This window comes from Schistocerca cancellata, chromosome 7 (genome assembly GCF_023864275.1).
Source record: "Schistocerca cancellata isolate TAMUIC-IGC-003103 chromosome 7, iqSchCanc2.1, whole genome shotgun sequence".
Taxonomy (NCBI): Eukaryota; Metazoa; Arthropoda; class Insecta; order Orthoptera; family Acrididae; genus Schistocerca; species Schistocerca cancellata.
In genome coordinates, this window is record NC_064632.1 from 498,759,375 (window position 1) to 498,831,463 (window position 72,089).

At 43.3% G+C, this 72,089-nt stretch overlaps 1 protein-coding gene across 1 annotated transcript; it reads left to right on the forward strand.

The window, feature by feature from the left end:
* Window positions 1–22,847: 22,847 nt before the first annotated feature.
* Window positions 22,848–56,794, forward strand: LOC126092848 (facilitated trehalose transporter Tret1-2 homolog). The gene is made up of 2 exons (XM_049908578.1): window positions 22,848–22,905; window positions 55,389–56,794. The coding sequence occupies exons 1-2, from the start codon at window positions 22,848–22,850 to the stop codon at window positions 56,792–56,794; spliced, it is 1,464 nt and encodes a 487-aa protein (XP_049764535.1).
* Window positions 56,795–72,089: the final 15,295 nt, after the last annotated feature.

A 72,089-nucleotide genomic window follows, 5' to 3' on the forward strand; every position in this document is an offset into this window, starting at 1 on the left:
TTGGCGCTTTCAGTTTGAAGGTTCTTGATTTTGTCGGTAAATTCATTATCGTTATTACTATGAAACTGTCAGAGCAAACGTTACGTCTTCTGTACACCCTATTGCCACTACGAATCTGCCAGAGCAGACGTGATTCTTTTGTACACCCTATTGTCTTGAACGATTGAATCAACTTTATAAGTAACGGTTATGTGCCCACCTGTTTGGCCGTGCGGTCTAACGCACGGCTTTCCGGGCGGTAAGGAGCGCCTGGTCCCCACCACGAATCCGCACGCCGGATTTGTGTCGAGGTCCGGTGAACCGGCCAGTCTGTGGATGGTTTTTAGGCGGTTTTCCATCTGCCTCGGCGAATGCGGGCTGGTTCCCCTTATTCCGCCTTAGTTACACTATGTCGGCGATTGCTGCGCAAACAAGATCTCCACGTACACGTACACCACCATTACTCTACCACGCAAACATAGGGGTTACACTCGTCTGGTGTGAGACGTTCCCTGGGGGGGGGGGGGGGGGTCCACCGGGGGCCGAACCGCACAATAACCCTGGGTTTGGTGTGGGGCGGCGGAGGGGTGAAGTGGACTGCGGTAGTCGTCGTGGGGTTGTGGACCACTGCGGCTGCGGCGGGAACGGAGTGTCTCCATCGTTTATAGGTCCCCTGTTAACATACAATACAATACAACGGTTATGTAGAGTCTACCAGAATTTCAAATAACTAATTGATTGTATTCCTCTGAGATAATGCACGACCGCATGTTGCAGGTCCTGTACGGGCCTTTCTGAATACAGAAAATGTTCGACTGCTGCCCTGGCCAGCACATTCTCCATATCTGTTACCAACTGAAAACGTCTGGTCAATGGTGGCCGAGCAACTGGCTCGTCACAATACGCCAGTCACTACTCTTGGTGAACTGTGGTATCGTGTTGAAGCTGCATGGGCAGCTGTACCTGTACACGCCATCCAAGCTCTGTTTGACTCAATGCCCAGGCGTATCAAGGCCGTTATTATGGCCAGAGGTTGTTGTTCTGGGTACTGATTTCTTAGGATCTATGCACCCAATTTGCGTGAAAATGTAATCACATGTCAGTTCTAGTATATTATATTTGTCCAATGAATACCCATTTATCATCTGTATTTCTTCTTGGTGTGTCCGCAGCTCGTGGTCGTGCGGTAGCGTTCTCGGTTCCCACGCCCGGGTTCCCGGGTTAGAGTCCCGGCGGGGTCAGGGATTTTCTCTGCCTCGTGATGACTGGATGTTTTGTGATGTCCTTAGATTAGTTAGGTTTACGTAGTTCTAAGTTCTAGGGGACAGATGACCATAGATGTTAAGTCCCATAGTGCTCAGAGCCATTTTTTTTCTAGGTGTAGCATTTTTAATGGCCAGTAGTGAAGTATGTTCTGCAGAAATGATTAGCCCGTGGGTTCAAGGGCAACAACGACGTCGCGGCGCAACACCACCTACCAGTAAAATGTGCCTGAGGCTCTCGTTGATGCTATAAATCGAGTGTAATGAGTCAGTGTGACTTGAGAGGACGTGCGTGATGCCTAGCAGACGTATGCGCGAACCGTGCCGTCAGCTCAGTGTGTTAAGGGGTCGTGTTATTGCACGAGAAACGTGACGCATCCATCCGGGAAACTGCTGTTCATGTGGGACGATGTATTTTGGCAATACAACGGGTGTGTTCAGAGTGAGTTCACGGAAGGCCTTAGAACACTACGAGATGCGTCACATCGCAAACACCCAAACACCCTGTAAGAAGATCGACACCTCATCCAACTGGCACTGCAGGACACATCTGCGTCCTCCTCAGCGCTAGCGCAACAGTGAAACAGTGTAACACACTGTACACCATCAGGGGTCATCGTTTATTACTGCATGGGTTCCGTGCCCGTCGTCCACGTTTCCACCTACCTTTTACGAATGTTCAGAAACTTAGAACGAAGTCACTGGAGACGAGAAGAGAACTGCGGAGCGATTTCAGATGAATTCAGGTTCTGTTTGTAGGAGAATGATGGCCGCATTTCGGTTCGCAGCAGACAGGGGGATTGGCATCACAGTGCCTGCCGTCGCACAAGACATACAGCACCAACTCAAGGCCTTATGGCGTGGGGTGCTATTGGGTTCAACCACAAATCGCAGTTGGGGTCTGTCCGGGGCACTGTGACCAGTGTGACCTACGTTAATGATATCCTGCGACCCTTTCTGCACAACACACCTCACGCCATTTTTCAGCAGGACAATGCACGACCATACGTTAGTGCAACAGGATGATGATGATGATGTTTGGTTTGTGGGGCGCTCACCTGCGTGGTTATCAGCGCCCGTACAATTATCCAATCTTTGCTCAGTCCAATTTCGCCACTTTCCTGGATGATGATGAAATGATGAGGACAACACAAACACCCAGTCATCTCGAGGCAGGTGAAAATCCCTGACCCCGCCGGGAATCGAACCCGGGACCCCGTGCTCGGGAAGCGAGAACGCTACCGCGAGACCACGAGCGGCGGACAGTGCAACAGGATGTCAGCCTTTTGCCCAATCCCACCAGATCACCAGACTCGCTGTGACCCGGTGCCAACCACCACAGAGGAACTTTGGCACCAGATGAATGTAGCATGGATGGCTATACCACAAGACGCCATTAACGCCTTATCCTCGTCGATGCCATCACGCACGGAATAAGTTATCAGGGCCCATAGCGGGCCCTGTGCCTACTAGGTAACAGGACACATGCTGAACTGAGGTGACTGAAGTGCTAATCATTACTGCAGAACACACTAATGTACATGTCCTGTGAATGTGAACGTCCTATCTCTAGTCATTCAATGAGTTTTGTTTTTTCTGAACATGAATTTAAAACACCAAAATAAATAAAACAGTACTTCAATCTTTGAATAAAATGGTAGCTTACATCCCCATCTTAATACACACAACAGCGGTATCACTGTAGCTAAATGTTTACGTAAAAACGACGTGACACAGACATCTACAATTAGGTAACCATCTTATTGAACTTCAGAAAAGTTTCTTGATGTCCATTTTTTCCACTAGAGAATATGGTATTAACGTGAGATTTATAGCTCAGAGGTGGTGCTGGGTTTTTCTCATACTACCAGGTTGTGCTGTGTTTGGCATTGTACGCTTCTAGAAGCTGGAAATCAGTTTACCAAGTTTAAAAAAAGTGGAATTACTGTATTTAAGAACCAATTGTTCATGCTAAAGTTGTAATTTGCATGTAAACTGTGTAGAAAATAGACCACGCAGCCACGCCGGCTGCGGTGACCGAGCGGTTGTAGACGCTTCAGTCCGGAACCGCGCTACTGCTACGCTCGCAGGTTCGAATCCTGCCTTGGGCATGGATGCGTGTGATGTCCTTAGGTTAGTTAGGTTTAAGTAGTTCTAAGTCTAGGGGACTGATGACCTCAGATGTTAAGTCCCATAGTGCTTAGAGCCATTTGAAGACTACACTGGCTCATGCGCAGTTTACGACTTGGTAACCATCTTACTGTCCTTATAAATAGAGGGTAAACGAGCGTCAGTACTTCTAGAACAATCGATAATGCTTAACAAAACGTCTGATAACGAATACGTAACATGTCTCTTCCATATAGGAATCGTTTAGTCGGAGGCGAAGCGTCCCAGGACATCGCTGTCATTACGAAACCCATCCTGTGTGGAATATTGGGCCAGAGATCAGTGTTTCGGACTGTGTAACGCATTTAAATCGTGAGCAGTAGGATAAATTTCCCACAGTAATTAAACAGTAGAAGTAAACCACTGCCACTTTATTATTTCCTCTGGTTCCTTTGGCTTGTAAATGTAGTAATAACTGTATTTTCTAAAGAAAAAATGTGAGGTTGTCTTTTTAAAAAAAATAATGCATATGCCATTGCTACGTAGTTTGCATGTAGCAAACAGCCACGCAACTGAGATTTGGAAATCCCGACCAAAACAGGAATGTGATACTAAAACACTTAAAAATATCTCCCTTAGTGATCATGAGCTGCAAGATGACAGAATATATGACAGATCCGCTCTGTTTCTTTTCACACGTAATTCTGACATTTCAATACTCGTAGTCTGTCACTACAACTTCTGTCACATTCTTTTATACGTTATGGAAGAAAATTTTTAGTGTGTCTATTAAAGTACACATGTACTGATCATCCAGACAATTATGATCACCTACCTAATAGACGGGATGTCCACATTTGGCACGGGCGTCTTGGTTTCAAAGCAACTAGACATTGGTAGGTCGCTAGAGGGTGTTGGCACCACATCTGCACACAAAGGTCTCGTAATTCCCGGAAATTCCGGGGACGAGGGCGATGAGCCACGTTCAGTAACGTCCCAGATGAGTTCGATCGGGCTCAGATCTGGCGAGCTGGGGGGCAAGCCAAGCGCATCAATTGGAACTCTGTGTCCCACGAACCCTCCTGGCCATGTGGTATGGAGCATTAACTTGTTGAAAAATGTTACTGCCGTCGGGAAACATGATTGTCATGAAGGGGTGTACGTGGTCTGCAGCCAAGGTACGATACTCCTTGGCGGTGATGGCGATTTGCACGAGCTCCACGGGACCTATGGATGGCCAGTGACTGTTCCCCAGAGTATAATATGGAGCCGCCGTCAGCTCGTCTCCGTCTCACAGCAGAGGTGTCCAAGACCTGTTCACCTGGAAAGAGAATGATTCGCGCCCTATCATCAGCACGATAGAGAAGGCAACGCTCTTTTGGCTAGCATCCATCTAGCGCCGTTTTCACTTGTCCATTTCAGTGGTAGTTGCCGATGTCGTGGTGTTAACATTGACACATGTATGGGTCATCGGCTGTGAAGGTGTGTTCGGTGCACTGTTTGTTCAGACACACTTCTATTCTGCCCAGCATTGAAGTATGATGTTAGTTTTTTCACAGTTCGTCACCTGTCCTGTTTTACTAGTCTGCCCAACCTACGATGAGGGTTGGACGCAAAACCCTACGACGTCTGAACATGGTTTCACCTTGGTTCCACCACGTGTTGAAACGATCAAAGATTGTTTAACAGTGACATAACTTACTCTCTCTCTGACGTGCACAGTGATAACTTACAAAAATCAAAAAGACATGCCCACCTTAAAAAGAGCCGTTGAGTAGCATATCGTAAATTACGACTGTGTACCAATTTCTATTTCTCCGATAACAGAGCTATCTGTGGCGAAAAGAAGAAAATGTTTCAGACAAAACGTTTGTAGATTATTCTGTGGAATCGTAATCTGCAATGAAAAACGAGGCCTCCCATTCAAGATTTAAAAGTTGCCCCCCAGCACCCACACACTGGTTAGGGTGGGGGGTCGTGTGGAGTATCGTTGGACGTCCTCCGAAACAAACAAATTGGAACTATAACTGTCTTCAGTTAGAATGAGTACCCTGTATGTATACGAGGGCTATTCAGAAATGTCGCGAATAGGGAACCCATGTGAAAATCAAAAATGTTTCATATGCAAAGGTTAGCAACACCTTCCAGCTACTTCTCTACACAGTCGTCGCTCCGGCTTAGACGTTTGTCGTAGTGTTGTACCAACTTTCCAACACCCTCATTATAGAAGGCAACCACCTGTGCTATCCACCAGTACTCTACGCTGCTCTACAGCTCGTTGTCTGTGCCAAAATTTGGTCTTCATAGACAGCTGTTAATGTGAGAAGATTTGAAACTCAGGGGCAGCCAGTTACAGGCTATATTGTGGGTGGTCAAACATTTCCCACCGAAAACTCTGTAGTAGCATCTTCATTGCCCCTGCAGAATGCGGTAGAGAACTTTCACGAACAAGGAACCACATGTTAGTTGTGTTATGTGGGCTGCACGACATCAGGCGAAATCTCTCACCAGGCTCTCATACTTGGTGGGAGACTATTTCCTTGGCATCTTTACGTGCTCACTGTGCACACAGAACTGAAAATAGCGAGGTGACGCGATCTAATGGCATATTAGAGGCACTGCCCTCACACATTTGTGCAAATCTTCATCGAATTTTCAGAGTGGTTTCCATTTCACGATCGATCTGACCTTACTTTCCAAATAGCTCTTGCATATATGGAAAGTCATCGCTACAAGAGAGGGGCAAGTAAAAGCAATTTTTGGGTATTATGGGCGATCAGGGAAAGTGCTTACATTCAACCAACTAAAGAATAGTCTTGTTCAGCGCTTTAAGAAGCAGAGTAGTTTAAGGTTCTTTCAGGAATAGCTAAGTGAGGTACCACAATAGCATCGTCTGGGAAAGTAAATAATTATTACTGCTTCTAGAGTAGAACAGTGACACTTGCATATCCCTTACCTAAAGTTACAGAAAATCCGGATAATTAAGAGAATTACCACAACAGACCTAAAGAATGTACTTAAATACGCACTGGGTAAAGGAATATCGCTGTAGAATAAACTGGGACTGCTCTATGGAATGGAAATATAAATTTGGACTTTAAAATTAGTTTTGTTCACGAGGCTATCTCTGTATTCTGCTCACATTTTGTGGGAGGATATTCTATACACACAAGTGGATGTGATTTACGCTGGACACCTCTGCAGGTGTGGGTGGGGTCATGAGTCAGCGGGGGTGTTGTGTTTGAAGCCAACAGACTGTTCTCAGCATATTAGAAGAGGATAGCAGTCAGCAGGGGCACTTGGAGAGACGGTGTCAGCCTTCTGGCATGGGGCAGCAGGGGATCATTAGCGGCTCAGCTCTGCCTCTGAGTCAGGCAATTGCAATGCCTTGTGGAGTGCAAAACATCTCCAGGCAACACCACGATTCCCTGCTAAAAGCTTGCAAGCCCAGTGGTTGTGGGTCACTGAGTAGCATGGCATGTGTTCTACATATGGACTGCCAGGAGCGGCAGTATTTAAACAAATAAAATATGTTAAGTTCATACCTGTCCCATTACCTAGCTTATCCTACATATACTCAGAAATGGTAAGTATTTGAGACCCACACTGGTTGCACCAGTGAACTATACGGGTTCAGACTTGGGGCGGGTGGTCTGTCTTTATGAGGGTCAGTCAGAAAGTAATGTCTCCTATTTTCTCCCCCTTAAATAATGTTAGTTAAGTGGAAAGCGTATCTGGAACTATTCCGCAAAGCCTGTTCTCCAGTCTGTTGAAGAAGTAACTTTCTATTTCAACAGTACTGTGAGCACTGCAATCGTGTGCAAAGTGACCGACGTTGATATTCACATCAGACAGCGTTCTGTGATGGAATTCTTGAATGAAGAAGGATGAAATGCTAATTTGCATTCACGAAGACCGAAAAATGTGGATTTTGCTGCAACAGTGGATGTCGGCAATGTCAGACGATGGGCTCGTCACTGTGACAAAGCTGAAAGACATGTTGCACAAGAATCAGTACCTGTCAAACTCATACAGCCGCTCCGAACCCATCCGCATTTGCTTAATGAAATTGCCTGAACATTTACGACATATTATTTTGGCAGGACGTTGCAAAGACGACATTGAAGCTTTTCAGGGACTCTTACAAGAATTGGAAATCGACATTGACAATCGCGGGACGCGAAAACAGGACCACAACAATTACAGGTCACATCCGTCACAATTCTGCGATGAAAGAAATAATAACTGGGCATGACAAGGCTATTCTTACAGCCCGCATCTCGTGGTCATGCGGTAGCGTTCTCGCTTCCCACGCCCGGGTTCCCGGGTTCGATTCCCGGCGGGGTCAGGGATTTTCTCTGCCTTGAGATGGCTGGGTGTTGTGTGCTGTCCTTAGGTTAGTTAGGTTTAAGTAGTTCTAAGTTCTAGGGGAATGATGACCATAGATGTTAAGTCCCATAGTGCTCAGAGCCATTTTAACCATTTTTGAGCTATTCTTACAACGTACATCGTGACCAAAACAGACACCACCAGTATGACAACCGTTGGCAAAGTAGTAATAATTACAGGGAAAGATCACCTCTCTGCAGTAATGACTATCACAGAGACAATCAGAGAAATAGACAATATGGAAACAAAATAATTATTATCAAGGGAGACAGAATAACGTCAGACGCAACGGTCCACCGCGCAGTTACGATTCTGGGAGAAATTCTCCACCACATGACCGACAAAAAAGAAACTATGTAAACTACCGACAAAACGACAGACCTGAATTTCATCAGAACTGGCGGAATTCAAACAGGGCAGGGCCCTCTCGACAAGGTGAATTTGTAGAAGTTATGTCTCCAAATCCCAATAACAACGCGCGCCAACAAAGAGACAATAGGCAATGACTCACACCACTGCAGCCACAAAACGTACTTACAAAGCTGACGACGTAGCTGCTGTGGCTAGTAATTACGTAAAGATGGAAGACATTAGGGACATTTTACACCAGGAACACGACGTAAAACATAACAACATTGCGTATCCTGTGATTCACATTACAGTAAATGACGTAAAATTTACGGCAGTACTTGACTCTGGCAGTCCCATTTCAGTAATTAGTGAAACAGCCTTTGAAAATGCAACAAATCGAACGATTGCCCCACAGTTCCGTTACGTAAGATGAAATTATAGGTGCAATCGTTGGAAAAAGTGTAGATGTACGCCAACAAACCAACTTATAATTCTTTTGTCAAAGCCACAGCTTCTCTATAAACTTTCTTATTGTTCCATTATTGTCGACGGAAATTATATTAGGGGTAGACTTTTTGAATGAATACAAAGCAATCTTAAACTTTCACAATGCTGAAATAAGTTTAGAGAAAGAAGGTAAGTCAATAGCTTTGAAATTTGAAGATTGGCTCTCAACCCATGACGAGGAAATTAATCGGCTTTACCTTCTGTTAGACAACAGTTCGGAATTTTCGACGGAACTAGACACTAACAATTACTCTACAAGTACTGACAGGGGTGATATCGACGGCATATTTGATACTAATGAGTTAATTCAGAATAAAATTCAAACAATTGAGAACTGTAATGACACTGATAGGCAGGACCTTTTTGAGATTTTACTCACAAAACAGGAAAAATCAAGGGATTTCTATACCAGTTTCGTGTTCGTGATCATACGAAATTTGGTGTTAGACCATATGTAATTCCGGCACATTATAGGGACCGTGTTATAACAGAAATACAATCTATGGTTGACGAGGGCATTAATGAGCCTGCAGTTAGCTCATACAACAATTCATTACATGTTGTTGAGAAGAAAAATGGATCGATCAGGCTTGTCGTAGATTCGAGACAAATCAATACTATCATCATTCCTGAAACAGACAGGCCGCAAACGTTGGAAGAACTTCTTCAAAATTTTAATGGTGTAAAAGAGTTGTCTTCTATTGATCTCAGATCCAGCTTTTATCAGATCGAACTTCATCCAGAATGTAGAAAATACACAGCTTTTCTTTGTTTCGGCGTTTGTTATCAGTTCCGGAAACTTCCTTTTGGTTGGAACATTTCTTCGGCAGCATTCATTCGCGGGTTAAATTCCATGTTACCTGATTTCTTAAAACGTCACGTCACCTTATATGTGGATGATATTCTAATAGCAGAAGCCTCATGGGAACAACATAATCGCATCCTCAACAGTTTGTTACGTATTTTTGAAGAATCTGGAATTACGGGTAACTTGAAAATGTCTGAATTCGGTAGGTGAAAGATGAGGTTTCTTCTGAAGGCATTCAGCCGGATCCTGAAAAGTTAGAAGCAATCAGAGCCATTCCAGTTCCATCCACAAAAAGAAAAGTCTGCAGTTTTCTAGGTCGCGTAAATTTTACCGTCGTTTTCTGAATATGCAAATTCTAGTTACACCAAAACTTTGTTCTCTCACTGGAAAAAATACTATTTGGAACTGGGACGAACAAGCACAGTTGGAATTCAATTCTTTGAAAGAATCGCTACTTAACGCGCCAATACTAGCTCAACCAGATCTGTCACAAGATTTATGCCTTAGCACGGATTCTTCTAAAGTCGGTCTTGGTGCCCATTTATATCAAGAAGCCATAGAAAATGACACTACCGTTCAGAAAACCATTGATTTTGCTAGCCGAATGCTAATAAAATCTGAAAAAAATTATTCCGTTACTGAATTAGAAGCTTTAGCTATCGTTTGGGCATTTAACAAATTCCGTTTCTTTCTTCCTGGTAAGCACGTAAAAGTATACAGTGATCATTGTGCATTATAATTTCTTATGTCTTCAAAATTAAATCATGACGGGTTAAAACGTTGGGCATTGTTTCTGCAAGAATTCCACTTCACAATAGTCTACATTCCCGGCAAGGAGAACATTGCACTATCACGCGCACCGGCTGGGCTTGAGAAAAGTAACGCAGAAGGCAACCTCGAGAAAAATTTCAGTATTCTTTACATTCTGAAAGTCGCCTTTGAAAACTTCATCACCACATCTTTAAAGGACATTGCTCATGAACAAGATAAAGATCCGATTTGGAAAGACATCAAAAGTAAATGGCATGGAAAGACACACACTCAGATTCGGCATTATTATCTGTTTAGAAACAACATACTCTTCAAACGCTGCACTGTTGATGACAAGCTATGGGTACTCTGCATTCCAGACGATTTTGTTAATAAGCTCATTTGGTACATTCATTTCAGCTACGCACATTTTGGTCCACGAAAATGTTATCAAATTCTTCGGACGACTTGTTATTTTAACAATATGGGAAAGAGAATTCGAAGAGTCTTGTCTATTTGTAAACTTTGTCAAAAGGCTAAACCATCTACTGTCTCACATCGTGCTCCGTGGTTTCCTCTCATTCCTTTTAAAAGAATTTGCTGCTGTGGATCTCTTGGGACCCCTTGTCAGAACATCTAATGGATTTTCGTACGTTCTAGTCGCTGTTGAACTTACTTCAAAATTTGTGTATTTCACACCGTTACGTAAAGCCACAAGGCTGTCTGTATACAACGCCTTTGTTAAAAATTTCTTACGTGAAGTTGGACACGTCAATAAAGTCATTTCAGATAACGGACCGCAATTCAGATCTGCTGTTTGATCACGCATGCATCATAAAATCAAACCTGTTTATATTTCATTGTACTCACCTCATTGTAATCCGTCTGAACGGATTATGAAAGAAATCAACAAGCTTTGCACACTTTATTGTCACAGAAAGCATCAGCATTGGGACAAATATTTACACTTATTTCAAAACGTGCTGAATGAAATGCCTCATGACTCCACTGCTTTACCACCTATTCTTGCACTGAAGAATGAAGACCCACCGAACAGAATCAGAGCGCTTGTACCTTTCCCGAATACACGTAAACTTCGACACAAAGACATAATTGGTTTGGCTATTAAAAATATAAAATCTGCAGCAGACAAAAGGAGAAAAATACACGGTAAAGGAAATGCAAAGAAATTATAAATTGGTCAGAAAGTTCTCATTAAAGCTCATTCATTGTCACATAAGAAGAAACACTTGAGTCACAAATTCTTTCTGATTTACAATGGACCTTACAGAATCGGAGGTATACCACATGATAATTACGTTGAAGTTGAAACTCTGCGTACTAGGAAGAGTAAAGGATTGCACCACATTTCAGATGTAAAACCGTTTATTGAGACATAATCTGCTTTTTAACTTAGTCTTTGCCATAAAATTTTTCACTTCACGCTACTAGTACAATTTGTCACACTGAGAAACCGTTAACATGCAACAATGTATTGAAGTTAACTGTCCAGTCTAGAACCTATGGAACATATGTAGACAGTATTTGCGAGTGCATTGTTATAGTGAACAGACGACACAGTGTTATTGTGTGTGTACATTCTTGCTTGTTAGTTGCCCGATTATGTAACGACTATAAGGCTCACATACTTAGAACATGTACCGGTACTGCTAATGAGATGATAATGCAACATTTTGGTTTACTTGAAAATATATTCTGGATTTAAAGTACTTTCTGAAAGATACCAGGTCACACAGTGGTTAGTTTATTTGACAGCTACACGATTATATCACGACGCTACTAATGAGTGACACAATTTATATTATTGCTTTTGCGCTGTATCTGTTTTATATCTGCACAGTTTTGCTGAATTCTTCTGGAAAGTAAAACATGTTTTAGTAGTAACTTTTGTGGTATAGCTACAATGAGACAGCCTTTTCCATAGCACAACAATACGTTACAGTTCAGTACTTTCTTCATCACGGCAATAAGCGTAATAACTAAGATATATATACGCAAAGCATTTCACTTTTGTTTATGAGGAGGTTAGTACATTGACTTCAGCAGAACTTTGCTTACAAAGGACGATAACTACGACAGTTCCACAGAATTATCTTACAGCAAGACGTACAATTAGCGCTACAGGACACGCATTTGAGTGATTAATTTTGTACTTAAAACATTTATTTTTAAAGATTTTTGAATTACAATGATACAAAGGCTTTCCGTGATACATTTCATTCCATTGCTGGAATCTGTAACACCTGAGGTTATAGTTACATTAATCCTCAGGGGGGTACACGCTTACTTTGTGTACCATGTGTTTGGCAAGCACAAGGAGCCCTAGGTAATATGGTATTTGCTTATACAACTTTACACATCGGTACCATATTTCTCTAACACTAAATTACACAGCTATCTGATTATTTAACAGAAAAAACAAAAAAATTTTTACAATGTCAGTGACACATGTTTACGCAATTACACAGTTGGATAATTTCACACTTATGAAATTGTATTTTGTCTGCACTGTGTGAACTGTTCATATTTTTTCGGAACCATTGTGATACCATGAGAGCTTTGAATGTCGTATTTGGTAAGGGAGCATCATTTTTAAAGTACGTTGGTGGTAGTTGACACCACTGAAATTATGCTGTTGAGGTATGTTTATGATCAATGAGCTGATGCTATATGAGGAATCTGATTATGATGAAATATTGAAGAATGTCGACGAATATGTATATGTGTAATAAGGTAAGGAATAAAGAGTAGTGGTTAGGTACGCTGATTTGTGAAAAAGGATGTTGGAAACCAAAAATCGTACTTTAAGAGTTATGAAATGTGTGTAAATGCGTGAATGTATTACAATGCCGACGAAAATATTTTGGACGCTCTTATATTTATAGGATTTTGTTTCTACACATTTGTAATACAAATTCTCCACCTGTGAAATTTTTTATATGAGACTGTCACTGTAGTGCAAACCGCTGTCGTAAGTATTTAGATAAGAAAGCCAAGTGACCTTGACATAATGCATTGTGAGCGGCCAGCTGTGCCAGCCGCCTGGAGAAAAAGCTATTAGGTGGAGAAAAAAAAGGCCATTAACCTTCCTATTGACCTTCCTTTGTAGAAAGCATCGCAAATATGACACGCAATTACTTGGAAACATATGATTATACTGTGGAGCACGTACTTTGTGCTACTTGCTGATATGCTTATGAGTTGATGGGAAATACAGGGTTCTTACAAATGATTGAAGCGATTTCACAGCTCTACAATAACTTTATTATTTGAGATATTTTCACAATGCTTCGCACACACATACAAAAACTCAAAAAGTTTATTTAGGCATTCACAAATGTTCGATATGTGCCCCTTTAGTGATTCGGCAGACATCAAGCCAATAATTAAGTTCCTCCCACACTCGGCGCAGCATGTCCCCATCAATGAGTTCGAAAGCATCGTTGATGCGAGCTCGCAGTTCTGGCACGTTTCGTGGTAGAGGAGGTTTAAACACTGAATCTTTCACATAACCCCACAGAAAGAAATCGCATGGGGTTAAGTCGGGAGAGCGTAGAGGCCATGACATGAATTGCTGATCTCCACCACGACCGATCCATCGGTTTTCCAATCTCCTGTTTAAGAAATGCCAAACATCATGATGGAAGTGCGGTGGAGCACCATCTTGTGGTACGTTTAGCTCCCTGCTTGCTTTATTCGTCGACTTCCGTGAGCTACGCGGAAACTTGCCCGCACGCGTTCAACCGTTTCTTCGCTCACTGCAGGCCGACCCGTTGATTTCCCCTTACAGAGGCATCCAGAAGCTTTAAACTGCGCATACCATCGCCGAATGGAGTTAGCAGTTGGTGGATCATTGTTGAACTTCGTCCTGAAGTGTCGTTGGACTGTTGTGACTGACTGATGTGAGTGCATTTCAAGCACGACATACGCTTTCTCGGCTCCTGTCGTCATTTTGCCTCACTGCGGTCTCGAGCGCTCTGGCGGCAGAAACCTGAAGTGAGGCTTCAGCTGAACAAAACTTTATGAGTTTTTCCACGTATCTGTAGTGTGTCGTAACCATATGTCAATGAATGGAGCTACAGTGAATTTATGAAATCGCTTCAATCATTTGTAATAGCCCTGTATTCTTACATCTGCACACCTGACTATGACAAGTGTCTTTCTACGAGACTTAAGAGAATTTCTACTGACTTATGAAATGCCACATGGCTATTGAATGATGTTTTTATGCTTTGATTTACATAGTTGCTTATTTCATTTGATATCTGGTTTCCAGCTGTGTTGCAGCATTGGTTATATAAAATAAAATTAAATGCATTTGCTAATGTGAAAACTTTCTGTCAACAGATCTATTAAATAATAATTTTATGATCGACATTCTTAAAAAAAAAAGAAGCACTTGGAAAGGAAAGAACAATAAGAAGGGACTAGTAACAGTAACTACATACATAATTTTCTTTTCAAGTACTTGGTAATTTTTGTGGTAGAATAAGTTGTGGTGCACCACTTTAATGACATAGACATTAAAATGTGAATAAACAATTTCCTTATCTGCATTGTTGTCTTTAGTGTACTATTTTTTCTGTTTGTGGGATTGTCATGATTAGATATAAGTTATTGCATTTGCTGCTGCTGTTTGCCAGGCATAGTGCTACTAAATTTGACTTTGTATTACTCTGTTAAGCCAGTTGTACTACTGTTTTTTTTTCTTGTTTGCTGCACAGTGTCTTATATTAGTTGTAATATTGCAATTGCTTTGCTAATTTAGATATACTGCTGTTTGCTTTGCCAATTTGCATTTTTTTGTCATTGCTGTTTGTGTTAATTGTTTTGTGCTGCTGTATTGCCTCATCCCTTAGTTTAGCATCTGAGCTCAGTAGATTTAAGTTAGCTTATGATGGTGTAGGCTATATAAAAAAACGAGTTGTGATGAATTGGAAGAAATGCATTGAGAAGCTATAAGAAAATGGTTTGGCCAAAAATGTATTTTGAAAGAGGATATGAACAAAAAAGTAGGGTCTAGGGACAACAGGTTTAGGTAGGATTTTCTTGGAAATAAATGATGAGGTAAAATAATGGAAAATAAATAATGAGGTATGAAATATGTGAACATATAAATACAGAAAGTGTGCTTGGATAGGATTTTTTTGGTGGAAGCAAATGTTGAAATGAGACGAAATATCTATGGAATGAAGTTTTGGGTTGGACTGCAGTACCAAATGCTACACTGAAACAAACCCTGTCCTTTCCTCCTGTGTTATTCTGCTATGTGTTTGTGTACTCTTCTTGTGTATTTGTGTTTTTCCTGTTTTTATGTGTTTAGCTAATAAGATTTACGTTGTAGAATTTTTCTAGTACTAAGCTACATTCAATATGATGAGGAATACTGTTATCCTCAAATATAATTTGCATTAATAATATGTTATTTACTTTGTAAAGATGTTTAAACGTAATTTTCGAAAGCTATTCTGATCTTTTATATATTTACTTATGTCATAATTCCTGTAACACTGAAGTATGTGTTTATTTCTATTCTTTTGTAAATCCTGTGTTACTACAAATGTTATCTGTACTGTTATGTTCTTTAATGATGTATGTTGTACCTTTGTAATTGTATTCTTATGTTGTAAGTTTATCATTGTATAGACACCACTTCTTCAAATTAAGTATCATTTCACTGCACACGTTTCTGTTGGTCATAATACACTCCTGGAAATGGAAAAAAGAACACATTGACACCGGTGTGTCAGACCCACCATACTTGCTCCGGACACTGCGAGAGGGCTGTACAAGCAATGATCACACGCACGGCACAGCGGACACACCAGGAACCGCGGTGTTGGCCGTCGAATGGCGCTAGCTGCGCAGCATTTGTGCACCGCCGCCGTCAGTGTCAGCCAGTTTGCCGTGGCATACGGAGCTCCATCGCAGTCTTTAACAATGGTAGCATGCCGCGACAGCGTGGACGTGAACCGTATGTGCAGTTGACGGACTTTGAGCGAGGGCGTATAGTGGGCATGCGGGAGGCCGGGTGGACGTACCGCCGAATTGCTCAACACGTGGGGCGTGAGGTCTCCACAGTACATCGATGTTGTCGCCAGTGGTCGGCGGAAGGTGCACGTGCCCGTCGACCTGGGACCGGACCGCAGCGACGCACGGATGCACGCCAAGACCGTAGGATCCTACGCAGTGCCGTAGGGGACCGCACCGCCACTTCCCAGCAAATTAGGGACACTGTTGCTCCTGGGGTATCGGCGAGGACCATTCGCAACCGTCTCCATGAAACTGGGCTACGGTCCCGCACACCGTTAGGCCGTCTTCCGCTCACGCCCCAACATCGTGCAGCCCGCCTCCAGTGGTGTCGCGACAGGCGTGAATGGAGGGACGAATGGAGACGTGTCGTCTTCAGCGATGAGAGTCGCTTCTGCCTTGGTGCCAATGATGGTCGTATGCGTGTTTGGCGCCGTGCAGGTGAGCGCCACAATCAGGACTGCATACGACCGAGGCACACAGGGCCAACACCCGGCATCATGGTGTGGGGAGCGATCTCCTACACTGGCCGTACACCACTGGTGATCGTCGAGGGGACACTGAATAGTGCACGGTACATCCGAACCGTCATCGAACCCATCGTTCTACCATTCCTAGACCAGCAAGGGAACTTGCTGTTCTAACAGGACAATGCACGTCCGCATGTATCCCGTGCCACCCAACGTGCTCTAGAAGGTGTAAGTCAACTACCCTGGCCAGCAAGATCTCCGGATCTGTCCCCCATTGAGCATGTTTGGGACTAGATGAAGCGTCGTCTCACGCGGTCTGCACGTCCAGCACGAACGCTGGTCCAACTGAGGCGCCAGGTGGAAATGGCATGGCAAGCCGTTCCACAGGACTACATCCAGCATCTCTACGATCGTCTCCATGGGAGAACAGCAGCCTGAATTGCTGCGAAAGGTGGATATACACTGTACTAGTGCCGACATTGTGCATGCTCTGTTGCCTGTGTCTATGTGCCTGTGGTTCTGTCAGTGTGATCATGTGATGTATCTGACCCCAGGAATGTGTCAATAAAGTTTCCCCTTCCTGGGACAATGAATTCACGGTGTTCTTATTTCAATTTCCAGGAGTGTATATGCACAGTATGTGAGAAGTTGGGACTGCTAGCGCTTGCACGTGTGTTCATAATTCAGCAAGGGACTGGTTAACAGCATTGCTGGTTCAAAGGACAATTTCAAAAACTTTGTGAGTGCACAAGTGGTGGTTTATGGACATGCTATATTTTCCGCAAGACTCTTCGATGGTGATTGTGCACCTGTACAGTCGCAACAGATGGCTGCTGGCCGTCTCTACAAGGACTACAGTGGGTCTGCATCTTTGATGACCCACCAATACCATTATTTCTACAAGGACTACAGTGGGTCTGCATCTTTGATGGCCCACCAATACCGTAATCTCTAACTAATGATTTTTGAACACTATTAAGGTAAATGCATTGTTTGTTCTCTATCAAAATCTTTCTTTTGCTAACTATGCCTATCAGTAGTTAGTGCCTTCAGTAGTTTGAATCTTTTATTTAGCTGACAGTAGTGGCGCTCGCTGTATTGAGTAGTTCGAGTAACGAAGATTTTTGTGAGGTAAGTGATTTGTGAAACGTATAGGTTAATTTAGTCTGGGCCATTCTCTTGTAGGGATTATTGAAAGTCAGATTGCGTTGCGCTAAAAAATATTGTGTGTCAGTTTAAGCAAAGTCATGTGTAATTTTTCTAAGGTGACGTTTCAAATTATACTGATAAACATAAGGGTGGCACAAATTGGCACAAATACAGAGACAGCCACGTTTGATTGTAAACAGATGATAGACAAAACTCCAGTGGAAGACTCTGCAAGAGAGATGCTCAGTAGCTCGGTACGGGCTTTTGTTGACGTTTCGAGAACATACCTTCAGCGAGGAGTCAAGCAGTATATTGCTCCCTCCAACGTACATTTCGTGAAGAGACTATGAGGATAAAATCAGAGAGATTAGAGCCAACACAGAAGCATACCGAAAATCTTTCTTTCCACGAAGAATACGAGACTGGAATAGAAGGGAAATTCGATAGAGGTACTCAAGGTATCCTCCGCCAGACACCGTCAGGTGGTTTGCGGAGTATGGATGTAGATGTAGATGTAGATACTGTGTCGATAAATTATACTACTAAATTGAGAATGACTTCTAGTGTGGCTTTTATTGTGACGCCTGTTTATAACTATCCTAAATAAATTGACCTAGGTTTCTTTAATTTTTAAATGTGATGTCATATACCACTTTATTTTTCATCATAAATTATACTATGTAGGTAATAAACTGTAGCAATGAGAGCTTCGGGTGTGGCTTAAAGTGACAGGTCATAAATTATAATAGTTAGGTAGTAAATTATAGCCACCATCTTAGATAAATCTGCAGTCTGCACCAGCTTTCCTGAGCATTAAAGCATTGCCCTAACTTAAGTTTTTTAATTTCCATCATTTATATCCCAATCAGTCGGCCACAATGGGAGGGACGGAAAGGTTAGTGTGGGAGGGTTGTTTATGACTTTGAACGTGACGAAAATCTAGCAACAATGCAGACTAAACCAGAATGTATCCCAACCCGCTACCAGCCACAAGATGCAGAGAATTTTGAGACATGGGTTCCAGTCATGAATATTTCGAGACATTGTCGGGTACTGAATTCATGGGATAGGGATGAAGCCCAATGGAGTAAGGAGGGGAGTTTTGGGTCAGCATCATGTATGGGTGTTGGACTTCTCATTGCCCCCCCCCCCCCCCCCCCCGCTGACTGTCGCTGAAACCAGTTAAACTATGCAGTGATCGTGAAGGGAGCCTCCTCACACGGGATGATGTCAGTAGAGGCACCATCGAAGATCAGATCAAACCTGACGAGAAATGTCTCGACCACATTGTGGGCAGCCGGCCAAGGAGGCACCAGGCATGTTACAGCACATCGGGTGCAGTAACACAATGCTGAATGTTATCCAGCAGCAAGTTCTGTTTTCACTGCGAAGATGTATGCTTTCCAATAGGCCTCTTTAATTTTGATTGTTGTTTTTATTGCTTTGTTTCTTCTATTTCTTGATCCTCCTGAATCAAAGCCCATAAATTTCCGCATATACATAGTTATCTACACCATCTGTGTTTGAAGCATCCCAACAGTTTTATGTTTCAGGCAATCTGATGTACGATACGCTTCTGGATATCTGAAACTGGTTTACAGAATACAGCGTAACTGGAAAAACCAAGATTTGTGTTAGTCATCCTAGCCGATAATAGATGTTCTGCTGAAACCGACATGGAAGACTGAAGACAGCACTGAGAACTATGATGTTAAATCATTCATTACAGCAATTACATCGAATACAATTATCGAAGGAAGCTAGCGCAGTGGTTTTCTTGTAGACAATAACTTGTTTGCACAAAAATTCCAGCAGTTGCGGTTGAACAGAATAAGTGTTTCACCCTACAACGGAGTGTGTACTTTTCCAAAAAATTCCTAGTAGAATAAAATTGTGTACCATACTGGGTGGAAGTCGAAGCTAAAACCTTACTCTACTGACTTTTTGTTTTTTTTTTATTAACCCTAGACCCATTTTCCAATTTTTTTAATATCTTCCACTTCTGTTTGCCGGTTTTGCCACCTTCGGCTAGCTTCAATGATGTGCTTTTCTTTTATAACAGAAGAAATTCTCTACTGCAAAAAGAGAAGTAAAGCGGATTGTCTTATCTGTTCTTACGAAAGGAAAACAATGTGTGTGAATTCCTAAGGGACCAAACTGCTGGGGTCATCGGTCCCAAGGAAAACAATTACACAAAGTAAAGTCACTTCTTCGTTGTGAAACTGAAAATATTTCTTCTTCGTATTATCTCAAATGATTCTTCTTAATACATGGAATTGGAAATCACTTAGGAAAGAAACAACAATTTAATTTTTTTTTTCAAGATTGATATATCAGGAAAATGTGCTGGAGACATGTTGAGCGTGATAACTCCTTCTTTTATTATTATTATTATTATTATTGTCATTTAATTATTTCATCCTACCCTCAATCCTTTTAGTACAGTTTTCAGCATGTTACCATATTTTCTCTTGTGGTCCATACACTGTCCTTACAGATTTTGGAGTATTCACATATTGAAATATACCGTTTTGTCAGATCCACGGTTGTTAAAATTAGGTAATGCAGTATTTTTCCGTTAACCGGCACCTATCATTGTTCGTTTTCGCTGGAAAGTATAGAGTCTATGGTCAGCACAGCACTGATGATATGTTTGCTGCTGAAGACATTGTAATGAATGATATTTGCCCTCTTACCCACTGCGAACTATTGGCATTCCATCCACATATATTTGTGTATATAGCGGTGCAACTAGATTGCAACGTAAGCAAAGGTTCGTTTGACACAATCGGATTTCGTATAGTCATTCGTTGGTACCAACTATGTTTTGACTGATTTGTACCAAGTCGTTACCACCTCAGGATACTGACCAAGACTGAAGTTGTGCCGGACACCAGCCCAGTCTCCTGACAATCCACCCTCGTAGATTTATTTCTGCCAAAACTCTCCCTATTTTCGCAAAAAAACTCACAGAAGGTACTGCTAGAAGAAAACATATTTCGAGGAGATGACATAGGCATAGGTAGGTGACTCTTACACCGTTCAACAGTGGGTGCACCTTTTTTTGAAACTCCCTGGCAGATTAAAGCTGAATTGCAGATGCAGAATCGAATAGGAAACTTTGCCTTTTGGAGGCCAATGTAGTTACCGACTGAGCAAAGTGAGAGTTTCTGGCAGGAGCGAAGCTTCAAACACACTGTTTACCAGGTTCTAGCGAGAAATTTAGGATTAACATACGCGTAGATTACGAGTCAGTGTTAAGTTCAGTGTAATGCTTGGCGTGTGTACTTACCATGCTGGTTTTGAAGACCTTTCTCCGGCTATTCAATGTTAACTGGGGTGCATAATACTAATTGCTTCACTGCAAATATCTCAGGAGTCAATGTGAAAAGCCGATGATATTACACGATTTACACAAATACATAGTTCGCATATTGTGTTGATGTTTATATTCTTCCAAAACATTCGCACAATGCACTGCTAAAAGAAACTGACTTTACAGGTCATATACTCGAACTAATCGGAAACAAACGTCACTCTACTGCCACCCAGGAACTCTTCGGCTCACTGCTTACATAGTTTCTTAACATCACAAGTTCTCGGAAAGTACTGTTTAATAAAGTCACATTAACTCAGTTACAATTGCCGGCCGGAGAGGCCGTGCGGTTCTAGGCGCTACAGTCTGGAGCCGAGCGGCCGCTACGGTCGCAGGTTCGAATCCTTCCTTGGGTATGGAAGTGTGTGATGTCCTTAGGTTAGTTAGGTTTAATTAGTTCTAAGTTCTAGGCGACTGATGACCTCAGACGTTAAGTCGCATAGTGCTCAGAGCCATTTCAGTTACAATTAAAATCGGTTGTTTCATAAGAAACTGCAGCTACGCTTCTGAAGATGATAAATGAATGACTATAACAAATGAAATTTCTAAAATCGCTTTCCAAATTTAGTATGGAAACTCTGCTTGAGAAATGTGACTAACAATACCTGATACATAATAATTGATATCTCGTTAATTACCACAGGAATTTTGATAGTAACGTATTTTGGAGTACTTAACATAATGCTGAAACAGATTTTGAAGTTCAAATTTTACATGATAATCTCTTTTTGGCCAAATGATCGAAATAATAGTTTGTTTATGACAGGAAGTTCTAGAACTCGTAATTACAAAATTAATTACAATGAATCTGATTTGAGTTTTTATAGAAACATAATCTCGTAAGAGCGAACGTAGCTTTCAGTGCATGAGTTAGCCAGAAATCTACCCAGAACATTAATTTTCACGTTTTACGAAATAATCGAATTTGGACAATTAATTTACTATTTAATAACTGAACTACTTTTAACACTGACGTTTCTACATGATTACTGTCTGATAGTTAGACATGTTAAATAATTAGTTACTCTATGAATTTCGTAAAATTGATGATTACAGTAAGATATTTTCCACTAAGTAAAGATCTCTGTTAAGAATATTTAAATGAGCTGTAGTTCACGAATGGCTATGTTACATTTAATATATCTCGTGTACAGTCCTATTTGATACAATAAAAAGCACCGAAAGTTGTGTTTTAACATTTGCTATACTGTGAAATGTGTATCGTGTAATACGTAAAACTGTGGTATCGAATACTTCATAAAAGGGTCCCCATATTATGTCCTATCACCAGCTTAACGGAGGAACGTCAGTCGCGGCTGGATATATAGGCGGAAAATGTGTTTCATTCCCTGATCCCATTGGATCAAAGACCACAGAGTAGCTAGGCAAAAAATGTTTTCTTGAATATTTGATGACGATGTAAAATGTTAGGTGTGAGGAGGAGCATGTGATTTCAGAAGTAAGATATTATGCGTCAGCTGACTGCTGGCAGGAGTGATTTAGATGAGTGCGAGCAGTGTGAGATACGGCTCGGGCATATATATGGGCGGTTGCGTGCTGCAGCTGCCACGCGCGCAGGGCCGGCTACGCGAGGGTGTCAGTCACCTGGCCACACCTGCGAGCAAAGACAACTCGACTCTGGCAGCATGGCGGGCGCCAAGGGGCCGCGGGCCGTGGCCATGCAGTTCCTCGCAGCGTTCCTCGGTGAGCAACCACGCCACGCCACAGGCCAATGTCTGTGGCGCGTCGGCTTGTACCTATGACAAAGAGTAGATGACTTTCTCATTGTGTCCCTTCAGTTTTCGGAAGCAAATGCATACCTTCTCTTGAGTCACCAGTCCCACGATTTCCTCTCCTGTCCCAACCTCTTTATCCGAGAGTAGAACGTCCCCAATTATTTGTTTAGTGTGCTCCAAACTTTATCATCTTCTTTTATATTTTTTAACCCTCTGGAGATCTTTCTTTTTTTTTTTAAGTAAGCCGTGGATTCTGACTGGTTTGTTGCGGCCCATTTCCTGTGCCAACATTTTCATCTTAGAGCAGCACTTTCAACCTACTTCCTCAATCATTTGCTGGCTGAATCCCAATCGCTGTCTTCCTCTGCACTTGTTACCTTCCACAGCTCCCTCTACTACCATCGAATCTTCTTGTCAGTGTTTCCCATATATTCCTTTCTTCACCGATTCCGCGGAGAACCTGTTTACTGTTACCAGTCACCGCTTTATTTATTGCCACGACGCGTTTCAGAGGTTTAAACCTCCATCATCGGGTGGATTTACATTAGTTAGTATGACATTTTTGTGTGTGTTGTGTAACGATTTTTTGGAGGAACTTGTGGCACTGCCTAGTGGAAAAACAAGACACTATTTCAGAACATGGTTTTGGATTTTTATGACAAAAAATTAAACTGATCTAATGGTAAACATAGAATATGTAAACTAGAGTACCTCCAGTGGTCACAGGTTCCTTTCGCTGTCGTAACACATCGAACGTATACTGTCACATTTGTAAACAAATATGGCGTCTGGAATCTGATGGATGCAAGGTTCGTAGCAGGAGAGAAGACATAATAGCAAAGTGCTTAGAATATACATCGTAACAATATTATTACAGAATAATTGTTTAAAGCATTTGGGGGTGTTTGTTTTGAGGTGTCGAATATATGTGTGTGTACTTCAGGTGGCATATAAATCTAATTTTGACAAGTTAAAACAGCTTAACATTCGTACTCGTTTATACAATCAGGTGAAATGTTAAAATGGCTTAAAGTTCATATTTGTTAACAGCAATAAGGTGAAATGTTAGAGTTGAAGTCTTGGCTACAGTTCTATTAGAGTGATGACAAGGGATTTACGCCTTCTTGAAGTCGACGAATGTACATATGTTGCGCTTATATCTAATAGCTCTGTATTTCAACGTTGTTTTTAGATTAAAAATTTGTTCAGGGCTGGAACTCCTAGGTCGGAAACCTGCTTCATACGCCCCAATCTTGTGGTCAATTTGTTCCTGTGTTCTCTGCAGCAGGCATGAAGAGGTCTTGTAGGTGACTGGTAGTAGTGAAATGCCTCGGTAATTGTTAACACCCGCTCAGTCGCCTTTTTTGTGCAAGGGGTGGATAAGTGCACACTTCCAATAGTCAGGTAGTTCTTCTGTTGTCCAAATTTCTTTGATAATTTCCGTGAGCTCCTAAAGTGATTTAGGGCCTAAATTTTTCAGTATTTCTGCTACTACTATTTCTGCTACTACTATGAAGAAGGGATTTGTTGGTAGGACATGTTCTCAGGCATCAAGGGATCACAAGTTTAGTATTGGAGGGCAGCGTGGAGGGTAGAAATTGTAGAGGGAGACCAAGAGATGAATACACCAAGCAGATTCAGAAGGATGTAGGTAGCAGTAGGTACTGGGAGATGAAGAACCTTGCACAGGATAGAGTAGCATGGAGAGCTGCATCAAACCAGTCTCAGGACTGAAGACAACAACAACAACAACAACATGTTGTCATCACCAGCCGCTTTGTTGTTTTTGAGATGCTGGATTTCTTCTTACGAGGGTGGTATTGAGTCTTGGTTGGTGTGTGCTTATTCAATAATTGGGAATATTTCTGTGGGCTGTGGACAATTTGGTAAATTGTAAAAGCAAACTGTGAGTTCTTTGCAGTTTTCTTTATTGGTAAGTGCTAATTTTCCATTTTGTTTTTTAAAGCAGAGATAGTGTGGTGTGTATCAAAATGGTTCAAATGGCTCTGAGCACAATAGGACTTAACATCTGTAGTCATCAGTCCCCTAGAACTTAGAACTACTTAAACCTAACTAACCTAAGGACATCACACACATCCATGCTCGAGGCAGGATTCGAACCTGCGACCGTAGCGGTCATGCGGTTCCAGACTGAAGCACCTAGAACCGCACGGCCACACCGGTCGGGCTGTGGTGTGAATCCTCGTTTCCTATTTGCAAATATCCTGTAGAAATCTCTTATATTGTAATTCCTGAAGTCACTCTCCAGATGCTCCAATTGTTCGTTTAGGTTTCTTCTCTTGGTTTGTCTGATGGTTCTCGCTGTTTATTTCCGTACTTTGAAGGAATTTTGTTGTGTTTCTGGCGTTTTCTTGCTGCTGTATTTCTGGAAGGCCAATTTGCGTACTTTAAGGGCATTTTCATAGTTGTCGTTCCAACATGTATGTTTTTCTTTTTTCTTTTTCGTCAGCGGTAGTAGTTCCTGTGCTTTACATATAATCTCGTTTTTGAACTCTTCCCATGCGTTTGCTTCTTCTTTCTTACATTTGTCCTTTATGTTTGTTTTGTGGAGACTGTTTACGTCGAATCTCTGTAGGTGCGATTTCTTGGAATTGTACTTGGGGCGGAGTGAATTTTTCTTTGACTCGTGTAAGGTAGTGGTCTGAGTCAATATTGGCACCTCTTCAGACATGTACATGAATTTCTCGTTGCTGTGTGTGGGTGATTGCTACATGGTCAATCTGGAATTCCCAAAGTTCTTGAATAAGAGAACGCCAAGTTTTTTACTTTCTGAGGTGCTTTCGTAAATATGTGGACATTATCTCCAGGTTGCATTTTTGCCAGCGATAAAATAGTCGCTTTCCATTTCTATTAGTAAATTTGTGCGCAGGATATCTGCCTATAGTCTTTCTGTGTCCTTTTCTCAGTTGTGCATTAAAGTAAAAAAAAAAAAAATGGTTCAAATGGCTCTGAGCACTATGGGACTCAGCATCTTAGGTCAGAAGTCCTCTAGAACTTATAACTACTTAAACCTAACTAACCTAAGGACATCACACACACCCATGCCCGAGGCAGGATTCGAACCCGCGACCGTAGCAGTCCCGCGGTTCCGGACTGCAGCGCCAGAACCGCTAGACCACCGCGGCCGGCCATTAAAGTCACCAAGGAGTGAGATGGTGTCCTCCTTGGGGATCTTCGTCGTAGTCTCCTCCATCTGGTTCCAGAATTTCTCCACTTCTGTAGGGTTTTTCTTGTTGTCTATGTTGGATGGAGCGTGAGTGTTGACAAGTGTATAATTTCTGTTGGCGCACTGTATAAATGCCATCATGAGTGTTGACGGGAGTGACTTCCCTGACGGAGTTAATGATCTTCTTGTGTGCAAGTATCGCCATTCCCAGGAAGGGGGGCACCTTTGCCAATATTTCTATCAGTTTTGCTCTTGACTATGCGGTAGTTACCATAATTTGTGGTATCATCGTCAGTTTATCGTGTTTCCTGAAGTGCTAGTAATAGGATTTTTTTGTCTGTCGAATTATGTAGTAAGACTGAGTAGCATTCCAGGTTGTATTAGTGTATTGATATTTAGTGTGCCAATGAATGTTGGCGTTTTAGTGGGTAGTTTGCCAGGGAACTCCGACTTTCTCTGAGTACGTGGTCGCCCGGGTCCCCCAGAATCCGAATGCTCGTTTGCCACCTGCCAACGGATTGGTTATCGCCTGGGGTAATGCTGTTGTTGCTCCCACGAACCAATGTCCTTGTTATTAAATTTTGTCCAGCTAGGCTGGTTGTCTAGAACCGGGGATTGTTGGTTCCTGGAGCAGTTGCTGCAGCCGCACCCACTGGATGAACAGTCGCTGACCAAGTTACCGGTAGTTTCCACAACAGACGCCCTTGGGTTATAAGAAGATAATTCTTCGGTCTTCTCTGCCGGTGATATCTTCATCTTAATTCGCCATCAGAGCCGTTGATCGTTTTTACCTGTACCTGGTAAGGGGCCTCTACAAGGTACTACCAGCCGGAGCGGCTGGACCTTTCTCAACCGGGCTTGGGACCGGCTTTGACGGTGTTTTATTTATTTATTTATCTATTTATTTTTGAACTTCGCCTGATTTGGCGTTATTTACTAGAAAAAGGAAAATACTAAGAACGTTCTCATGATACCAGTTCGCTGTGTTAGTGATGGAAGATAGTCGTCTCGTTTGGTTATACTTTTAAGTTTATGTTTAATTATTCAGCCTTTCCTTTGAGTGAAGCCATTGTTGGGAGCACCTGAATGGAAATAATATATGGGAAGTCGATTACGCATTGTAGCGCCAAAGAAGCTGGTATTCAGATGCAGGCAGAATACGGCGCTGCAGTTGGCAACGCCTGTATAAGACAAGTGTCAGGCGCAGTTGTTAGATCGGTTGCTGCTGCTACACTGGGATTTAAGTGAGTTTGAACTTGGTGCTATAGTCGGCGCACAAGCGATGGGACACAGCATATCCGAAATAGCGATGAAGTGGGGATTTTCCCGTACCATGAAAATCAGGAATCCGGTAAAACATCAAATCTCCGACATCGCTGCGGCTGGAAAAAGATCCTGCAAGAACGGGACCAAAGACGACTGAAGGGAATTGTTCAACGCGACAGAATTGAAAATCTACCGCAAAATGCTGCAGATTTCAATGCTGGGCCAGCAGTAAGTGTCGGCGTGCGAACCATTCAACGAAACATCATCGATAAGGGCTTTCGGAGTCGAACAGACGAACTACAAATAGCTTTTTACGTCTCGCCTGGGCCTGAAATTGGACTGCTGATAACTGGAAACTTGTTGCCTGGTCGGATGAGTCTCGTTTCAAATTGTATCTACATCTACATCTACATCCATACTCCGCAAGCCACCTGACGGTGTGTGGCGGAGAGTACCTTGAGTACCTCTATCGGTTCTCCTTTCTATTCCAGTCTCGTATTGTTCGTGGAAAGAAGGATTGTCGGTATGCCTCTGTGTGGGCTCTAATCCTTCTGATTTTATCCTCATGGTCTCTTCGCGATATATACGTAGGAGGGAGCAATATACTGCTTGACTCTTCGGTAAAGGTATGTTCTCGAAACTTTAACAAAAGCCCGTACCGAGCTACTGAGCGTCTCTCCTGCAGAGTCTTCCACTGGAGTTTATCTATCATCTCCGTAACGCTTTCGCGATTACTAAATGATCCTGTAACGAAGTGCGCTGCTCTCCGTTGGATCTTCTCTATATCTTCTATCAACCCTATCTGGTACGGATCCCACACTGCTGAGCAGTATTCAAGCAGTGGGCGAACAAGCGTACTGTAACCACTTCCTTTGTTTTCGGATTGTATTTCCTTAGGATTCTTCCAATGAATCTCAGTCTGGCATCTGCTTTACCGACGATCAACATTATATGATAATTCCATTTTAAATCACTCCTAATGCGTACTCCCAGATAATTTATGGTATTAACTGCTTCCAGTTGCTGACCTGCTATTTTGTAGCGGATGGGCGTGTATGGACAACCTCCAAAATCCATGGAGCCTGCATGTCAGCAGGGGACTATTGAAAGCTGGTTGAGTCTCTGTAATGGTGTGGGGCGTGTGCAATTGGAGTGATATGGGACCTCTTATACATCTAGATACGACTCTGACATGTGACACCTGCATCCATTCATGTCCATTGTGCATTCCGACGGACTTAGTCAATTCCAGCAAGACAATGCGACACCCCACACATCCAGAATTGCTACAGAGTGGCTCCAAGAACACTCTTCTGAGTTTAAACACTTTCGCTGGCCACCAAACTCCCCAGACACGAACATTATTGAACATATCTGGGATGCTTTGCAACGTGCTGTTCACAGGAGATTTCCACTCCCTTGAGTTCTTATGGATTTGTGGACAGCCCTGCAGGAGTCCACATTTCTCTCCAGCACTACTTCCACATCAGTCGAGTCTATGCCACGTCTTGTTGCGGCACTTCTGCATCCACGTGGGGGCCCTGCACGATATTAGGCAAGTGTACCAGTTTCTTTGGCTCTTCGATGCAGTTTTACGTATCGGTTGGACTATTGATCTCTTTCTAGTGAAACCAGCCAGTGGGAACGACAGAATGTACTTTTGTATGTTGAGAGAAGTATTCATTCTTCCTTTTGAAGTGGAGCCAGTCTACCGTTTCGTTCTTTCAACTAAAATCACTATGTTTTAGTGCTTTAGATGAGCTGTCCGTTCATTTTTGTGGGTGAAATTAGTCTGCAGTACTTCCATTTGTTGAATTAAAGTAGTGTATACAATTGGAAAGCACATAACCCCGAAAGAAGCCCCTGCCCATAGTGGTAGGTGATGATATCGCAGGGGTTATTTGTCTTATTTAATCTAGGGCTCCTTTCCCACGAACACTGGAGGTATTTTTATTATATTGATTTTACTTTCACATTTATATTTTCGTTCATCTTTTTAATCACAGACCTCCACAAAGTTTTGAGCCGTACACTAAAATAGCGTTTCGTTTTCGTCTGCTAGACAGTACCACAGGTTGCTCCAAATCAGTAACATGACACATACTTGCCATACCAATCCTCATAAAGCCACCTGATTTAAAGTTTCGAAACGCTTTGTGGAAGTAAAGAAACAGTTACTGGTAACCGTAACCTTGTTTCGTTCGATAGACTCCACTTACCAGACTCTCGTTACCTTGCTAAATATCTCAATATTCTTATGTAGTATAATGTAAGCCTCACCTCCGCAATATCCTTCAAAATCACATCTGAACCAGGCCCAGCAGGTGCGTACTGATTCAAAGTGCATACACTCCTGGAAATGGGAAAAAGAACACATTGACACCGGTGTGTCAGACCCACCATACTTGCTCCGGACACTGCGAGAGGGCTGTACAAGCAATGATCACACGCACGGCACAGCGGACACACCAGGAACCGCGGTGTTGGCCGTCGAATGGCGCTAGCTGCGCAGCATTTGTGCACCGCCGCCGTCAGTGTCAGCCAGTTTGCCGTGGCATACGGAGCTCCATCGCAGTCTTTAACACTGGTAGCATGCCGCGACAGCGTGGACGTGAACCGTATGTGCAGTTGACGGACTTTGAGCGAGGGCGTATAGTGGGCATGCGGGAGGCCGGGTGGACGTACCGCCGAATTGCTCAACACGTGGGGCGTGAGGTCTCCACAGTACATCGATGTTGTCGCCAGTGGTCGGCGGAAGGTGCACGTGCCCGTCGACGTGGGACCGGACCGCAGCGACGCACGGATGCACGCCAAGACCGTAGGATCCTACGCAGTGCCGTAGGGGACCGCACCGCCACTTCCCAGCAAATTAGGGACACTGTTGCTCCTGGGGTATCGGCGAGGACCATTCGCAACCGTCTCCATGAAGCTGGGCTACGGTCCCGCACACCGTTAGGCCGTCTTCCGCTCACGCCGCAACATCGTGCAGCCCGCCTCCAGTGGTGTCGCGACAGGCGTGAATGGAGGGACGAATGGAGACGTGTCGTCTTCAGCGATGAGAGTCGCTTCTGCCTTGGTGCCAATGATGGTCGTATGCGTGTTTGGCGCCGTGCAGGTGAGCGCCACAATCAGGACTGCATACGACCGAGACACACAGGGCCAACACCCGGCATCATGGTGTGGGGAGCGATCTCCTACACTGGCCGTACACCACTGGTGATCGTCGAGGGGACACTGAATAGTGCACGGTACATCCAAACCGTCATCGAACCCATCGTTCTACCATTCCTAGACCGGCAAGGGAACTTGCTGTTCCAACAGGACAATGCACGTCCGCATGTACCCCGTGCCACCCAACGTTCTCTAGAAGGTGTAAGTCAACTACCCTGGCCAGCAAGATCTCCGGATCTGTCCCCCATTGAGCATGTTTGGGACTGGATGAAGCGTCGTCTCACGCGGTCTGCACGTCCAGCACGAACGCTGGTCCAACTGAGGCGCCAGGTGGAAATGGCATGGCAAGCCGTTCCACAGGATTACATCCAGCATCTCTACGATCGTCTCCATGGGAGAATAGCAGCCTGCATTGCTGCGAAAGGTGGATATACACTGTACTAGTGCCGACATTGTGCATGCTCTGTTGCCTGTGTCTATGTGCCTGTGGTTCTGTCAGTGTGATCATGTGATGTATCTGACCCCAGGAATGTGTCAATAAAGTTTCCCCTTCCTGGGACAATGAATTCACGGTGTTCTCATTTTAATTTACAGGAGTGTAATTAAACCTCTCTGTCCTACGTTCTTCAAAATTTGGCATCCTTTTCTCAACACAACTTTGCACAATCAACATGCTCAGGACGTGGTTGTCCTGATCACGGGAAATATTCATAAAATGCAGCAGAATATATTATTTCGTGTCAGGATACTAACGCGGGTAAGTGTGAGGAGCATCTGTTCTTCAACGGAAAATATATTAGTGTTAATGAGCTCAGTTGTGTTCTATGTTGGTTGCCGACTTTTGCGTTTAAAAGCAAACTGCTAAGGCAGACGTAGGGTATTAGCGGCAACTGTAGCCAGAGACAAGTTGGCTACTGTGTGTCTCGCACCAAAGCAGCTCACCGATGCTCTTATATCGTAAACGATGGGTAAAAATGAAATGTTTTCTTTTTTAATAAACCGTATGTCTAACAAATGGTCTCTCACAGTTAATTGTTGAGCTCTAGAAACGACCTGCAGGCCCTGAAGTTTTCAATGAAGTAGGGTTGTGAAGCATTAATGCAATGGAATAAAAACCACGGTGTAAGTTGCTACAAATACTTTTAGCACTCCTCATCATTGAAAAATTCTTATAACTGTGTGCTCAACGAAAATCTCAACAAAGATGAATCCAGCCACGTTTAAAACGAGTTACATTCTGTTGTAATTGACTGTATCATTCTCTTGAGTTATGTGTGTGTCTTTAGAAATACTGGTATATATTATTGCAGGCTCGTTCACGATGGACAAAGACTAAAATAAGTGTTGCTTACTGTGATAATTAAAGTTTCTTGCATGCTGCATTAAAGGAAAAACGCAGTATAAACATTGCCTATTGCAAGAGCAGTAATTTGTACAGTTAAGTCGTTAGTAGTCTCACACAACAAGAATATATCGTATCAAAAATCGAGAGACTGCTTTTTGAGTTCTGAAGTCCAAAAAGTTACTCTATAGGTCCAAATAATAACAAGAACTTTATTGTAGTATTGTTATTCACCTACATAAAGACATTATCATTGTATATCAATTAAAAGTTTTTTTAGTATAAGCTATAATTAAAAGTACACTGTTTTCTATGATAGGCCATTGTAGTAAACTATTTCGCAGATTTATTATTACAGACCCATAGGGCAAAAAGGTTTATATGTTTACGATTCCTCAGCTGCTTCAATGCAATACTATCTAGAGTCCTTTGACACTCGTAAAGGAAAAGATACGTCGCAGAACCTACAAACAGTTGTTTAGTAGTGCACTACAGTTCATAGAATTTGGTTAAACGCTAAGGTCTCACTATTTACGTAGGCTAGTGTGTTTTGTGATACGCTCAAGTTTCCCTCTATCTCGTTCTTCTTCAAATACTTGCATTGTCTAATTGTTATTATTTCATAAACCATTTTGGATGTACATTTATTATTTGGATGAGAAATTTGTTGGCGTAGTATCGGTCTTGGAAGACATCATTAAACCGGACCAAGAGCAGCGTACGTATTTGCAAAACAGATCTCAAGCAAACGTAACCCATTTCTGGCGAAATGTTCGCAAAGAGAGACTTATCAACGTAGCAGCAACTGCGGTACGAATATAAAGGGAAATTAAAATCAGTCAGCAAAATCTTCTCCGTAGAAATATCACCCTTCTCTTAAGTCCCTGGAGTAATGTTACAAGAAACTGATTTCTGAGACCTTTCGTCATAATGCAATGGGTTCTCCAGCAGCCGAGTTACTTCTCGAAGAACAGTGTAAAAGATTTCGACTTACCTCACAGTTGGTTTGAATTACTTTGACAGTTATTCTTCCGCAAATCATTCTAACGGCAATAGGTAATTGTTGGTGTATTTACTACCTTGGCGAGTATAATTCTGTTGAGTGTGATACTAACATCTGAACAGAGCACGAGATGGACACGTAAAAAAGTCCAGGTTTTCAATATGATTTTATTCCGTGATTTCTTGTCCGGACAACATGGCTCTGAATTTGTCTCGTCCCTGGTGCTATCGTGAAACACAGTTTTGAAAATGAAATATTCCTTAAAAAAACCTTGCCGATGTCTTTACGAGAATTTCGGAGGGTATTAGATAAAGAAAATAACTTAAGCAACACGCTTACAACAGAGCAACAGACAGAATTATTCTTACAACTGCAATAGTAAGTCTTACGGAGAATTATATTAATCAAACAACATTTCTGAATACCCTTTACAGACAAAATAAAATTTCGACACATTCGACTAATTATTGTTCAGTCGAAACCGTTCACTCGGCAGAATGAGTACTATACAAAGGGTGATCAAAAAGTTCCCGTTCGAAGGCGGTACAACCTATATTCGGTATGCTAATCGGAAGAAATAGCCGCGAGCGTTGAGGCAATCAATCTTTATGAGCACGTGTTTCAAGATACACGTCTGGTAAAACGGTTGCTGCGTGGAGTGGTCCCTAACTGCTGCCTCCTGCACATCTGCGCCCGGCAATAATCCTCGACTCTACAAAGCCTTTTTTTACGGGACCGAAGGCGATGATTGCTTGGAGAGAGATGAGGACTATAGAGCCGGTACTGAAGAGCCTCCCCCTAGAGTTGGCGTAACTGCGGCTTTATGGCCTACCACATGGTGACGTGCGTTATCATGGAGCAGCAGGTGCTCCATCATTCCACAATGGTGGTTTTCGACAGATATGCTGCCCCATATATATTCTTCTTCCTCCGATGAGTGGCTAACTATATTTGCCATTCGGCAGCCAAAAAACGAATAGCAGCTCTTCGCTCTTGTTTCGACGCATTTGGTAATAACGTCGCCGAAGTTCACGTTTCCGCATTTACCTCACCCAAGTCGGAAAGACACGAAAGGTACAATAACTCCCTGTCCTGCATATCAGTACTTGTGTAACGACATCGGAGTCGCGCTACGTTGCATATACGCTGCAGCGAAGTCCTCGAACGGTAACTATTTGATCACCACTTATATCTGAACTACAGACATCGTTCACTTGTAAGTTCATTAAATGTATTCGCAATTGCGAACATGGACAACCATCGGCTGTGGAACAGAACAACGTCAATGAAAGCTGGTGCCGGACCGGTATATACATGCATGTCGAAAGGAACTTTGTATCGTAATTTTGAATAACATAGGCACTGCAATATCGTATTTATACAGTACCTCGATTTTATAGGTTAAAGGAAACTATTATATACGATATACCAACCTTTCCTCGTCCAATCTAATGATATGGCCGAAGAATACAGACCTTCTTAGATTAGACATAATGCCATAGGGAAACACCACAGTGACATTCTTTTGATTCTTTTTTTTTATTATATCAGCCTCAGTTCACACAAACGTTACTATTATCGATTTCAGTAACGGTAATGACGCTAATTTTCTAACATGAGGCTGAAATATACCTTAAAAACACTCCTTCCTGACGGTGCCCGATGTCCTACATAATTCTTGATTGTTCCTTTTATATTAACTGTCTCCCGGTCTTCGGGTTCTCAATTTATTCCTGAGATATACTGTCCACAAGTTTTAGCCTTCTAAGTAACATTGGTCTCAAAAGGTAAATTACAAATCGTTTGATCGACAGAGTCATCCGGTTGTATATGTTTATTTATTTATCGTATGACATGCCAGCAGCATATATACATAAATTGTCATGGTCAATGTGATATACAGAAAAATGACATGTGCCATGCGAGACTAGAAGCTATTGGTTACACATCGATGTCCAGGGCTTTGATCCACTTCATAGCTCGAGGTGTGGCTTCTATGAAGTCCTCTTCTGATCCACTGAATTTCCTAGTAGGTCGCACTTTTGTGATGTGGTCCAGGGGTTTGCTCAGGTGCTCCACAGTCATAGCATGGCTTGTCTACGAATCCCCATTTATAGACCGTGGTCTTGCATCTATAGTGTCCACTTCGGATGCGGTTGACCTTAACTCAGTCTTTCCTAGCAAAGTCGAACCTTTTTAGTACTTTTGAGGGGTCAGTTACAAGGTGATCATGACTGAGTTCTCCCATTCCTTTTTCCAAGCGTCTGTAAGGTTGAAGCTATCCTCTCCTCTTATGTAGCTGTTATTACATATCGGATTTCGTGACTTCAATCGGTGATTTGGTAAATTTCTAATGACGTCTTGAATAGACAGGCATTTTGTGTCATCTATTTGTTTTATTTTTTCCCATTCCTTAATACATTTTTTGCCGTCTTAGTTTTGGCGGTGCTATGTTGGCGATGACGGAAAGCCATGGTATTGGGGTAGATGCTAATGTCGCAGTGATAACACACATCGTATCGTGGAACTACACGTCTACCACGTTGGTATGGTGCTTTCTCTGCCAGACAGGAGCACAGTATTCTGCAGTGGTGTAGACTATTGCTGTTGCTGCTGTTCGTAGAGTTGATGCGACTGCACCCCAGGAACTGCCATCCAATTTGCTAATAATATTATTCTGTGTTTTGAGCTTGTGACCAACATTTTTAAGGTGTTCTTTATAGGCTGGGGTCCTTTCCAGTGTTATGCCCAAACATTTAATATGGAAGCTGTGTTTCACCCTCTGCTGGTCTAATAACATTGTCAACCTTTCATTGGCGGCTTTGTTGTTGACGTGAAAAGTGCAGACGTCTGTCTTAGAAGGGTTTGGGTGCAGACGCCATCTTTGTGGTATTTGTTTAGAACTTCAAAGTCATCTGTTAAAGTCTTTTCCCTTGTTTGAGAGATTTGCTTTGCACTGCTGTGTTCAGGTCGTCAGCGTATCAGAATTTTCTGCTCACTTTGTAAAGCATATTGCTGGTTTAGAGGTTGAATAGTAGTGGTGCTAGGACTGAGCCTTGAGGTAGTCCATTCTTGATCTTGAAAGAGTTACTGATGTCCATTCCACTTTCCACTTTAAAGTTGCGACTAGTGAGCATGTTCTTCAGGAGAGTCGTGAGCCGAAGGCAAGGAATCGCTTTCTTCATTTTCAGCACCAGTCCATCCAGCCAAACAGTATCGTAGGCACCTGATAAGTATATGAATGCCACTGATGTTTCCAGTCCTCTTTGAAAGCCAGCTTTTATATATGATGTCAAAGCCACTACTTGCTCGTAGCACCTACGGTTATTACGGAAACCTGCCTAGAATCGTGGTATCACTTCATCTATAGCCTTATAGATACCGTTGGATATGAGTCGTTCCAGCAATTTGTAGCTTACGCTCAGTCATGCTGTTCGGTGATGGCTTGCTGGATCTTTGGATGGTTTGCCTGGTTTCAGTATTGCTATAGTGTGAGCTATTTTAAACTGTTGTGGGATCTTCCCGATGCTGAGAATGTAAACTGTTGTGGGATCTTCCCGATTACTATTATTCTCGAATCAGAAACATACAAATTTACAGTCGCCATACACATCAATAAATATGTACATACACATACACAAATTGTATTTATATTACATGTGCCTAGTACTTTGCAACCTCCAAGGCGCTTGGAGTGGCTTGCAGGAGATCAATCTTTGTGCAGGATGTAGGGCACAAAAGGCACTGGAGCATGTGGCTTGTGGTTTGTTCTTGTCCTGATCGTAATCTGTTTAAAGATTTCCACACCAGCCAGCTCTCGTTGTGTCCCGGTGGTAGTTTTTCAGCTTCTGGCGTCTGCAGGTGAGGCGTCGACTTCTTCTATAACTCCAGCCTTGCCTTCTCTGGTGAATTGGTGGGCTTCTCGGATGTTCTCAGGAAGCTCTTTCGCGATCTCAGCCTTTGCTGTGGTGGATTATGATGTTGAGAATGTATATGTTCATAGTGAGTTTATATGCTGAATTCATCATGTTGATCTGAGTTCCCATTGCTTCATTTGAAGTCACACCAACTCAAATCAATTCTATTACATTTCTAAATCTCTCTACCTCCTGCATTTTTCCTTTTCCAAATGTTATCCATTTACTTCTACGTAACAGGCTGAGAGGAATGAAAGGACCCATGTCTTAACAGATGTTGATTTCCATGTTGTATACGATTTCGTACACAATGGTAAGAAGTGGTGGGCTACAAAGTCGTGCAGCAAGTGTAGTTGTAGTAAAGCTGGACAGGAGAAGAAATGATTAGCGAACAAGTTCATACAATAAACAGAAGATTTACTTAAAGACTAATTACAAATAATGCAGCAAAGGCTGAAGTTCAGCTGTGAATGTCAACAAGAAAGAGGCTCTCTGCACTACAGCACGGACCTTGGTGTTGGAGCCATGGCTACGCAGCGTCTGCGGTGCAATACATAGCGAAGAGGCTCCAGGCACAGCGGGTTAGCTGACTGCCACCGGCCGTCCTATATCATGGCGGCGCAGGGCGCTCGTATTCCAGAGCCACTGGAGGCGTGCGTCAGAGAACACGCACCGTTGGGCCACCAGATCCTGCGTGACCGCTACCGGCGTCTGACAGAAACTTGCAGTTCGACTGCCGACTTAAAGACGCCGATAGCGTGACCTCTCTGTATGATACCACATTCTGGACATTCCATCATGAGATCTTCTCTTCTAGTTTTGACCTGTAGGTGCATGTGACGCCCTTTTTTAAGCTCTTTGTGAAATTTGCGTTGTCAATAGATGTCTTCAGTCCTGATTTAGATGGCGGTCTCTGGAGCTGTCTGGTTTGATAAATCGCATTTTCTAGTGACTGCGATGATAATAGCAACCCGTCTACATTACTTTGCTTTCCATAATGACACTGGATGTTACGTTTTTCAAAACCCCATATCGAAGAAAACGAAAAATCACAGAAGAGTGAGATGAGGAAGGGTGATAAACGTTCCACAGAAATTAGGAGTGGTATTCTTCAACATTGTGAGACGTCCCCTTAGAAAAATCAGAGAATTACTGTGCTGGTAAGCCCCTTACGTTATTTGATTTTCAAACAGCTGAGCAAAACTGAACGTACTCAGACATTTCTCTCTTTACTTATTCTAATCATCACAGAACTGACACACAATAATTTTAGCGCAACACAATCTGGTTTTCAAAAATCCCTACAAAAGAATGGCCCTGACTAACAATAACCTATACCTTTCATGAATCACTTACCTCACAAAAATCTTCGTTACTCGAACTACTGCAATACAGCGAGCGCCAATACTACCAGCTATATAAAGAATTCTAACTACTGAAGGCACTAACTACTGATAGGCATAGTTAGCAAATGAGAGATTTTGATAGAGAACAAACAATGTATTTACCTTAATAGTGTTCAAAGGTCATAATATATATATCAGTTCATGACATCCAGTCTTACAAATTTACTATCACTGATGGACACACGTCCAGATCATCCGCTCTCTCCCAACATCCACCACTGCTGACAGCTCACCTCCAACTGCGCAACGCTACGCGCTGTTAACAGCCAACCGCCCAACACTACAATACCAAATTCCAACAATGCAAACCAGCCGCAGACGGCACACAGCACAGTCAGTGATTTTCATACAGAGCACTACGTGACGTTACCAACATAAAAACCTAAATAGCCTACTTTCAATTGTATTAGCGTTCGACACTGACAACAGCACTTCAGGAAAGCACATTCTTTCGCTCAAGGCGTACATCTTGGGTAATCCTCACAACAGTCCGCAAATATGGTATAGCAAGAGCTAACGACAGATTACTAATCGATCTTATATTACATACTCGTATTGACAAGTGTTTTGAGGTTACATTATATCTTTGTATTTCGTGCTATTACATTTAGAAATGATGTCTAGCTAAATCATCCCGTTCATGTAGCATGGATTTGGGTCATTTCTAATTATTCAAGCTCAATGTCGTGAGCTGTGGTGTATGCTGTATGGCGTAGTGGTTAGCATTGCTCGCAAATATGTGTTATTTATCATTTCTAGAGGTTTGAAATACCTCTTGTTTGTGGTTTCTGGAATATTCAATGTTCGTACAAACGCACGCATTCTGGAGTATTCAGTGTTTGTATAAATAGTTGCACTCCTTGCCCGGAAGATCAATATCAGTATCGGTAACAAAATTTTATTCATGGCTGTCAAACAGAAACGGTGAAGCACGTTTTAAGAATAGAAATAGTCAGTCGTCAGCTTCACAAGTTCTAAGAGTTGAACTTCATTGACAACCTGGCTGTGAATTTGGAATTGACTGTGGTTTCTACATCACGTTATTTGGCGGAGCTGCAGGGTACTTCAGTACATTTTCACTGCCGTGGGTCCGGTTAGGCAACGTAAAGATCCTCGCCCACAAAATACAAGTAATACAAACTTCCTAAGATACATACAGGGTGTTACAAAAAGGTACGGCCAAACTTTCAGGAAACATTCCTCACACACAAATAAAGAAAAGATGTTATGTGGACATGTGGCCGGAAACCCTTAATTTCCATGTTAGAGCTCATTTTAGTTTCGTCAGTATGTTCTTCCACCTACGCTCATTGGAGCACGTTATCATGATTTCATACGTGATACTCTACCTCAAAATGGTTCAAATGGCTCTGAGTATTATGGGACTTAACATCTGTGGTCATCAGTCCCCTAGAACTTAGAACTACTTAAACCTAACTAACCTAAGGACATCACACACATCCATGCCCGAGGCAGGATTCGAACCTGCGACCGTAACAGTCGCACGGTTCCGGACTGAGCGGCTAGAACCGCGAGACCACCGCGGTTGGCGATACTCTACCTGTGCTGCTAGAACATGTGCCTTTACAAGTACGACACAACATGTGGTTCATGCACGATGGAGCTCCTGCACATTTCAGTCGAAGTGTTCGTACGCTTCTGAAACAACAGATTCGGTGACCGATGGATTGGTAGAGGCGGACCAATTCCATGGCCTCCACGCTCTCCTGACCTCAACCCTCTTGACTTTCGTTTATGGGGGCATTTGAAAGCTCTTGTTTACGCAACCCCGATACCAAATGTAGAGACTCTTCGTGCACGTATTGTGGACGGCTACGATACAATACGCAAGTCTCCAGGGCTGCATCAGCGCATCAGGGATTCCATGCGACGTAGGGTGGATGCATGTATCCTCGCTAACGGAGGACATTTTGAACATTTCCTGTAACAAAGTGTTTGAAGTCACGCTGGTACGTTCTGTTGCTGTGTGTTTCCATTCCATGATTAATGTGATTTGAAGAGAAGTAATAAAATGAGCTCTAACATGGAAAGTAAGCATTTCCGGACACATGTCCACATAACATATTTTCTTTCTTTGTGTGTGAGGAATGTTTCCTGAAAGTTTGGCCGTACCTTTTTGTAACACCCTGTAGGCAGATGGATTCCAAAACAGCAGTAATTCAGCTGTACATCAGTCACATATCGACATTTCTGCACACGCTAATCAGGACCCAACGAAATGGCCCAAAGGATTCGAACGAGTCACAGTTGGGGATGATATGATATGTTTGGCACGTATGTACTTTTATTGAACGGCACAGAATGGGAGTGTTTCTCGAAAAACGAAGAGAAACTCACAGTTGGGACAAACGTAACAAACCGTTTGGCAAAGAACAGCTGCAAGTCCACTACGCGGACAACTGAGGATCAGGGCCCAACGTCATAAAGAAACGACATAATCGTACAAACAGAATGTATCGGCCATAAACCACATCGTGAATCCGGATGACAGAAGCCAACTAAATCTCACATTTGATGAAAGGAGTCGTAGAAGGCATGTGCCAAGGATATCAGAACGGCAGAGGAATTGACAAAGCAGCGCCAACGCATCAAGGCAATGCGACAGGATAGAATCAGACGAAACAAGTATGGACGACTCCTGAATGTTGTCCCTGTGGCAATTTCGGGCAACCATGAATTCGCCTCTCTCATACGCCGGATAGTAAGAGAAATATAGCAGTGTATGGCGGCCAGGAACGTCGGATCGAGCACACAAGGTGAAACACCTATTACTCTCCACCCCATATGTCAGGAGGTAATACGGAACGTCGAAGAAGTATATCAGGCCTTAGTAACAATCTTCGCCACTTGTCAGATGCTCTTTGAAGAAAGACCTCGGCCAACTCGGACCTGTATCGTAACCAGCATCCGACCAACTCAGGCGCAACAAACCACTACGCCCACAAAATGACAGACATCTGGAGGACAGAGGACAATACGCCAGTGTGTTTCTAATGTAGACATCTGGACAGGTTGTACGCTACTGCAGACAAAGAAGGCGTGGTTTAGATGACTGTTCCCTGCCTGACGTCAACAATCGCGAGGCAGCTGCAGACGATTATATAGTGGCCGTGTGGGACGAAACCCATCGCTAAAGCCTGAACGAAGTCGCTCCCCATACAACACAGCCATTCATCGAGCGAGGTGGCGCAGTGGCTAGCACACTGGACTCGCAGTCGGGAGGACGACGGTTCAATCCCGCGTCCGGCCATCCTGATTCAGGTTTCCCGTGATTTCCCTAAATCTCTTCTGGCAAATGCCGGGATGGTTCCTTTCAAAGGGCATGGATGCCTTCTTTCCGCATCCTTCCGTAATACGATAAGACCGATAATCTCGCAGTTTGGTCTCCTCCCCCAAATCAACCCAACTCCTCCCCCCCCCCCCCCCGCCCCACACACACAGCCCTTCCCCACGCTGTACAGAGGTAGCAGACGCTCGCCTAGCTGGCGATTTTCTGGAAAAATTAATGAGGTGTACATCTGTGGAGACGAGGCCGCCACAGATGCAAATCCTCCATAGACGACAGTCAACAAGATGTCAACACATCTCAGTGACGTCATCATCGACGGCCAAATTGTCCGAGCGCTAGTCGACTCAGGGGACTCCTTTTCTGTAATTTCAAACGCTTATGGATCTCAGCTATATCAAATTAGTTTCCATGATACGAAAGCGATTGTGCTGAAAATCGCAAACAGGGAATACGCCTAGACGACCGGAACACGCATTGATAGAATAACTACATATGGCAGACCACATCCCTTCCAATATATCGTTTTAACACAATGTAATCATAATGTTACTCTCGAATGGCACTTCTTGCAGGCATATCTGGCAATAACAGACTGTGGAAGACCAAAGCTCTAGATTGAAGAAGCTATTCCAAAAGGCACACATTACAAAGACTGCTTTGTGCGGTTGTTGCCCTCTGATGACGTTGTTATCCTGCCGTCGTTAGTGAGACGAATTCCAGTCGTCAATCAAGATGTTCAATTAAACTGCGACCGTTTTGTCGCTTGCAAAACGGCACTCGGGCTCACAGAGGAAATCTATACGTCTGCGACGATCGTAAGCATAGTGGAACCACAGAATAGACAGTATACCGGATCGAAAGACGGTTGCATATATACACCAAAATTTAGTGTGCATGAGCGAAGTCTACCATATTGAAACCCAGTAAATAGATGCCTGATGCCGATGGCGAACGGATACGTTTTGCTTATTTTATTAATAGTGCACTTTAGCTGTTGGGCTCACCTACAAGTAAACTGTTGTTTCTTGTAGTGTAAATACAGGGTGACAGTTACTGAAATGCCGGCCGAGGTGGCCGAGCGGTTCTAGGCGCTACAGTCTGGAACTGCGCGGCCGCGACGGTCGCAGGTTCGAATCCCTCGGGCATGGATGTGTGTGATGTCCTTAGGTTAGTTAGGTTTAAGTAGTTCTAAGTTCTAGGGGACTGATGACCTCAGAAGTTAAGTCCCATAGTGCTCAGAGCCATTTGAACCATTTTAGTTACTGAAATATGTGAAATAAAACCATCATAACTTCTGAACGGTTTGCCATAGGACGTTGAAACTGTGCGATTGGCTGCGGGGCGTGACGGGAATTTTGATGTGATTTTGTTTATCGACGAAGCCCATTTTGATTTGGATGGATACGTCAATAAGCAAAACTGGAGCATTTCGGGACTGAGAATCCGCATTTCGCGATCGAGAAGTCTCTTCACCTTCAACAGGTGACTATGTGCTGTGCAGCGTTTAGTCACGGAACGATCGGTGTGATATTCCTTGATGGTACGGTGATTGCCGAACGGTACGTAAAGGTTTTGGAAGATAATTTCATACCCATTATCGAACTCGACCCTGATTTCGACGAGATGTAGTTCATGTAAGACGGAACTTGACCCCATCGAAGCAGGAGAGTGTTTAATGTCCTAGAGGAGCACTTTGAAAACGCATTCTGGCTGTGGGGTACCCAGTGGCCATTGGCATGGGCTTCAATTTGCAGCGATATTCTCCGGATCTGAACAGATGCGACTCCTTTTTGTGGGGCTATATTAAAGACAAGGTGTGCAGCAACAGCCCCAAAACCATTGCTGAGCTGAAAGCAGCCATTCAGGAGGTCATCGACAACATCGATGTTCCGACACTTCAGAGGGTCATGCAGAATTTCACTATTCGTCTGCGCCACATCATCGCCAATGATGGCAGGCATATCACTGTATGACAAAAATGAAGAGACAGAACTTCACACTGACGCTCGTGGGTATGGGACAGGTGCTGTACTAATGATAATTCAGCATGGTGCTGAAAAGGTGGTAGCTTATATTTCAAGTGTATCACACTTGCCAATTCCAAGATGAACTACTCTAGAACGAGAAAGAATGTCTTTAAGTTGTCTAGGCCATCACCAAGTTCTGGAAACATTTATTTGGCAAACCCTTCACTGACGTGATGGACCACCATTCTCTATGCTGGCTGACTAGCCTGATGGTGTGTTGGGTTACCTGCCAAGATCGGCACTGAGGCTTCAGGAGTATGACCTCACAGCGATATGCAAAAGCAGATGCAAACACAAGGACGTCAACTGCCTGTCCAAGAATATTAGGTGGAACACAGCAGCGTGGATGGATTTTCAGTCATCGAAGCACTAAATGTCATTGGTGATGGACAGAGACAAGGTCCAGCATTGCTCAAAGCCATAGTACCATTGAAGAAGGAGGAAACGACCGATGGGTAATTCAAATTAATAAACAGAGCATTGGATAACAGAATTATGATCTACTGGGGCATGAAAAGTTGCTAGTCATTCCAGCTCATCTAGAGCGACCTATCCTAAGGTATTTCCAAGACACACCAACATTTGTTCATTTGCGTTTCATGAATATGCAGGAGGTATCAATGGCCATGTCTCTACTGTTGGACACTAAATAAGCCACCGTAAAGAAAGTCTTTTCCACGTGCAGTAGCACCTTTGCATCGAAATGGAACAGACAGCTTGGGAAGTCGATAAATGCGAATCGATGGATAACAGTCTGCACTGATTGTCTCACCAGCAATGCTGCCACCAAATCTGTACTGGCTGCCAAAACTCTGGAAATTGCAGAGTTCCTTGTGGAAGACATCATTTGGAAAGACAGTGCGCTCCTGTGTTAATCTCTGAGGGTGCAAAAGTTTTCCAGTCGAAGGCTGCGAAGTTACTCAGTGGATGCCTACCATCCACAGAATGTTTTAATGAGACATCGGCAGATATGTACGTTGATGTCGAACAGAGAGGCTGGCATATATCTGCATACAACACACACTTCACACCAGCCCTCTTCTCGCTCCACAGATGCAAAACCGGAACGACAATAAGTACACTGTTCATGTTTTAATTGGACGATGCTCAGGATGACTTTGCGAAACCTCACGAGCAGATCTGAAGAAAGTAGGCTGCTGGCTAGCATATGGATCCTGAGCATCCGGGAGTAAGACCAAGAGCGCTATAACACCAAGAACCATAAAGTGGGATATGGTCTGGAAGACTTGGTATGGGTTTTTAGACCTGTGCAGTAAGTGCAGAAAATGGGGCTACCAGAAAAGGTGCTAGAGGGCTGCTTTGAGCAGTATCGTATCCTTCGTCGTTTGGTTGGCCGTCATATATGAAGTCGAGAATTGTGCCCACAAATATGACAAAAGCCCCGAGAAGTGGTCGATGTCCTCCGTATGAAGCCCTGTTACAGTTCAGAGGTGCGGATCGACGATGGGAGATTCAAGGATACTGAAGCCAACTCGATGATCGCGAAGCTTCGACGGGAGGGGCTACCTTTGGTGTTCATCACAGTGGATGTAACAACACGGCTAGAGCTCAAGGATCCGTCAGTGCCACTATACAGAGGATCACTGGCAAGGTTTAGCTAAAGAGTCCTATAGTCGACTCCCGACTCCAGTGACAACTTCTGAAATTTGTGTGTGTGTGTGGGGGGGGGGGGGGGGGGTGGAGGAAGCAAGGGAGAGGAAGCAGCGGCAAGTGCTGCGGTGCATGCCGTGGGGCGTAGCGGTTAGCTTCAATCGCTGGCCTGTTGTAGGTCGCCCGTTCAAAACCTGACCAGAAGCGGTTATTTAGTATTTGTCATTTCTCGAAGATTATTTAAAATATCTTACTTTAGTAGTGTTTGTATAATGTTTTATATTCGATGTTTGTATACTTATTTGCATACTGGAATATTCGATGTTTGTATAAATAGCTGCACACTCTCTCTTGGCAGTTCTGATGTAGATGGATGTTGGTGTCAGTATTAAATATGCTTTCAGTCTTAAGGACATTGGTTCATTGACTACCTTGCCTTTGGATATGGGCTTTATTGCGGCAGTTTCATACTGGTGAGCTATAATGTACACCGTAGACAGTAATGTGCCAAACTACATATAAACAGGTAGTCGTCTGCATTCAGCTTCTTCTTTCTTCTTGTAGACAAATTAAAAGGCTTGCCTGACAACAGAGTACCATAGGAAATCTTCGCTAGTAGACCTGTACTCTCAGCTATACTCCAAGTCTTCCAAGCCAAAATTTTTGGATCAGGGAAAGCTTCAGGGCCACCATAATCTGCATCATTCCCCCATACAGCAGCCAAGGTCAGCCATGTGCTGCCTCCAAACACAGCAGAAACATCACAAGTGAACTGCATTCTCAGTCCACAGACGACATTCGGTCCACCAATAAGCTGCTGCTTATTGAATTGCCCAGCAAGGTCAATGTCTATTGCCTTCAATGACTTGTACACAGGAACACTGCGCGATGGGCATTGTCGTGCAACAACACAACACCTTTTGACAACAATCCTCGGCGTTTTCTTCGAACTGCAGTCTTTAGCCTGGCAGTAAGCATCTCACTGTAACATACACTGTTTATTGTAGTGCCCCTTTCCCCATAATGTTCCAATACTGGACTTTGTGCTTCCCAAAAAACAGTAAACATCAGTTTTCCTGCAGACGGTTGGGTCTTGAACTTTTTCTTGCAAGACCAATTTGGGTGTTTCCATTCCATACTCTGCCGTTTACTCTTCGGCTCGTAATGACGGATCCATGTTTCGTCACAAGTAATGATCCTGCCTAAGAATTTGTCCCCTTCGTTACCATAGCGATCCAAACGTTTTTTGCAGATGTCCAAGCGCGTTTGTTTATGCTGCTGTGTGAGTTGTTTTGGGACCCATCTTGCACAAACTTAATGAAACCCAAGTCTGTTGTGGATGATATCGTAGGCAGAACCGTGACTAATTTGCAGAGATGTGCCAATTCGTCAAGAGTTAATCGTCTGTCTAAGAGAATCATTTCACGTGAACGCTCATGGGTGTCTTCATTTGTGGCGGTAAACGGTCGTCCGGGTCCTTCATCGTGCATAAAACTTGTGCGACTGTTTCGGAATTTTTCATTCCATTCGTAGACACTCCGTTGTGGCAAAACACGTATCAGGGGCCGAAATTCATGGAAGACTTTCAGTACAGTACGGGTACTATACCGAAAGTCGTCGATTAATTTCGTCCCCTGATACGCCTCCCGACCGCAAAAAACGGATCACTGAACGTCGCTCTTCTATGGTGCAAATAGACAGCGAAGCAGCCATGGTCAACAGCACGGCAGCGATAACGAAACTACCCTAGCTCCTTGAAAATTGCAAAGGTGTAACAACAAATAAACAAAGCACGCGTCATCAATGTAAAACGACAGTACTACAAAAATAAACAAAAATATAACTGAACTGCGGATAATATTTGACTTACCCTTGTATACAAGAGGAATTAATACATTATTTGCCTCTTCTAGGAACGTACAGTTGACCACACCGTGATGCAAAACGCCTCTCTCGCAGCGAGAGCCACTGGACTCGGCTGAGAATCTCCGTCTCGCTTTCGCCTTTGTTAAATGAAACTGTAACGAAACGCGCAGCTCTTCTTTCGATCTTCTCTTTTTTCATTTTCATTATCAATACTATTGGTACGGTTCCACGACATACAAGAAATATTCAATCTCCTTTGTGGATGGACTGGACTTCGTGAGGAGCAAGTGCTCCATGTGGTAGTTCGTATGGGGGGAGGGGGGTAGTTCGTAGGGGGGAGGGCTAGACCTGGAAGGGTGGAGTATTTTTAATATTTTGGAAGACGAATGGTGACTTGTGAACAGCCATAAAAAGTTCCAGTTCTGCCCATGTCAGAAACCAGCGTATACCTACTTTTCTTGATAGAAAAACACCTGACTACACTAAATACTTTCCTTTCCTTGAGGGGCAGTTTGATGAGGCTTGCCTTGCCCTCGGGTATTGGCACCCTTGCTCAGCAGTTTTCTAATGATTATAAGTTTGGCATATGCTACAGTTGCCATTTGCTTCCTGTGGTCGTTCCACTTTAAATTGCAAATAGTCCTAGATATTTTATGAACGTGACTGCTTCCACTGATTGTTCTGCAACCGCGTCATTATAGAGAGTCCGTCAGGAAAATGTATACGCACTTTAACGAACTAAAAGTATTACTCATGTGTTTATTTTACATTTAATAAACGATCACACATGTTGTACATCCTTCAGTTCAGCACATGGTTACTTTAAATGTTCAAAATGTTCACCGTTGGCGGCTATAAACATAACTGAACGACGAGCGGTCGCCGTAACTACGTCAGTCAATGTTACAGTGGAGATCGCTGCACATTTCGCTGTAATCTCCTGACGAAGTTCCTCCAGGGTGCGTGGCATACGTCGATAAACGTTATCTTTCACAGTTCCCCACAAGTAAAAGTCCATAGGAATTAGATCTGGCGACCGTGGATGGAACTCGGTCCAGTGCCCCGGAAAATTGTCAACCACGAAAGCTCTTACGCTAACTGGTAGTGTTGTGGCGCCCCGTCCTGTTGGTAGAAGACCTCTTCATCAGCTCCATAAAGCTCACGTATACCTGGAAAAATTGATGTGTGTAACATTTCCAGGTACACTTCTCCAGTGACAGTAGCATCGAAGAAAAAAGGTCCTTATAGCCCCTAGATGAAAGTCCATACCACACATGAACACCTACTAGATTGACCGCTTTATCCACATTAACAAGCTGATTTTCCGGTGCCCAGTACTCACTGTAATGCCGATTAGCGGTTGCATCAAGTTTAAATTGTGCCTCGTCACTCCACACTACCTTCGTCACAAATTGTTCTTCATCAGTTACCATTTGCTGATACCGTTCGAAAAATTGCGTTCGGTGATCAGGATCGTCATCATTAATCGAGTGCAGTAGTTGTGGAATGTAAACTTTCCACTTTGCAGCTTTCAGATTTCTTCGTACACTTGTCCTGCTAACCCACACTTCACGTGCACATTGCGTAGCAAATTTCTGTGGAGAATTAACAAACGTTTACAACACGAGAGCCGACGAAGCAGGACTCATAGCTGTACGCTATCTTCCTGATCATCCTTTGTGAATGGTTCAAATGGCTCTGAGCATTATGGGACTTAACATCTGATGTCATCAGTCCCCTAGAACTTAGAACTACTTAAACCTAACTAACCTAAGGACATCACACACATCCATGCCCGAGGCAGGATTCGAACCTGCGACTGTAGCAGTCGCACGGTTCCGGACTGAAGCGCCTAGAACCACTCGGCCATCACGGCCAGCCCTTTGTGAATATCACAAATCGTTCCATGCAATTGAAACTTGTCAATTATGCTTTTAATTGTCAGGCGGATTTGCGGTTCTGTTTCAAACTCCCGCCTTCACTGACGTTGCACTTCAACGGCATTATCAAAAGTTGAAAAACCACTTCACAATACATTTTCGTTGCTCCAATGTCAAGCGTGCTCTAGCCATCTTGTTTTCTAAGTCACGAGATGAAAGTACTAACATCTATTGAACCAAAGACCATACTACAACACACTTATAAGTCAAATCGGACGACAATATCGATATCTCTATAGAGCCTGACAAAGGATGTATACATTTTTCTGGCGGACTCTATAATAATGAGTTTTCTGCTACATTTTTTATGTTGAGAGTGAACTGCCCATCCCTGCACTAAGCGTCCGTCCTTTGCAGGTCACCTAGCATTTAGCTACAATTTTTGGGCTTTACTGCCTCTCATCTAAACACCAGCGTCATCTACGATCAACCTCATGGAATTTCTAACGTAATCTGCTAGGATAGAAGGCAGATTAGTTCATGTGCTGTATGGAGTAAACGACTGAGGATTCGACACTCCTAAAATTCACGGGGAAGTATATAGTATGTGAGGAGCTCCAATCTCTGTCTCACCTTTGCAACGTCGCCTCCGTGAACAAGGTTTATGTAGGTTGCAGGGGTCCAAATACTTCTATTGCGCAAACGAAATGATATGAAACGATGGCAGTGGGCAAAGCAACATAAATACTGAAGCGTGGAGCAATGGTACAAGGTGTTATTCACGGACGAATTGAAGCTTGAAGTATCTGGAAGTCATCGTCGATTGTTTGTTCGTCGACTTCGTGGACAACGTATGAAGGGTCAATGTGTGACGCCTGTGGTGAAGCATAGAGGAGGGTCGGTCATGGTGCAGGGATGTTTTGCGAGTGATAAAGTCTGTGATATAGTGACAGTTAATGGAACATTAAAAAAGGAAGGATATCACAGGACACTGATCAACAATGTAGTTCCAGTTGGCTAGAGACGTATTAGTCGTTGGTTTCTTCTGCAGCACTTCAATGATTCCAAACATGATTCTGAATTGTGCATAGGATATGTCAATAGAAAAGAGATATGTGGGGAACTGAAGAATATGATTTGGGCATGTAAGCCACCTGCCTTAAATCCCATTGAACTCTTATGGGACGAAATTGAAAGGGAGGTCAGAAAACTGAGGTCATCTAATGTTGAAGATCTATGGAGTAAATTGCAGATATGTTGGACTGCAATAACTGGAGAAACATTACAAAATCTGCAGAATGCCAAGAGTTTGTGGAGTTGTTCTGATGGTAAATGATGTATTATTTAAAGAGGTTAAAATCTAAACCATATTGTCTTGTTCCTAATAATAATTTTGTTGCTCTAGTTCGTTTGTGTGACGTGTTTGTACATAAGTACGAAGTATACAGATTTTATCATCGATGAGCGAAAATTTTTGACCAGTAGTATAAATGATTAAGTTTTTACGGAACCCTCACAGCGCGAGACCCAGTTGCACGTGTCCTATTCATTCACTTGGCACATTACCACTGGTCTGGTGAGAACCTCGGCTCTAACCCGCATTCATTAATCTTTTCCCTTAAATTCCAAGGGAACTAAAAAAACGTCTGTTACGGTGTATTCATGTATTCCTCACATATTGCGTTCAAGTGGAATAATGATGTTGTGCAATGGCTTACATCGGCTGAAATATGTATCACTGCTATATCTGATGAAAGATATCACACTGTTATTGTTGACGCTACCATTTTGTATGATGAAATAACTCCTGTAGAATTTGATTTGTCCAGCCTTAAAAGTTATTATTAGCAACTTTGTACATTTTGGACACAGTGCATTAGCAATTACAACTCCTGACAAAATTTATCTTATGTGTCAACGACCTGTGTTTCAAAATGACGATTTTAAATTTGAATAACACGCATTCTAATCACGAAACAGTGTTGAACATTTTACACACAAATTAGGACATTTATCAGGTGTAGAGGTATGAAATCGGAATTCGGTTGCTATAATTACACGTCTGCTGCTTGAAACTGATAAACAATATTTTATTCAAAAAAATCACCATTGGTAGTTATACATTTCTCCCACCTCTCCTGCAGGCTATGAATTCCACGCCAAAAAAGTTCTTCTTTTGAAGCGAACCATTTTCGTACATCATCATACGAACTGAAGCCTTGTTCAGCGAGAGCGTGTCCCAGTGTTGAAAACAGATGATAATCGGACGGAGACAAGTCCGAAGAATCAGTCGCATGCCCTAGTATTTCCCAAATGAACGCCTTGATCGTTTGACTGACCCCTTTTGCTGTGTGTGATGGGGCGTTATCATCGAGCAAAATTACTTTGATTGCCTTTTTCCATATTCCTGTCGTTTTTCAAGTAATGCTCGATTTAAATCGATCATTTTCTGTTGGTAGCAATCGGTGTTCACGGTATCACCAGGTTTCAGCAGCTCATAATGCATGACACCCTTCTGATCCCACCAAAAACAGAGCATTCTTTTCATTCCAAAGTGATTTGGTCTTGCAGTGGATGTCGATGGTTTGCCTGGATTCACCCATGATTTACGACGCTTGGGATTCTCAAAATATATCCGTTTTCATCACCTGTCACTGTTAGACGGAGAAACCACTTTCTTTTGTATCTAGCGAGCAGCATTTCTTTCGATTATGTTTGCTGTCTTTCATTCGGTTCATGCGGTACCCATTTTCCCACTTTCTGCATCTCTCCCATAGCTTTCAACCGAAGAGGCTTTCTGCGTCACATTCAATTGTTCCGCGAGTTCCTGTTGAGTATGAGTATCGTCTTCATACAATAAGGCATGCAATTCGTTGTCTTCGAACTATTTCGGTGGTTCCCCGCGCTCGTCGTTTCCCACGTCAAAATCACCACTTTTGAGTTTTTTGAACCATTCGAAAATGGTGTTTTCCCAAGGGCATGTCCGCTGAAAGCTTCGACAAGCATCCGATGTGATTCTACAGCAGTTTTCTTCAAATGACAACAAAAAGCGAATGTTGTCCGCACATCGTTGTTCGCAGGCACAAAACTCGACATGTTTCAGGGTTTCAAACAGATACCGATGTATGGAACTTGGGTTACTGTGTGTTGTAGAGATGGGCAAAACTGTTCTTTTCAGAGATCGGATCAGAACTGTTCACTCCCTGAATTGAACTAGCTCTTTTTCATGACTCACCACTCATTCACAATAGAAAATAAATGGAAGGCACATTGCCATTTAAACTTGGTTTATTCCAGTACTATACCTGTATTTTGATCTTATTTGATCCTATTTTGAAGTAACACAGATAATGAGTAAGAATTTTGTATTGTTTATTAAAATTTCCATGATATGACAAAGTTTTTGATTATTGATTTATTTTGCACTATCGTAGTTTTTGCTTTGTAGCCATTATCATGGTCAAAGGTGAAATAGTCATAAAATATCTGACATGCCTGAATGATTGTAATATTGTGACAACAATCATTCAGACATGTCAGATATGTAATAAATATTTCACCTTTGTATGTGATAATGGCTACAAAGCTAAAACAGCATGCTGATAACGACACTTTTGAGTGCCCCGCAAAACAAACCTCTACATCTAAATAGTGATAGTGTGAAATGAAGTAATAATGAAACTTAATCAAATTGTGGCATTTTCAATCATAAAATACAGTATGACTGCAGTCCACAATGAAGGAAAAAATCAGTGATAGGTTTATATTACATCCTGAGTCACTTTGAGATAGAAAAGTTATACATTTCATCTGGTGGAAAAAATAAAAATATTACAATAAAATTCTAAGTATTTTTATCAGGTAGGGAAATTTTGAAACTAAGACTGATTCATATTATGTAAACAAACTTTAATTGCATAAAAAGTAACATACAAAAACTGTAATATATTTTAGTATGCATAGTCGACACAAACAGTGAGTATATGTTATAGGAAAAACTAATCAATGTTCTGGTTTATAAATAAAATTTGTTCAGTTTTACTCGAAGTGAGTCTGTTCCTTCTGTTGTTGCATATTTGTCCTGCTTTTGTGAAGATACGCTCACAGGGAACTGATTTAGCCTTCCGAAGACGCCTAAAATCGCAAAATCCGTACTGCAATAAGAAAAAAATATATAAATTTGACTGAAAGACCAAAGTGCTGCATATAGCCTTACGCACAATAAAACAAGGAAAATATTGGTGTATCATATTTTGTGATGCGTTTATCGGTTCGCTCGTAATTAAAGCGTAAATTCGAGTGTCCATAATAAAAAATCCTATAGTAAGAGGAGTTGTCAGGAAACTGATCTTATCAGTTTAAACAAATAAAAATAAAATAAAAACAAATGATGTATACATAACATAATTATGTAATATACATACCGGTATTACTACGAAGATCAATATCCAGTAGAGACGAACTCCGATGGAGAGGCACTGAGTCAAGCAGGTCGAGCCGCGAGCTGTATTACTGCATGAGCTAAGATCGCAGAGACCAGAGTGACACCTGAGTTGCTTTGCTCAACGCTCTGGCTAGAGCTGAAAACGGTGGGGTGAGCGTTGAGCGGGCGAGTTCCGAGGGTGGGGGGGAACGGTGAACGGTCACCAGTCACCCGCTCCGAGACAAATCGTCCGTTCTCTTGCGAGCAGGTTGTTGCAAGTAGTTCTTATGTTCTCCGCTAGGAGGCTCTCTGTCCTGTTACTCGCATCAACTGCCCAGAGGGCAGGACGTGCGACTGAAACGACCGCCGACGCAGTGGGATGCTAATTAAGGTGCGCCAGACACTCCACGAGGCAGAGGAAGCACAGAGACGGCACGGCACATGTGAAACACGAAATCCAATGGGGCACTGCACAATGCAGGCAGCCAAGGCAGAAGGAGGGCAGAGGCCGGCGCTGGCTGTGTTGTGTGGCGTGCACTGTGCTCTCACCAGCAGAGGCCCTGCTGATCTGCTCCGACTCTCTCTCTCTCTCTGCTGTGGGAAGTGTTTGGAGCTGCCGTTCTTTTTTTCTGAATCACTGATTGTTCACTCCTTTGAAAGATTCAACTCTATGAATCAGTTCAAGAGCAGATCCCCCATCTGTAGTGTGTTGACATTCGTTGTCAGCCATTACAGGAAGCAGATGGCGCTGCAGACACGGTCTTGCGGGCCCTACACTGACAGCTAGCACCATCTGTATGGAAATTCCGGTTTTAAACTTCTACACCTGGTATTCATGTAGCCGCACGGGATTAGCTGAGCGGACTAGCCGCTGCAGTCATGGACTGTGCGGCTGATCCCGGCGGAGATTGAGTCCTCCCTCGGGCATGGGTGTGTGTGTATGTCCTTCGGATAATTTAGGTTAACTAGTGAGTAAGCTTAGGGACTGATGACCTTATCAGTTAAGTCCCATAAAATTTCACACACATTTGAACTTTTTTTTTGTATTCATGTACTCAAGGTGTCCCACTCAGTTTTTGAACACATGTTTCGTAACTGCAGGAGGAACTCTGGAAATTTCATTGTGACTTCGATCTTTTAACTGTTGTAAGCTTTCTGTACGAAGCCGGCCGGCGTGGCCGAGCGGTTCTAGGCGCTTCAGTGCGGAACCCCCCGACTGCTATGGACGCAGGTTGGAATCCTGCCTTGGGCATGGATGTGTGTGATGTCTTTAGGTTAGTTAGGTTTAAGTAGTTCTAAGTTCTAGAGGACTGATGACCTCAGATGTTTAGTCTCATAGTGCTCAGAGCCATTTGAACCTTTTTTTTCGTGTAGTCGTTGTACATTGTCGCCTGTAAATAACCCCGTAGGTGAAAGCCTGACACGATCAGATCAGACGAGCAAGGCGGCCAATCGGCAGAAGCATTTTTGGAAATTACGTCGTTACCGAACTCTTCACGGAGAATTTACAAGTAATTGTTGCTTGTGTGGCATGTTCAGTATTTGGGCACATTATAGTAATGAACGACTGTGGCTTGCCTGTAAACTGATAAGCAGTTCTCGGGAGTTCGGACAGTTTTCCGAGCGACGGTTCACTTTCGATTCGATGCACTGGCTCTGTGTCCTGTTTTTAGCGCGCATTATTCGATTTTGAAATCGTCAAACGATCCTAGATTACTTAATTAGAGATTGAGGTGTTTTTGAAATGTAGTTTTAGAGCGAATAGTATGTTGTGAACTGTGCGCCAGCCGGTGTGGCCGAGCGGTTCTAGGCGCTTCAGTCTGGAACTGCGCTACCTATACGCGCGGCATCCTGCCTGGATGTGTGTGATGTCCTTAGGTTAGTTACGTTTAAGTAGTTCTAAGTTCTAGGGGACTGATGACCTCAGATGTTAAGTCCCATAGGGCTCAGAGCCATCTGAACCATTTGAAGTGTACTGTGCGATCTTCAGTGCTTATTACAACAGTTTTGTAATACTAAATACAGACATCTGCTTCTTCCAGCGAACGTCGTGGCCATGAACACTGGATACATTGTCGGATGGAGCGCTGTCTCTCTCCCCGTGCTGGAGAGCAACACGACGGAGCCGAGCGTGAACCCGCTGGACCGGCCGCTGACCAGGGACGAGTCATCCTGGGTGGCTTCGCTGATGATTATGGCCTCGATGCCGGGCCCAGCAGTTTCCAGCGCCGTCAGCCGACGCTGGGGCTACAAGCTGGCCGGTTACCTGCTTGGCGCCTTCGACATTCTGGCCGGCCTCACCGTTATGTTTGCCCCGTCCTTTCCAGTGCTGCTAGTGGGACGAGTGCTCACCGGGTTCGGCGCAGGCTGTTCGCCAGTGGTGTCCACCACGTACATTTCCGAGGCAGCCCAGGAACACGTGCGAGGGTCGCTCGGCACCTTCTTCGCCCTGATGTTCAACGCAGGGGTGCTGGCCGCCTACATCGTCGGCGCCGTGGCTCCCTATCGGATCGTGTGCGCCGGCGCCGTAGTCCTCCCGGCACTCTACTTGTGCTCCTTCTTCTTCCTGCCAGAGTCTCCTCAGTACCTGCTCTCCAAAGGCAGAAGCGAAGAAGCCGCCGAGTCGCTGCGCTGGTTCCGTGCCGCCGGCCACGACGTCGACGCAGAGCTCAAGGCCCTACAGTCCACTTTGAGTTCGGGGACGGTAGAAGAGGGGCACAAGCGGCTGTCCGTACCAGAGTTCTTCAAAGATCGCGCCGCCCGACGCGGCTTAATCGCGCTCGTCGTGCTCATCCTCAACCAGCAGCTGAGTGGCGGCATGACCATCCTCAACTACGTGGTCGAGATGCTGTCGTCGACGGGCAACGCAGGCTCCGCCGCCTGGTCCGCCGTCGTGGTGGCGACCCTCCAGTTCGCAGCGACCTTCCTGTCTTCGGCGCTGGTGGACCGAGCCGGAAGGCGGCCCCTCCTGTTGGCCACCAACGCCGGCATGGCTGCTTGCCTCACAGCCCTCGGCGGATACTTCTTCGCCCAAGCCAGCGGCTACGACGTGGAACCCGTCTGGTGGCTGCCCGCCTCTGTCATGTCCTTCTCGCTCGTGCTCGGCGCCATCGGCATCGGGTCTCTGCTCTTCGTAATTCTGAACGAACTCTTCTCTCCGGACGCGCTACCCGTCGCCATTTCTGTCGGACTCGCCCTGCAGACTGTTGCCACAACGGCGGTTGTGAAACTCTATGTCGTGCTGGTCGTCTGGCTGCAGCCCTACGGATGTTACTGGTTTTATGCCGTTTCCTGCATACTTAGCAACGTGTATATACTACTATTTTTGCCAGAAACTAAAAATCGCCCCATAAAGGACATTATTTCTGATCTAAGAGGTGAATCGAAGAAAACTAGGGCACATAAACATCTATATGATCAGGTCGCTGCAGTCGAGAGCCAAACGTAAACAGGATATTCTTAATAGACAATAATCAGAAATTTAGATGTGGAGAACGAGTTAACAGTAGTTTCACAGCGGATGTCGAAGCTGCTGTCCAGTGCACCCGACCAAAAGATGTAGTCGTCTTCCTTGTACGTACGAGGGTCACTCCAAAAGAAATGCACACTATTTTTTATAAAATCCATCTTTTATACTGTTGTTGTTGTTGTTGTTGTTGTTGTTGTTGTTGTGGTCTTCAGTCCTGAGACTGGTTTGATGCAGCTCTCCATGCTACTCTATCCTGTGCAAGTTTCTTCATCTCCCAGTACCTACTGCAACCTACATCCTTCTGAATCTGCTTAGTGTATTCATCTCTTGGCCTCCCTCTACGATTTTTACCCTCCACGCTGCCCTCCAGTACCAAATTGGTGATCCCTTGATGCATCAGAACATGTCCTACCAACCGATCACTTCTTCTGGTCAAGTTGTGCCACAAACTCCTCTTCTCCCCAATTCTGTTCCTCCTCATTAGTTATGTGATCTACCCATCTAATCTTCAGCATTCTTCTGTAGCACCACATTGCGAAAGCTTCTATTCTCTTCTTGTCTAAACTATTTGTCGTCCATGCTTCACTTCCATACATGGCTACACTCCATTCAAATACTTTCAGAAACGGCTTCCTGACACTTAAATCTATACTCGATGTTAACAAATTTCTCTTCTTCAGAAACACTTTCCTTGCCATTGCCAGTCTACATTTTATATCCTCTCTACTTCGACCATCATCAGTTATTTCGCTCCCCAAATAGCAAAACATCTTTTATTCTACATGTTTGAAAGGATGTATCTACACACTGTAAAACTTTCAAACTTCTTTTATTCTACATGTTTGAAAGTTTTACAGTGTGTAGATACATCCTTTAGGAGCAATATTTTCATTTCTGCACATCATTTCCATCCCTCTCAACTGCCTTACGCCATCTTGGAACCAGCGCCTGTATACCCGCGCGGTAAAATTCTGGACCAGCCTGTTGGAGCCACTGTTTGGCAGCGCGCACAAGGGAGTCATCATCTTCAAACCTTGTTCCACGAAGAGAGTCTTTCAGTTTCCCAAAGAGATGATAGTCACATGGAGCCAGGTCAGGACTGTAAGGCAGGCGTTTCAGTGTTGTCCATCCGAGTTTTGTGATCGCTTCCATGGGTTTTCGACTGACATGTAGCTGTACATTATCGTGCAACAGTAAAACATCCTGCTTTTGCCGATGTGGTCGAACACGACTCAGTCGAGCTTCAAGTTTCTTCAGTGTCGTCACATATGCATCAGAATTTATGGTGGTTCCACTTGGCATGATGTCCACAAGCAAGAGTCCTTCGGAATCGAAAAACACCGTAGCCATAACTTTTCCAGGACAAGGTGTGATTTTGAATTTTTTTTTCTTGGGTGAATTTGCATGATGCCACTCCATTGATTGCCTCTCCGTCTCTGATGAAAAATGATGGAGCCATGTTTCATCACCTGTCACAATTCTTCCAAGAAATTCATCTCCACCATTCTTGTACTGTTCCAAAAGTTCGCTGCATACCGTTTTTCTTGTTTCTTTGTGAGCCACTGTCAACATCCTGGGAACCCACCTGGAACAAACGCCAACACTTTCAGTATTCTGCAAATACTTCCTTCCCCTATCCCAACGTAGCGTGACAATTCGTTCACTGTGATGCATCTGTCAGCAGTCACCTATTCGTTAACTCTCTGCACATTGTCTGGAGTGTGTGCAGTACGAGGGCTGCCGCTGCAAGGACAATCTCCAACATTGCCGTGCCCGCTTTCATCACGTAACCTGCTTGCCCACCGACTAACTGTACTGCGATCGACAGCAGCATCTCCATACACCTTTTTCAACTTCTTGTGGATGTTTCCCACTGTCTCGTTTTCACAGCACAGGAATTCTATAACAGCACGTTGCTTCTGACGAACGTCAAGTGTAGCAGCCATCTTGGAGACATGCTGTGATGACGCCACTCACAGGAGCAGGTTGAACTAAGTTTGAAAACAAGCGGGAAGGTTGTATCTACACACTGTAAATCCTTCACACATTCAGAATGAAAACTGTATTTTTACAAAAATATTGTGCATTTCTTTTGGAGACATGCTGTGATGACGCCACTCACAGGAGCAGGTTGAACTAAGTTTGAAAACAAGCGGGAAGGATGTATCTACACACTGTAAATCCTTCACACATTCAGAATGAAAACTGTAATTTTACAAAAATATTGTGCATTTCTTTTGGAGTGACCCTCGTATTAGGGAAGGTATGCTAAGATGGCTTTATGGACATGGATATTAATACAAACGATGTGCGCTATCATTCACACGTCAAGCGATGAACAATGTACACGAATCAGAAATAGTGCCTTGTACGACAGTGCGGCATTACCTTATAACTGCTCACACTTTGTGTTTGAAATATCTTCAGAACGGGACGTGGACTAAAAAATGAAGGGTGCTAATGTGCAACTTTACACACGGCATTTGGATAAACATGACAGTATTAATGACGATAAGGAACGCAACTATTTTCAGAAAACTGAGCATCGAAAAATCAATAAATTATAATAAGTGATTTAGTAGCTCTAGATAATGACGTCACATATGTAATGAATACTCATAAACTGTCTAGGACGCTTATTTGCATTTCACTACTGATTTTGTGGTCATAACCAATCTTTCATTTCCATTTATTGTGAAATTTTATGTAATGAATTAGATTAGTCACGCTAAACATTGTCCACTTCTGTACACATTGTAGAAAAATATAGTGAAACTGGTCTCCTTGTACTTCTCACTCTTTCCTCATTGTGGCTGTCTGAGTACCACATACCTGAAACTTGGAAGGTAGGAGGCGAGGTACTGGCAGAAGTAAAAGCTGTGAGGACGGGGCGTGAGTCGTGCTTGGGTAGCTCAGTTGGTGGAGCACTTGCCCACGAAAGGCAAAGGTCCCGAGTTCGAGTCTCGGTCCGGCACACAGTTTTAATCTGCCGGGAAGTTTCATATCAGCGCACACTCCGCTGCACAGTGAAAATCTCATTCTACCACATACCTATTTCACTTCTTCTTCATGTTTTCCGTTCTCTCTAACTTTCTGTCCAGTATTCCGCCATCCTTTTACTGTATTTCTTTATCCTACCCATTTTGAAACTGTTTTCTTTTCCATACTCCATTAGACTCCTTCCGTCTGTAATAGTTTTATTCAAAGTATTGCTTGTTTCATTCACTCTTAAGATTTTTTTACCATTCCTAATGTTTTTGAGTGCAGTTCATTACCTACTTCTATTGCAAGAGGTATTTGGAAATCTGTTTGATCATAACAATTTAGTATATAATAATGGACTGCTCAGTAGACGAATTCATATTTTTTTGTGTATTACAAGTGATCAGTGATTGTCATCCCTCCTCTGATTGCTTGTATTGTAATTTATATATGCTTGCATATGACATAATCACCCATTCTCCAGGAAAAAAAAACAGACTTTTTCACCCTGTATGTTTGAACTATATCTTTTACTAAAACGTGTGAGGGTGCATTCACAGTCAATTTGCTTTCTTTCTGAATATATTACTGAACGTGTTTCATTAGCTACTTCCTCCAAGCATATGACTGACGTTGTTGGGTTTATTAGACTTTCTGCAAGGATAGAAAGTCGTTAGCAAAGTGTTTTGCAATTTATGTTGCCACTATTATTGTTTGTTTATATTGATTTACATTGTTCTATTTGCTAGACTTTTTCAGTGGATAGATAGTAGTTTGCAAGTGTTAGGCCATTAACGTTAAGACTCTTATTATTTTTTATATACACTTCACAGAAGTTTTGCCTCATCCCGGTTCCCAGAACTCCAAAAAAGAGACGTTGATTGTGGATACTGTGTCACAGATACAGTCCCTTTGACTGTTCAGAGATGTCACTAAACCCGCCCAAAGATGTAAACAACCATGCATGAACAGCGCCTATTAGACGGAGGGGGTCCAACAGCCGATCAATTCCAGTCATTCCACCAGGAAAGAGGTACACTGCTCATGTTGTCTGTAGTTCAACCATGCCTAGACGGTGAATACCGCAATTCGATCGCGTCCGCATTGTTACGTTGTGCCAGGGAGGGCTCTCAACAAGGGAAGTGTCCAGGCGTCTCGGAATGAACTAAAGTGAAGTTGTTCGGACATGGAGGAGACACAGAGAGACATGCCTCGCTCAGGCCGCCCAAGAGCTATTACTGCAGTGGATGACCACCACCTACGGATTATGGCTCGGAGGAACCCTGAGAGCAACGCCACCACGTTGAATAATGCTTTTCGTGCAGCCACATGAAGTCGTGTTACTAGTCAAACTGTGCGCAATAGGCTGCATGATGTGCAACTTCACTCCTGTCGTCATGGCGAGGTCCATCTTTGCAACCCCGACAACATGCAGCGCGGTACAGTTGGGCCCAACAACATGTCGAATGAATATCTCAGGATTGGCATCACGTTCTCTTCACCGATGAACGTCGCATATGCCTTCAACCAGACAATCGTCGGAGACGTGTTTGGAGTCAATCCGGTAAGGCTGAACGCCTTAGAGACACATTCCAGCGAGTGGAGCAACGTGAAGGTTCTCTGCTGTTTTAGGGTGGCATTATGTGGGGCCGAAGTACGCCACTGGTGGTCATGGAAGACGCCGTAACGGCTGTGCGATACATGAATGCTATTCTTCGACCGATAGTGCAACCGTACCGACTGCAAATTGGCGATGCATTCGTCTTCATGAACGACAATTCGCGCCCCCATCGTGCACATCTTTTGAATGACTTCCTTCAGGATAACGACATCGCTCGACTAGAGTGGCCAGCATGTTCTCCAGATATGAAGCTTATCGAACATGCATGGGATAGATTAAAAAGGGCTGTTTATGGACGTGACCCAGCAACCACTCTGAGCGGTCTACGCCGAATCGCCGTTCAGGAATGGGAGCATCTGGACCAACAGTACCTTAATGAATCAGCTGCCACTGATTAAGCAAAAGATCCATCTGAGAGGAAGAGTAAGCTGCCAAACTCAGAAATGCTGATGGTAATGTGCTGCACATGTCGATGGAAAGTATACTCGCCTCACGATTACATTGTACGTATTGTTCGTAATAAAGAATTGTCAAGTTAAATATAAAAAGTGAAGGAGTAGATTTATTTGAAAGATGTTGTCTTGTGCTAAGTTTATGCGGCACATGCAGACCACACATGAAACAACGCTACAGATTCAGTGCTTTCGATACACTGAAACGACTTGGTGTTCAGTTTGGCAACTAAGTTCTACCAAACGTAGCGGTCGGATTAAAAATTCTCACACTGCCAAAAAATACAGCAGTAGGTGCTACTTATTCTGAAATTTAATTCAAAGTCGTATGGTCTCAGTTCCTAAAAGTCATTAGAATCATGAAACTCGACTAGTCACGCAGCACATTCAGCTAGAAACTTTGTAAGCGTAACCGGTAAACAAAGAGTGACGCCACGCTTAACTATTGTGTAGGAGCTGGTCTTGTTATGTAAAGTGTACACGCATTCTGACAAAAAGTGTATTCTCTCACTGTTCTAATTTATGGTACCGCAACTCAGTGGTACGTCATGAATTACCCTGTTCTTGCTACGAGGAGCGTAGTGTCGTAATTCAGACAGATAAGCAGGTATTCTTTTATTCTCCCTGACACTGTAGTAGTTAAGGGGAAGGACTCACTGCTGACAGATGTCCCAGGGAGGTCAGAAAGCACACAGACTCTCAGCAAGAACCTAATGCGTACCAGCTGACATTAGCAATCTAACAAATGATACTGCGTATTTTTAAACAGTATGTTTAAGACTGCCGTAACAACATTGCACAAAGGACTCATTCGAGACCATCATTAAGAAAATAAAAGGCTTTCTGATCATTTTACCACGTTACAGCAACAAACATAGTACATTAAAGATGTCTGTGGTAGGGAGTGAGCAATATGGAGCGAAACTCTTCGAATTTTACGTCATTAGTGTAAATCTCAGGCATTTTATGTAACTAAAGTGAATATGAGAAACTTCGCAACATCCAGAACGCCATATGTGAGTAATAGGCAGACGAAAATGATGTAGATCTTTCCTGACAGTATGACTGTTAATGTTTTTGTTTACTTTTTTAATTAAGCAAGGTACAGGGGATAGGCAAAATAACATCAACACCTCTACTTACTTGGGAATTTTTAATTAATAAGGAATAGGACCCCCATTTGCCCGTAATACACCTGCAATTCTTCTTGGATTACTGGCATATAATGATTGTATAGTCTCCAGTGGAATGTTGTGCCACTCTTCGATCAGAACCTTTTCTAACTCCGGTAGTGACGACGGAGGAGGAAATCTGCTCCGGAGTCTGTAACCCAATACAGCCCGTTGTTGTTGTTGTTGTTGTTGTTGTTGTTGTTGTTGTCTTCAGTCCTGAGACTGGTATGATGCGGCTCTCCATGCCACTCTATTCTGCGCAAGCTTCTTCATCTCCCAGTGCCTACTGCAACATACATCCTTCTGAATCTGCTTAGTGTATTCATCTCTTGGTCTCCCTCTACGATTTTTACCCTCCACGCTGCCCTCCAATACTAAATTGGTGATCCCTTGATGCCTCAGAACATGTCCTACCAACCAATCCCTTCTTCTAGTCAATTTGTGCCACAATCTCCTCTTCTTCACAATTCTGGTCAATACCTCCTCATAGTTACGTGATCTACCCATCTAATCTTCAGCATTCTTCTGTAGCACCACATTTCAAAAGCTTCTATTCTCTTCTTGTCCAAACTATTTATCGTCCATGTTTCACTTCCATACATGGCTACACTCCATACAAATACTTTCAGAAAAGACTTCCTGACACTTAAATCTATACTCGATGTTAACAAATTTCTCTTCTTCAGAAACGCTTTCCTTGCCATAGCCATTCTACATTTTATATCTTCTCTACTTCCACCATCGTCAGTTATTTTGCTCCCCAAATAGCAAAATACCTTTGCTACTTTAAGTGTCTCATTTCCTAATCTAATTCCCTCAGCATCACCCGACTTAATTCGACTACATTCCATTATCCTCGTTTTGCTTTTGTTAGTGTTCCTCTTATACCCTCCTTTCAAGACACTATCCATTCCGTTCAACTGCTCTTCCAAGTCCTTTGTTGTCTCTGACAGAATTACAATGTCATCGGCGGACCTCAAAGCTTTTATTTCTTCTCCATGGATTTTAATACCTACTCCGAATTTTTCTTTTGTTTCCTTCGCTGCTTGCTCAATATACAGATTGAATAACACCGAGCGGGGTGGCGCAGTGGTTAGACACTGGACTCGCATTCGGGAGGACGACGGTTCAATCCCGCGTCCGGCCATCCTGATTTAGGTTTTCCGTGATTTCCCTAAATCACTCCAGGCAAATGCCGGGATGGTTCCTCTGAAAGGGCACGGCCGACTTCCTTCCCAATCCTTCCCTAATCCGATGAGACCGATGACCACACTGTCTGGTCTCCTTCCCCAAACCAACCAACCAGATTGAATAACAACGGGGAAAGAGTACAACCATGTCTCACTCCCTTCCCAACCACTGCTTCCCTTTCATGTCCCTCGACTCTTATAACTGCCACCTAGTTTCTGTACAAATTTTAAATAGCCTTTCGCTCTCTGTATTTTACCCCTACCACCTTCAGAATTTGAAAGAGCGTATTCCAGTCAACATTGTCAAAAGCTTTCTCTAAGTGTACAAATGCTAGAAACGTAGGTTTGCCTTTCCTTAATCTTTCTTCTAAGATAAGTCGTAGAGTCAGTATTGCCTCACGTGTTCCAACATTTCTACAGAATCCAAACTGATCTTCCCCAAGGTCGGCTTCTACTAGTTTTTCCATTCGTCTGTAAAGAATCCGCGTTAGTATTTTCCAGCCGTGACTTATTAACTAATGGTTCGGTAATTTTCACATTTGTCAACACCTGCTTTCTTTGGGATTGGAATGATTATATTCTTCTTCAAGTCTGAGGGTATTTCGCCTGTTTCATACATCTTGCTCACCAGATGGTAGAGTTTCGTCAGGACTGTCTCTACCAAGGCTGTCAGTAGTTCTAATGGAATGTTGTCTACTCCCGGGGCCTTGTTTCGACTCAGGTCTTTCAGTGCTCTGTCAAACTCTTCACGCAGTATTATATCTCCCATTTCATCTTCATCTACATCCTCTTCCGTTTCCATAATATTGTCCTCAAGTACATCACCCTTGTATAGACCCTCTATATACTCCTTCCACCTTTCTGCTTTCCCTTCTTTGCTTAGAACTGGGTTTCCATCTGAGCTCTTGATATTCTGACAAGTGGTTCTCTTCTCTCCAAAGGTCTCTTTAATTTTCCTGTAGGCAGTATCTATCTTACCCCTCGTGAGATAAGCCTTTACATCCTTACATTTGTCCTCTAGCCGTCCCTGCTTAGACATTTCGCACTCCCTGTCGATTTCATTTTTGAGACGTTTGTATTACTTTTTGCCTTGGTCATTTACTGCAATTTTATATTTTCTCCTTTCATCAATTAAATTCAGTATTTTTTCTGTCACCCAAGGATTTCTACTAGCCCTCGTCTTTTTACCTACTTGATCCTCTGCTGCCTTCACTACTTCATCCCTTAAAGCTACCCATTGTTCTTCTACTGTATTTCTTTCCCCCATTCCTGTCAATTGTACCCTTATGCTCTCCCTGAATCTCTGTAAACCTCTGGTTCTTTCAATTTATCCAGGTCCCATCTACTTGGTTTAGTGAGTCCCATTTCCTTAAATTCCCACCATTTTGCAGTTTCTTCAGTTTTAATCTACAGGTCATAACCAATAGATTGTGGTCAGAATCCACATCTGCCCCTGGAAATGTCTTACAATTTAAAACCTGGTTCCTAAATCTCTGTCTTACCATTATATAATCTATATGAAACCTGTCAGTATCTCCAGGCTTCTTCCATGTAGGCCTATACAACGTTCTTTCATGATTCTTGAACCAAGTGTTAGCTATGATTAAGTTGTGCTCTGTGCAAAATTCTACCAGGCGGCTTCCTCTTTCATTTCTTACCCCCAATCCATATTCACCTACTACGTTTCCTTCTCTCTCTTTTCCTACTGCTGAATTCCAGTCACCCATGACTATTAAATTTTCGTCTCCCTTCACAATCTGAATAAATTCTTTTATTTCATCACACATTTCTTCAATTTCTTCGTCATCTGCAGAGCTAATTGGCATATAAACTTGTACTACTATAGTCGGCGTGGGCTTCGTATCTATCTTGGCCACAATAATGCGTTCACTATGCTGTTTGTAGTAGCTTACCCGCATTCCTATTTTCCTATTCATTATTAAACCTACTCCTGCATTACCCCTCTTTGAGTTTGTGTTTATAACCCTGTAGTCACCTGACCAGAAGTCTTGTTCCTCCTTCCACCGAACTTCACTAATTCCCTCAATATCTAACTTTAACCTATCCATTTCCCTTTTTAAATTTTCTAACCTACCTGCCCGATTAAGGGATCATTCCACGCTCCGATCCGTAGAACGCCAGTTTTCTTTCTCCTGATAACAACATCCTCTTGAGTAGTCCCCACTCGGAGATCCGAATGGGGGACAATTTTACCTCCGGAATATTTTACCCAAGAGGACGCCATCATCATTTAACCATACAGTAAAGCTGCATGCTCCCGGGAAAAATTACGGCCGTAGTTTCCCCTTGCTTTCAGCCTTTCGCAGTACCAGCACAGCAAGGCCGTTTTGGTTAGTGTTACAAGGCCAGATCAGTCAATCATCCAGACTGTTGCCCTTGCAACTACTGAAAAGGCTGCTGCCCCTCTTCAGGAACCACACGTTTGTCTGGCCTCTCAACAGATACCCCTCCGTTGTGGTTGCACCTTCGGTACGGCTATCTGTATCGCTGAGGCACGCAAGCCTCCCCACCAACGGCAAGGTCCATGGTTCATGGGCAGGATACTGCCCGTAAGGGTTCGATAATTTCCAGGTCCTGGGACTGCTCTGGCCAGGCAAGACGCTGCAGTTCAGTTGCATGCTCCTCATACGACGATTTTACTGTCCTGGCTGTGTGAATGGGTGCATTGTCGTCCTGAATTATGGCATCATTGTTGGGGAACAACATTTGAATAATGGGGTGCACGTGATCACCTAAAATCTGCACATAATGTTTGGATGTAACACGGCCTTTGAGAGTAATGAGGGGACCAGCAGTATACCATGATATGGCTGCCAACACCGTCACATTTCCACCTCCATGCTTAACCGTTGGACTCAATCAATCAGGATTGTTGGCTGCTTTTTATTGGCGATCTGCCGACATAAACTCGGCACGATGCTGAAAACAACGCGAATGTTTACTCGTCGCATCATATGACGTGTTTCCATTAATCAGCCGTGCAGGATTTATACTTCTGACACCACGTTTTACGCTTCTTTGCGTTGGTTGTCGTCGCTGATGGTTTCAGTATAGCAATTCGTCCACGGATATTCGTTTTATGGAGTTCTCGGTGGAAAGTGTCAATAGATACGGTGTCTCGAAGAGGGGTATTAAGCTCTGCAGTCACTTTAGCCGCCGTAGTTTTGTGTTATTTTGACACAATTCATGTTAGCGTACGACGATCTCTGTCGTTTAGTTTTGATTTGCGCCCACTATTTCTTTTACACGATGATGTCTTTCCATGTTGTGTGTAGACTGTCATGATTGTTGAAACAGTTGCTCCTGAAACATTCAATAAGTTGGCCGTCTTGGTTACTGATGCTTCAGCTAATCGGGCCTCCACAATCTGACCTCATTGGAACTTTGTTAGGTCTTTCATTGCACGTCGACATCGGCCTCTGAATGCAAGTACGAAGTGTGCACTACTCGTAAACAACCTGCACTGATGCCTAGTCCGTAGTGAACACGCACAGTCCAGCGCGACACGTGCCTTACCTGCGTTGTTGACCATCGAACACAACACCCCCATTACTACCGCTGTTCACATTATTTTGCCAATCCCCTGTACATCACGAGGTGAAAAATGCGCTACCATTTGAGGTCATAATCTCAATTGACTAGAAGCGTAAATACAACCAGTATTACATAGACCTATAAGCAGAATATGTCTACTGTGGCTAATACAACCTTGAGAAGTTGGCACTTCAATAGCGGCAACAGAGCCGTAGAGGCGCAACGCAACGAAATCAATGTCGTTTAAGGTGAGTGGGGAGGGAATTTCTATGCAGCGACTTACACGCTCGCGTCTGCCGCTATACGTCTGACGCACTCTACTGCTATAGATGTACCTAGATGGACCTAGAAACAACCGAGAGGCTTCGTCCCGCCGTAGCCCTCAGTTGTTCACAACCCACAACAGGCCACAGCAGTCCACTCACACCACCGCCACCCCACACCGAACCCAGCCTTACTGTGCAGCTCGGCCTCCAGTGGACCGCGCCGGGAACGTCTCATACCAGACGAGTGTAACCCGAAATGTTTGCGTGTTAGAGTAATTATGGAGTACGCGTACGTGGAGACGGTGTTTACGCAGCAATCGCCGACACAGTGTAACTGAGGCGGAATAAGAGGAACCAGCCCGCATTCGCCGAGGTAGATGGAAAACCGCCTTAAAAACCATCAACAGGCTGGCCGGCACACCGGACCTCGACACTAAACCGCCGGGCGGATTCGTGGAGGGAACAGGCAAACCTTCCCGCTCGGGAAGAAGAGCGTTAGATCGCGTGGCTAGCCAGTCGGGCTGTACTGCTATCGTGGGACTCTGTCCTACAATGTGCCATCTGATAGCGGCTGCGGCCGAGCCAGTTGGAGAACGGTACAGACGCAGCCTCAAAGAGAACAAGAGAGCATGTTGGAGGGTAAACTACTATTTATGGTGGCGGAAAACCAGAACCTGTTGGAAATGATGTCAAATTTTCCTTGTTTCTGCGACGTTTCCTTAGCACTATAGAAACATCAAAAACTGTGAAGGATAATACTTGGAGGGAAATGGCACATTTCGTGGAGAGGACAAGCAAGAAAAGGACTACATGTTTTTAGTTTATTCATATTGTTTATTGCTTTATTTTCGGAGAAAAAAACACTTATTACAATAAACAAAAAGAAGTTTGTTTTTAGTACTGCTCCAATTATTATCCATTTACTATTATAATAAGGAAGAGCACGCAAACGCAATATCAGAACCTGATGTGTTTTCTAAAAGTTCAGTTTATAAGAATATTTGTGCAAGAAACAAAACAAAACAAAAAATCAGTAAAGTTAGGAACTCCGAAGACTACGAGTCCTGCTAACTTGATTACTTTGCCTGGGTGTTACCACTGCAACTGCACGGCTACTGAAGTATTCTGTAAATGCATCTCACGCAGAAAGTTCATGAGCATCTGACACTAAGCTAACAGGTTAAGATTTTCAATTGGTGGTAGTTCATTTCGGACAACGGCCTTGCCGCAGTAGATACACCGTTCCCGTGAGATCACCGAAGTTAAGCGCTGTCGAGCGTGATCGGCACTTGGATGGGCGACCATCCAGACCACCCTGCGCTATTGCCATTTTTCGGGGTGCACTCAGCCTCGTGATGCCAATTGAGAGCTTCTCGACCGAATAATAGCGGCTTCGGTCAAGAATACCATCTTAACGACTGGGAGAGCAGTGTGCTGATCCCATGCCCCTCCTATCTGCATTCTCCTCTGAGGATGACACTGCGGTCGGATAGTCCCGTGTGGCCACTTGTGGCCTGTAGACGGAGTGGTAGTTCATTTCTGTTTACTTCAAAATGAGGCTCGTTATTTTTCTCTATGAACGCATCTCTATGTAAACTATGTAAGCAGCAAGCAACAATAACAAAATTATCAGTCGTTTCGGGCATTAGATAATTCGGCGAATAGAGTGAAGGCATTTTAACAGCTCTTGAAAGACGGGAATTAAAAATAGTTTTTTTCGTCGTTACTAGAAGCTCGACGAGAGGAAGGGTTGCTCGTGGTTGGATGGGATCGAAGTGTCGCCTACAAAATTACGTGGCACCACTACGTACGAATTCGGCAGTTTAGTAGGAGGAAAAAATGGAAATGAGCGTCTGGCGTCATTGGCCGGGAGGCCCCTTTACGGGACAGGTCCGGCCGCCTTGGTGCACGTCTTATTACATTCGACGCCGCATTGGGCGTTAGCAAAGTGCAGTATACTTCCGAGAAATATCTTCGGGTTGCAAGCCTACTTACCAGTATGACATTGCGCTCCATCCGGTCTGGACACAGGCACTAATTCGATGGTGAAAGTTGATGAAGGATTTTGTATCCTTTACTTAAGCAAGCTGACCAAAAACTGTCGTAAGTCGACCTTAATATTACCTATGCTGGCAGTAGAGCGGAGACAGCACCACACTTGTTCTTTCAGGGACAGATCTGGGGATCTTCCTACCCCTGGGGACACCTCAACACCATGTAGACAATCCACAGTGACATGTTCTGTGAGTGGACGGACGTTGGTATCATGATACTGTCGCATGAGAGGTGAAATGAAGTGGTCGTGTGGGACTGACGGCTGGGAGTTCCCACCTGCGGAAGTTCGGTCGCCGAGTTGCAAGTCGTTCAGTCGACGGCACATCCGGCGACTTGTATGTCGGTGATGGTGAAATGATAATGAGGACAATACAACACAGTTCCCGAGCAGCGAAAATCTCTAACCCAGTCTCAGACGAGCTGATTGCTGACCTAACCCCGTTATCTGCAACATCATCCACCATGCCCCCTTATCTATAACGTAACAACCTCCCCACCCCACTAAATATTTCGCTTCCCACTCCCATCCTTCCCTACCTCCAGCCACCCAAAAATCGAAATCGTGGACCTAGCCCAGCTTTCGTTTGTAAATCCTTCCCTCTCCTCAAATAAGAGCGTATCATTTTAGTCACCATTAAAATGAAACAGCCAACAACACTGTAGCCCAATAGTACCCATCTTGGCTTTGCTGATAAATATCTGAAAAACATTATTTATTTGGTCAAAAATTACGTTTTAAGTATTTAAAATATAAATTTGTTATCAACACACATACACTTTTAAAAAATGTACAACCTGCTGCTGAACTGCATAAAATTATGTCTGGTTAAAAAATTATTCTCAACTAGATTTTCATTCCTGGCTACAAAAAATTGTTTTTAGACCTTCCTCACTAGTAGCAATTGTAAATTTTATTCGCAACTATCTAGCATTTGCCATGGATTATTGGAATAACTATAATACATACTGTCCATAAATATATAAAAACTAGTAGTGGCTTATGCATTGTATTTAATGAACTAGAAATACTTAGTTCCTGAAGAGTTTTACATTAAATAGTATTCTGAAATACTTGAACGCGAAATAAAATACTTTATGCCCCTGTTGCTTGTTATTAGCAACATATAATTGTACTCTTAAATGCTCCTAGTCTGATTAATGTACCAGAGAGTGATGCACACAGGACCTGACATGAATTATTTCCCTCGTCTATGACGCTTGCCATGAGTCACATGTACTTTCCAGATCAAATATGTCTGCAAAAATACATCAACGCAATAAAGAGAAATGAGTATTTTAAACATAGCTGCGCAACAGCAACGGTTCCACGTAATAAGACTAAAAACAGCCGACCAGTTGCAATGGATAAAGAAATCTTTACCTAGGTTTCGACAGATTTAAATCTGTCTTCTTCAGAAGATTTAAATCTGTCGAAAGCTAGGTAAAGATTTCTTTATCCATTGCAACTGGTCGGCTGTTTTTAGTCTTATAAAGATAAATGACTATATGAAACATCACAAGGTTATTTTCTATGTCCACGCACGCATGAGCGGCCACCCACCCATCCACAAACCCACCCGCCCACACACACACACACACACACACATACACACACACACACACACACACACACCCAATATATATATATATATATATATATATATATATATATATATATATATATATATATATATATATAGGGGGACTCACCTAACGTTACCGCTGGATATATTTCGTAAACCACATCAAATAATGACGAACCGATTCCACAGACCGAACGTGAGGAGAGGGGCTAGTGTAATTGTTTACTACAAACCATACAAAAATGCACGGAAGTATGTTTTTTTAACACAAACCTACGTAGTTGTAAATGGAACCCCGTTAGTTTTGTTAGCACATCTGAACATATAAACAAATACGTAATCAGTGTCGTTTGTTGCATTGTAAAATGTTAATTACATCCGGAGATATTGTAACCTAA

What these genes read in the sequence shown, in the direction of transcription:
- LOC126092848 (XM_049908578.1), top strand. Translation starts at nt 22,848, where the DNA reads ATGGCGGGCGCCAAGGGGCCGCGGGCCGTGGCCATGCAGTTCCTCGCA. An exon ending in GTTCCTCGCAGCGTTCCTCG is followed by an intron (nt 22,906 to 55,388) that starts GTGAGCAACCAC and finishes TGCTTCTTCCAG; the next exon opens with CGAACGTCGTGGCCATGAAC.